Source organism: Saimiri boliviensis, chromosome 5, assembly GCF_048565385.1.
Source record: "Saimiri boliviensis isolate mSaiBol1 chromosome 5, mSaiBol1.pri, whole genome shotgun sequence".
In the NCBI taxonomy this organism is placed as follows: Eukaryota; Metazoa; Chordata; class Mammalia; order Primates; family Cebidae; genus Saimiri; species Saimiri boliviensis.
In genome coordinates this window covers 36,732,340-36,804,428 of record NC_133453.1, presented here as the reverse complement: position 1 = coordinate 36,804,428, position 72,089 = coordinate 36,732,340, and the positions used below count along the sequence as shown (strand labels likewise).

The window sequence follows — 72,089 nt, the reverse complement described above, 5'->3', positions numbered from 1 at the left end:
TGTAAAGGGGAATACATATTTTATTTAAAAGTTACTCGTCTTGCTCTCTGGGGCATGGAAGTAGGCTTTGTAGGATGACTGTGGTGTGTGTTTACAGTTAGAGGAAGTGGGAATGGGACCAAGATGAGATGATGTATATCAATTTCAGCTGACTTTCTTGCCCATTCCAGGGTATCGCAATCCTCCAAGGACGTCGGTTTCCTTTTCAGATCTCTGCATGGAAGCTCTCTCACTTCCTCCTAAAGCAAAGCGACACACACACACACACACACACACACACACACTCACAATGCGGTGTTTTAGGCAGACTTCTCCTTCAATGCAAACACAAAATCCTCTCAAGAGAACAATTCATGGAGCAGACATCATCACATCAGACAATTCGTCCACCCCTTCTTGCTGAGACTCACTTGCTGCTGTGGCAATACAGGAATTCACTGCATTTGCTCTGAGCCTGTGCATAAAACTGTTAAAAAAATTTTTTTAAAAAACCTTGTCCCTTGCACTGCATTGCATGCATGCCTATGGGGCCAGCAGTTCATGATTTATTTTTATTTTTTCAGAAAAGGAACAAAAGCATTTGCACAGCTGTGGGTTTGGGGAATTAAGTATGATTCAGCAGCACCCTCTGCTGGCCTGTTTGGGAACTGTAGAAAGCTCTGAGGTGAAGGAATCGGGATTTCAGAGCAGGAAACCTTCAGAAATAATTGGTTTTGCCGGGCGCGGTGGCTCAAGCCTGTAATCCCAGCACTTTGGGAGGCCGAGGCGGGTGGATCACGAGGTCGAGAGATCGAGACCATCCTGGTCGACATAGTGAAACCCCGTCTCTACTAAAAATACAAAAAACTAGCTGGGCATGGTGGCACGTGCCTGTAATCTCCAGCTACTTAGGAGGGTGAGGCAGGAGAATTGCCTGAGCCCAGGAGGCGGAGGTTGCGGTGAGCCGAGATCGCGCCATTGCACTCCAGCCTGGGTAACAAGAGCGAAACTCCGTCTCAAAAAAAAAAAAAAAAAAAAAAAAAAAAAGAAATAATTGATTTCTTTTCTTTGTAATCCATAAAAATAGGAGATACTTCACTCCCACCTTATTCAAGTTTGTTTAGTTTCATGAAACATTTCTTCATATTTTAATAAATTGCAATCATCCCATTACTTTTTAATTTTTTTATTTTTTGGTAACCCATGAGAACAAATAACTGCATTTCTGCGCGTGGTCTCTGGAGTCATTGGAATCTTCCATACGGGCCACGCTTCTGCCTGTCTCCACTCAGGTGGCACAAGTTCAGGAAGTGGTGTCCAGTTCTACCCTTTAATTGAAGAAGATTCTGTCATTCATCAACTGGAGTGAGTATGAATTAACAGAACAGGTTCTGTGTTCAACCCCAGGCGATTCCATTTGAATCATTTTCCATGCTATGGATACCAAGTATTTGTACTACGTGTAAAAGGAATTAAGCTGGCTAACTTCAAGGAGATCAGATGCTCTGTTTTCTCCATCAAACATCCTGAATAATTGTTACCTTATATCCCTTACATAAAGACCATGCTTCCTGTACCTGGAACCTAACCAATTTTGAAATTTGCACTAAAGTGATACTGAAAAAGCACATCAGGGTCATTATCAGTTTTACAGAAAAACTAATAGGCTGAAGTGCTGCTGATTGATGGAATTCCCGGAGCAGAGCACTGATTTTTCAAAATTAGTACATATTAAAAACATGCAGTTGAGCCAACTGGAAAGCATGTTCATATAATGGAAAAATAGGGAGTCAAATATTTGGATTCCAGATTCTGCCACTTGCTACTTTTTAAGCCTTAGATTTCCTATCTGTCAAATGGAACTGCTATGAGGATTAAATGAGACAATGTATGTTAAATTCTTAGCACAGTGTATAGAAGCTTACTTAATAAAGATCAGTTTCCTCACTCTATGTCATGCAAGAAAAGAGAGAAAAGTTGAAACAGAGTTTACAGTTGATAAAGCTTGAGCTGTGGAATTTGAATTACAAAGCTGATGTGCCTTTTTCAGACAAGAAAGAAAGAAAACAGTATCACCTTGAGTTGCGGAATTTCAATTAACTCTGCAGTCCCCAACCTTTCTGGCACCAGAGACTGGTTTCGTGGAAGACAAATTTTCCACGAAGACAAGGGTTTTGGGGAGGGATAGTTTTAGGAAGAAACTGTTCCACCTCAGATCATCAGGCATTAGAGTCTCATTGGGAGCGCACAACCTAGATTCCTGGCAAGTGCAGTTCACAGCAGGGCTCCTGCTCCTATGAGAATCTAATGCCGACGCTGATCTGACAGGAGGTGGAGCTCAGGTAGGAATGCTGGTTCACTGGCTGCTCACCTCCTGCTGTGCGTCCCGGTTCCTAACAGGCCTCAGACTGCTACCCGGGGTTGGGGCTCCCTGAATTAACTGATGCTGTACATTTTAATAGTGTAGTGGTTATAAGCCTGGGCTCTGGAATTCTCATCCTGTGTTTAAATTCTGGATCTGTCATTTAACAAGCTGTGCGAGGGCCTCATGCCTCTTACACCTTCTTTACCATCTCAGGTTCCTCAGCTGCAAAGCAGGGATGATAGGAACATCTCCTTTATCCAGTTGTGTGAGGATTAAATGATTCAGCACATACAAAGTGTTTAGAAAAAGAGTCTGACATTGAGTAAGTTCTCAATACACATGAACATGAAAAGGGTCTGGAAAATACAGATGATTAAAGCCATGTATTTTGTTATGAACATGTTCTTTTAAGTCACATACTTATTATTTTACCTGTGTATGGTGTGAACCAGCACTGTCCTATTGAATTATAATGTGAGGCACACATGTAATTAAAATTGTCGTAGTAGCCACATTACATAAAAGTAAAAATCACCAGTAGCAAGACATACTGACATCGTGAACCCTTTGATAGAACGCATGGAGAAGGGCGGTTCCATCTGTGATTTCTCTTGCTGAAAACACACATACTCATTCCAATCATAAGAAAACACTATACACAAACCTAAACTGAGGGACAAGGTTCAAGATAACAGATCAGTGCGCTTCAAAAGTGTCAAGGTCATGAATGCAAGGAAAGACCGAGGAACCATCCATAGATTGGAAGAAACTAAGGGCACATGACAGCTACCTACAATGTGGTATCTTGGGTTGGATCCTGGGAAAAAAGGACATCAGTAGAAAAATGCGTGAAATTTGAGTACACTTTGTAGTTTATACTATTGTATCAATGTTAATTTGTTGATTTCAATCATTGTACTATGGTCATGTAAGATGTTAACTTAAGGGAAGCTAGGTGAAGGCTATATGGGAACTTTATACAATTTTGCACTTTTTCTGTAAGTAGAAAGTTGGTTCAAAAAATAAAAGTTAAAAAGAAATAAGTGAATTTAATTTTAATGTTTTATTTAATGCAATATATCTAAAATTGTTTCAACATGTGGTCAGCATAAAATTATTAATATGAAATTTAAAAATGTTGTACTGTCTTCAGAAATCTGATGTGTATTTTATATTGTGCATTTCAGTTTGAACTACCCCCTTGCAAGTGCGAGGAGCTACGTGTGTCCCAGGGGCAGAGGCAGTGGTGAGGAAGTCATCCAGAGACACAGTGACTCCTTGACAGCATTTTTCTGGGTTGGCTCCTTTCCTGGCTCTGGTTCTGATTTTCCCCCATAAAGCCTTAGTAATCCCAGAGGGGCTTAGCCTCTTGGAGGATGTGCTCAGATTAACTAAATGCTGGTAATACTGGTGGCTGGCCTAAGAAAAAAATGTCTTAATTTACTAAGAACATGGTGTTTTCGATGAAATGAAATGCTCATAGACCTAGCACTTTCTGAAATGTGAGATGGATAACACCTGTTTTTAAAGGCCTAGAAAAATGACTTCAGGGGGTACTTGGACATGGCATTAAATAACATTCACTTACCAAGTGAAAACATTTTTTTTTCTCATTTAGATTCTCTTTCCTTTTGATTATATTAAAGAACAAGACTCATTTAATGCCTCCCAAACACACTAGGATGTATATCTATTTAGATATATATCTGTCTCTATTCAGATATATCTCTGTCTCCTCTCTCTGTTAAGAGGATCTGGCTAGAATTTAAGGTATTATTTGTTTCTATTTATTTTTGTCATTACCTTTTATTCATGGCAAATTATATTGGCTTTCCATTCAATTATTGATCTGAAAGTTTTACAATTTATTTAAAACAAAATTTAAATATAAGGACACATTTATTAAAAATGCAAATATTAATATAATCATAGTCCAGGTGGCACTGGGGAAATAGCAAAATAAATAACACCAAAAAACAAAGACCCAAAAATCATTCAGAGACTATGATGGTGTTTGCAACTTGGAGAGATCAATGCTCACTTTCAGAAATGTCCCCTTATAGACGCCTCTATGAAAGCAAGCCTGGCTGTTCTCAATCCGCCCTCATTAAATCTTTCCCTAGTGAGATTGCTTTTCTTCTCACAGTCCTCTCTTCTTCTGGCTGCTTTCCTTTTCCTCCCCTTTTACTACACTTTTGTCCCTCTTGTCCTTTCTCTGCTCCCTTTCGCTTTTTCCTCCTTCGTCTCCCTTCCTTTGGCCAAAGTTCGGCTCTCCTTACCCATCGATCGCTGCTGGCCTCCAGCTTTGAGCGTTGTGTGTCTGACCCATCGGAGTGCAGCATCGGACACCCTGTGCTTGTGGCTGACATTTTTGACAGGTCCCATGTACACACAGGACTTTTCCCTGGATATTTTGGAGTCCCTTCGTGGTTTAACAATCTGGGGAGTCAAACTCCGGGCAATTGGAGAGTACTGTTCTCTATTGAAGGAAACTTTTCCATATCACTTCTACCCTTGACTCTTCCCTTGGAGCAGACAGGTGGGGTTTCCAGGTGCATACGGTTCTCACTATTTTATGCACTGATGAAGCAGTAAATGAAATTTCTAAAATCTGGCTTGAGTAATTTATGCCTTTGAAAGGCTCATATTATTGCATTAAATTCTGAGGGCATTTAGAAAGAACACTGCCACCGACACTAAATAAATATATCCAACACAGCAATTTGGAAACGATTTGAGTGAAAGTAATTACTCGTTTTTCTTCTCTCCTGCCATCGTTATGGATGGAGTTTGACAGGAGGGAAAGGTTTAAGGGAGTTTTTCTCGTTAGGAGGTAATATAAGCAAACTTTTTGACCTCAAACCTGAAGATAATGTCAAGTTCTGCATTTAACCTCATCACACCTCTTCTTTGTTCTCACATTCATAATATTAGTTGTCTTCTTTGTATAATTTAGCTTTGGAAACACGCAAAGTAACAGATAGCTTCAAGTTTTTACTAAATCTTACAGGTAGAGCAAAAAAAAAGATTTCTTTAAAAGGTAAACATCCTCTGCATCTTCAAAGCAAAACCCACTGAGAAAGCTTGTGCCGCAAAACCTCACCACCACCACAGTCCCAGCACAGGGACCCTGAGAGAGGGCTCAAGCTGTTTACCAGCTACCCACACAGGCCACCCTTTGATTCACACAGGCATTCCAAGTCCATTGTTTGTTTGAATGGCGGAGACAACAGAGCTGAGACACCCTTGATGGATAGGAGGTGAGAAGTTAGTTGTTACTTTTCTATGAAAACAGCAGCAGTAGCAGCTAGTACTTATTGAGAAAATAAAACACATTAGGTACTGTTTGAAGTGCTTTACTGTGTTAACTTATTTAACATAATTCCCATAACAAAGTAACAGGAGCTAGGTACTGTCAGGATCTTTATTTTACAGATGAGAAAGTTGGACCCTGAGGGGCTCCCTCACCTGCCCAAGAACCTGCAGCTCGTGAGACTGTGAAGCCGGATTCAAACCCGAAAGGCCTGTCTCTGCAGCTGGCTCTTTATCTCTGCACTGGCCAGCCAGCCTCTCTGAAGGAAGTGCGGTTGCTTCAACAGTTTGTAGCCAAGCAAGAGTCTGTGAAGGGAATCCAGTTTTTCTATTTTGAAATCAAATTTCATTTCACTGGAAGAATTCCTGGGCACTGGGTCTAATAAAAATCACATGTAAGGATGCAGTAAAACTTCTCATTTTGTATATTCAGAGGAAAAACTCATTTGTATCCATGATTGTTAGGAAAACAGTTCGTCGGTGAGTCAAGTAAAAACGAACTTGTTGAAACTAAAATGAGAGTATAAAACAAATGACTCCATTAACTAAAATGAGAGTATAAAACAAATGACTCCATTAACAGGGCTTTTACTACCCATGACTTTGTATCTTTGAGTCCGAGTTCTCTAAAACTTTAGCAATTTAGTTTTGATTTTCTTTTTTTTGAGACTGAGTCTCACTCTGTCGCCCGGGCTGGAATGCAGTTGCATGATCCAGGGCATCACAACCTCAGCCTCCCGGGTTCAAGCAATTCTCCTTCCTCAGCCTCCCACGTAGCTGGGATACAGGCACCTGCCACCACACCTGGCTAATTTTTTTATATTTTTAGTAGAGATGGGGTTTCACCACACTGGCCAGGTTGGTCTCCAACTCCTGATCTCAAGTGATCTGCCCGCCTAGGCCTCCCACAGGGCTAGGATTACAGGTGTGAGCCACTGTGACTGGTCTGATTTTCTTGCTTAAGTTTGTTTTTTAGATTCACTCCCAAGCCTACCTGATGCTCTTACATGTATTCTAAGGCAGTGGGTTCCCAAGCACAAATTTCACAAAAGATTCCGCTACCTTTTAGTAATTGCAATGGAAACAGTGGATATCTAGGTAGTATTTGTTCCTAGGGAGAGAGAAAAAAAGTGATTATCTGGGGCTCTTTCTTTTCTTTGCTCTCCACTGCTCTTTAAACTTCCCCTGTTCATATAAGACAGTGACTAACAACAAACTGAATAAACTAAACCTTAGTGAGCAGATCCTGCAAATTAAGGTGGTTGGATTAGGTCAGGCTATGGCTTCAAAGAGACCCAGATGTCTCCAATAAGGCTCTATCATTAACATTTCTTGTCATAATAATACCTAGGAGTCAGGTGAGGATTCAGGGATCTTATTTTGTAATTTGAGTTCTTACTCTTTTACCATCAGTTGAGTTTATTAGTGACCTTCAATATCTCTTCACCCGGTAAGTAGTCCTTCATACAGTGTCATTGTGCCAGAAGAGATGACACAGTGAGTTCTAAAATGCCAAGTCCTTGCTTATAAACAAAGCTTTGTCCCAGTAGTTGGTAGAATAGTCAGTGGTCTAACCATACGTCAGTTCCCCCAAATGGCCAGCAAATAAATGTGCTTATTATTTTATTGTCCCAAAAGATGCGTGTGATGGCATCTGTTGATGGATGGGTATGTAAGAAAGTGGCCAAGACTTCACCTTAGGGTGATAGAAGTTGCAGCTTCAGGGTGCTGATACAGTGGATTCACTTGGTTTTCTTGGTTTGGCAGAGAAAGTTGGCTTTTTCTTTCTCTTTGAGTAAGTCTTTACCTTAGGAACCTTGGGAGTGGGTGTATTAATTTGTTAGGCTGCCACAACAAAGTCTTACAGACTGGATGGCTTACACAACAGAAAGTTCTCACAACACTGGAGCCTAGACGTTGAAGATCAAGGTGTTGTCAGGGCTGGATTTTCTGAGGGTCAGGAGGGAAAGATTTGTTCTAGGCCTCTCTTCTTGGCTGTACGTGGCCATCATGTGTTCTTTACATGATCTTCTCTCTCTCTCTCTCTGTGTGTGTGTGTGTATGTGTACTAATTTTTTCTTATAAGGACACCAATCATATTTGATTAGATCCCACCCATATTACCGCATTTTACCTTCATTATCTCTTTAAAGGCCTTATCTCCAAATACAGTTACCTTCTGAAGTACTGGGATTTGTAATTTCAACATAGGAATTTTGAGGGGGAAAGAATTCAGCCCATGTAGTGGGTAACCTAATTTGTTCTAGGATGGTAAAGAAGAGATGCTTAGCTTTAGAGCCAGCCTTTATGAATTGAAAAAAACTCCGTCTTTGGTACACTTAGTCTTGTAGTTTGTTTCTGGGTCCTTTCTTCACTATATTGTCACTATCTTTTTTTTATTTTTTTGAGACAGGGTCTTGCTTTGTCACCTAGGCTGGGCGCAGTGGCGCAAGCATGGCTCACTGCAACCTCCATGTCTCAGGTTCAAGCAATCCTTCCACTTCAGCCTCCCAAGTAGCTGGGACACAGGAGTACACCACCATACCCAGCTAATTTTTAGACTTTTGGTAAAGACAGAGTCTCCCTATGTTGCTGAGACTGGTTTCAAACTCCTGACTCAGGCGATCCTCCTGCCTTGGCCTCCCGAAGTGCTGGAATTACAGGCATAAGCCACCGTGCCTGGTCATCACCATCTTCTTTGTCATTATCAGACTCTGAGCCTCACTGTTCTATCTCCCTCTATGGTCAACGCTATTCCTCAAGAAAGAATCTGATATCAGTCATTTCTATGGTGGAGCAATTTGAAGTCAGGGAAGTTTATACACCATGTAAATGTAGTATAATGAAAGGCTTTGTTTCCACTTAAAGGAAATTCACATATTAGTGAGTAGATCAATAGGTGAGGAGGCCAGTGAGCTAAAGGCCTTTGTGTTACCTCACCCCTGAAATAACAATAAATAGCCAGGCACTTACTATATTTATCTCTTTACAAAATTGATCCTTGACTCAATTGGGCCACTCTCCCTGCTCCAAGGAAACAGGCAGTAAATTCAAGTCAGAGTGACTGAGGAGAGTATAATCAATGATGATTAGCCAAGGCGTGAGCAGGGTTAAAGAAAATCAAGAAAAGCTGCAGAAGCATTCCAGGGCAAGCAGCAGCAGGAAGCCATTCCCACCTCCAGACCTGAAGGCTGGGGAGAGAACGCTTACCAGAACCCAGGCAGAGCTGCGAGGGTCACCGTAGCTGTGTGAGAAGGCTCTCTGAGAGTAGCTGTGGTTTTGCAGGGAGGTCGCCTCGGGAACAAACACTCCAGCCTCACTTTCCTCCTGCTATCCCATCTCCAGCCAGAACTCCGGCAGCTGAGACCAAGCATGAGCCAGAGGCTATGGGAGTTGAGGTGCTCTGTAAGTCTCATCTTTCCAAAGCACAGGAGAGGGTGCAAGAGGGTCCTTCTCATCCCAAGGTTTTCATGTCCTGTTGAATATGAGGAACCTGAGGATCAAACTCTACCAGGCCTTTGAACAGTCAAACAATGAGTGCTAATTCCAGACTCCCAGTTCGCCTCTATTTTGAAGGATGAAATGACTAAGAAAAAGCTTCTGTTAATCACTGGCAATGACTTCGTCTAAAGACGTCACTACACATCCTACCTCGGTGAGTTTTTGTACTGTGCCTTCTTTGAGCATGTATTTTATCCCCAGTGTCAAGATAAAGAAAGCATCTTTCCATCTGTGCAGACCTCTGCTGTTTTTGCCTGCTCAACATTTCTTTCCCTCTTTTCTGGTAACAGCCCTTAGATTTTCCTCTAGGGACCACTATTCCCCTGTCTCTTAGTTCATGTGGTTGGCATACACTGGACCTCATTCCTGGGCTCCAGGGATGGGCATATGGGGAGGCCTAGCTGAACAGAAATCTGCATCTCTTGCTACTGGGATTATTTCAAAAACAGCCATGTGACCTGTGTGTCTGTCCAGTTCATCATGCCTAGGCGTTTTACTAATGCTATACTTTTTTTTTTTTTTTTTTTTTTTTTTTGAGACTGAGTCTTGCTCTGTCACCCAAGCTGGAGTTCAGTGGCATGATCTTGGCTCATTGCAACCTGCGCCTCCTGAGTTTAAGCGATTCTCCTGCCTCAACTTCCTAAGTAGCTGGAATTACAGGCACCTGTCACCACACCTGGCTAATTTTTCTATTTTTAGTAGAGATGGGGTTTCGCACTATTGGCCAGGCTGGTCTTGAACTCCTGACCTCAGTAGATCTGCCTGCCTCAGCTTCCTGACATGATGGAATTATAAGCATAAGCCGCTGTGCCCGGCATGCTATACTTTTTATAAGTCGTTGAGTTTGCAAAGCTGAGAGAAGAGAAGCACAGAGATCCTCGGAAGATCCTGCTTCAGAATAAAGTCAACACAGAAAATAGCAAAAAAGAGATACAAGGAAAGACAGATTTCTGGATCTAGCTGTACCTGAAGACAGATTTTACTGAGTTTACTTTTACGTTTCATGAATCAATAATTCATTTTCTTAAGCCATATGGGTTTCGGTCACTTATAATGGAAATCTGTAACGTATTCTCTGTTATCTCCAAGTCAATATTGCTTTATGCTGGGTTCTGCACATCTTACCATTATATAGCCTTGGTTCAGTATGTGCTTTTGCGTTGCGTGATGAGAATTAGCATTGTTGAAAATACATTCATTAGCAGAAAAATAAAATGCTTTATAGCCTGTCAACTGGCATCGTTTTTGGGGGAAATTGAAGCCATCTGTCAAATGTAAGGAATATGACTTGTTGGCCAGGTGCAGTGGCTCACACCTGTAATCCCAGTACTGTGAGAGGTCGAGGTAGGCAAATCGCTTGATCCCAGGAGTTCAAGACCAGGCTGGGTAACATGGCCAAACCCCATCTCCATCAAAACCAGAACAAAAGAAAACAAAAATTAGCCGGGTATGGTGGCACATACCTGTAGTCCCAGCTACTTGGGAGACTGAGGTGGGAGGATTGCTTGAGCCCCGGGGGCAGAGGCTGCAGTGAGCTGAGATTGTGCCACTTTACTCCAGCCTGAGCAACAGAGTGACATCTTGTCTCAAAAAAAAAAAAAAAAAAAGTCACTTTGATAAAACAATGTAAAATGCAGACACAGGCTATCCCCATCTATAGGAATACACAGCATTAATTTTTAGTTTTTTATATAATAGCAACAAGGCTACTAGAGCAATGAAGAATATAGCACATTTAGAAGTTGCTATTGTTTCTTATACATCTTTATCTTAAATATATTTCAGGATCTCTTTCCCTGAGTCCAGGAAGGTTAAGTAGAACAGTTCCAATTACATTTTCTATTTGTTTTGCTGTTCTCTTTCAGGCTATCAATATGTTTCTCAGGCTATTTCCAGGACAGATTTTCAAAGCTGGAATAGGTGTGTACTCTGGCACATACTGTTCAGGCTTTGTCCATCTGACACTAAACAATTACAAAAATAAAATTTGTCTGGATGCAGTGGCTTATGCCTGTAATCCCAGACTTTGGGAGGCTGACGCTGGTGGATCACTTGAGGTCAGGAGTTTGAAACCAGGCTGGCCAACATGGCAAAACCCTGTCTCTACTAAAAATACAAAAATTAGCTGGGCATGATGGTGCGTGCTTGTAATCCCAGCTACTTGGGAGGCTGAAGCATGAGAATCACTTGAACCCTGGAGGTGGAGGTTGCAGTGGGCCGAGATCATGCCACTGCACTCCAGCTTGGGGGATAGAGTGAGACTCTGTCTCCAGAAAAAAACAAACAAAATTCATTCAGTCATTTGGAAGGTACCTTCCACGTGGCTGTGAGGAAGGTAAGACAACATGTAGATGTTTGATGTTTGTACAGACAGTCCCTAACTCAGCATGGTTTGACTTAGAATTTCTTGACTTCATGATGATACAAAAGCAATACTCATTTAGTAGAAACTTAACTTCAGATTTTGAATTTTCATCTTTTCCAGGGCCAGCCATATGTGGTACGGTACTCTTTTGTGATGCTGCGCAGAGGCTGCAGTACTCAGCTCCCAGTCAGTCATGCTGTCTCAAGGAGAAGCAGTCCATTCTTGATACTTTTCTGAAAAACACTGTGCCTGCTAAACCATCAGCAAATGTCAGTGCCCCACTGCCTTCTGCAGAAGCTCAGCAGAAAACAGAGAAATTGATGACCTGTCCCTGTAGCATCCTCATCATCCAGTAATTAACTAGTTCAATGCCTCAAAACCTCCTCAGGTTCCTGTGCGTTTTCAGCTGTGTATGTTAATGGTGAGTACCCCTATACAAACATTCTGTTTTTCACTTTCAGTGCAGTACTCAATAAATTTCATGAGACAGTCAACACTTTATTATAAAATAGTCTTTGTGTTGGATGCTTTTGCCCAACTGTAGGCTTAATATAAGTGTTCTAAGCATGTTTAAGGTAGGCTAGGCTAAGCTATAATGCCTGGTAGGTTAGGTGTATTAAATGCATTTTCAACTTGGGGTATTTCAACTTACAATGGGTTTATTTGGGTGTAACCCCGCTGTAAATTGGGAATGTCTGTAAAGTTGATTTATACTATAGATGCATATATGTATATGGGTTTGGAGTCCTAACTTGAACTTTAATGGGAACCCTGACCTGCTTGGAAGCGTCTAATAAAGGGATGGATCAGGCCTCTTGGGAGGGTGCTTCTTGGTCAGGAGATCATGTGATGTGCTTTAAGACTTCTGATATTAGTTACCAAATTGCTCTTCAGATGGTTGTATCAATGTTTACTCCGACCAGCTGTGGATAAAAATTTTCATTATTTATTTCCTTACTAAAACTGAACATTAGTTTTTATCTCATATCCTTGGAATGTCATTGAGTATCTTTTAAATATCATTTAAATGTCTTTAGTTTTTTTCTAAAATTGGTAGGAAAAATATATCTTGTGGTGTCATGTCTCTCATTCATTTTTGCTGACTAGTGAGCTTTGTTTTGGTCTTAATGTATCTTTTAGACTTCTGCCTTTCTTTTCTTGTGAATTGCCTACTTAGGCTTTTTATGTGTGTGAGTGAATTGCCTATTTAGACTTTAATTTTTAATTTTTTAATCTTAATATTTTGTAAGAAGTTTCATGTATTGATCACATTGGTCTTATTATTTGGATTTGGTTTCAGATTTTGTGTTCAGTTTAATTTTTTTTTTCATTTTTAAAAATGATACTTTAAGTTCTGGGATACATGTGCAGAATGTGCAGGTTTGTTACATGGGTATACATGTGCCGTGGTGATTTGCTGCACTCATCAACCCATCATCTACATTAGGTATTTCTCCTAATGCTGTCTGTCCCCTATCCTCCCACCCCCTGCTATTCCTCCCCTAGCCCCCAACCCACCGACAGGCCCCAGTATGTGATGTTCCCGTCTCTGTGTCTATGTGTTCTCAATGTACAACTCCCACTTATGAGTGAGAACATGTGGTGTTTGGTTTTCTGTTCTTGTGTCAGTTTGTTGAGAATAATGGTTTCCAGCTTCATCCATGTCCCTGCAAAGGACATGAACTCATCGTTTGTTCAGTTTAATTCTTATGCCTATTCTTAGGCTCAATCACTCATTACTACTTCTTCTTGCCCATTAATTGTCTTGGTTATTCTCAACTTCATTCTTCCAAAGAATTCTTGGATCATTTTGTCCGACTCCCAAATGTGATAAATACAATTGGTATTTTGGTTGTGAAATATTATATTTATAAAATAATTCAAAGAGAATGAATATTTTTATAACATTGTGTCTTCTCGTTGAGAAGCATTGTATGCCTTTACATTGATTCAAATCTTCTGTTAATGTCCCTCTGAAAGTTTCATCACTTTCTTGATATAAACTGTGTATGTTTATTATCATTTTCCCCCTTATAATTTTCTAACCATTCATTTCCCCCCAATATATAAAATGCTTTGGCTTTTCTTATATTTACTTTGTCCTTGGCTGCCTTACTAAACCTTCTTATCAATCCCCTTTCAGTTCATTCTCTTGGTTTTCTTGGTAATCAGTGACATCAGAGCAAACATCTGATAATTGTTTCTTCTCTTTTTAAAATTTTATAACAATAATTTCTTTTAAATATCTTTCTAAATATTGAAAAACAACATGGGTAGTGCCTTCCTTCTAACCTCAGGGGATACCTTTAGTATTTAATAAGTAAACATGACAATGTCTGGTGACATGTGGTATGACTTTTCATCAAGTTAGGAAGTATCCTTTTTGTTCTGTTGTAGTCACACAGTTTTCTTTTTAAAAATCATGCAAAGTTGGCCGGGTGCAGTGGCTCATGCTTGTAATCCCAGCCCTTCGGGAGTCCGAGGCAGACAGATCACGAGGTCAGGAGATGAGACCATCCTGACCAATATAGAGAAACCCCATCTCTCCTAAAAATATAAAAATTAGCTGGGTGTAGTGGTGCATGCCTCTAGTCCCAGCTATTCAGGAGGCTATGGCGGGAGAATCACTTAAACCTGGGAAGCAGAGGTTGCAGTGAGCAGAGACTGCGCCACTGCACTCCAGCCTGGCCACAAAGCAAGACTCTGTCTCAAAAAACAAAAAACAAAAACCAAAAAAACAGGACCAGGCGCAGTGACTCAGGCACGGTGGCTCATGCCTGTAATTCCAGCACTTTGGGAGGCCCAGACAGGCAGATCACAAGGTCAGGAGTTAGAGACCAGCCTGGGCAATATGGTGAAACCCCATCTCTACTAAAAGTACAAAAATTTAGTTGCGTACAGTGGCGGGCGCCTGTAGTCTCAGCTACTCAGGAGGCTGAGGCAGGAGAATCACTTGAACCTGAGAAGCAGAGGTTGTAGTGAGCTGAGATTGTGCCACCGCACTCCAACCTGAGGGACAGAGCAAGACTCCGCCTCAAAAAAACAAAACAAAACAAAAAAAAACACACACCACAAAGTTACTGAGATATAGATATTTTATTATTAAGCACTTTGGTAGTAAATCCTATCTAGTGAATTATTAAGAAACCACTGGAGTCTGATTAGGTCTCATTTGTCTATTTTGGCTTTTGTTGCCAATGCTTTTGGTGTTTTGGTCATGAACTTGCCTATGCCTATGTCCTGGGGGTGGGGAGTTGGGGAGAGATAGCATGGGGAGAAATGCCAGATATAGGTGAAGGGGAGGAAGGCAGCAAATCACACTGCCATGTGTGTACCTATGCAACTATCTTGCATGTTTTTCACATGTACCCCAAAACCTAAAATGCAATTAAAAAAAAAACCACTGGATGAGATTTCTTAGTATTTAATTTGCAATGTGTCTATATTCATAAGTGAGATTGGTTTGTTAATCTTTGAGTTAAACTTGTTAGATTTTGTTATGAACATTATATCAGCTTCACACAATAACCTGAACAATTTCCATTTTTACCTCTAGTGCTCTAGACAAGTCTAAATAGTGTGGGAATTTTCTGCTTTGTCAAAATCATTAAATAACTCAATTTTAGAATAGTCTGGGTTCAGCTCTTTTGTATAGGCTAGTTTCTTAGTTCTATTCCATTTTCTTCTGAGGTTATCAGTCTGTTCAGTTTTTTATTTCTATGTCAATTTTCTGTGTCCCAGAACATTGGCCATTTCAACCATGTTTTTAAAAGTTACATGGTATTTTGTGTGATATTTTCTTTGAAATTTGAAAAATCTCATCAGTATCTGTATTATTTTCTTCTCTTTTAATATTGTACATATATATTTTCCTTTTCCTCATGCTAAGAGAGTCTTGCTCAAATTAATATTTTAAAAAATAAAAACAAGAATTTTGGTTTATTATTTATAATTTTTTCTATTTCCTAATTCAGTATTTTTTCCATTTCTAAATATATATTAATTCTATGTTTCTACCTTTTAAAGGCTTATTTAGTTTTTCTTTTGTGTCTCTTGATTTAAATGATTGTCTCATTAGTGTCATTTCATTCTTGTTGGATTATGTAAATACAAAAGCAATCAATGGGGAAAGGATTCCCTGTTTAATAAATGGTCTTGGGAAAACTGGCTAGCCACATGCAGAAAGTTGAAACTGGATCCTTTCCTTATACCTTATACAAAAATTAACTACAGATGGATTAAAGATTTAAACATAAGACCTAATACCATAAAAACCCTAGAAGGAAACTTATGCAATACCATTCAGGAAATAGGCATAGGCAAGTACTTCATGACTAAAACAACAAAAGCAGTGGTAACAAAAGGCAAAATAGACAAATGGGATCTAATTAAACTTAGTTTCTTTCACTGTGCAGAAGCTCTTATCGTTAGAGTGAACCGGCAGCCAACAGAATGGGAAAAAAATTTTGCAAGCTACCCATCTGACAAAGGGCTAATATCCAGAATCTACAAAGAACTAAAACAAATTTGCAAGAAAAAAAATCCCATCAAAAAGTGGGCAAAGGATATGAACAGACACTTTTCAAAAGAAGACAGTTATGCAGCCAACAAACATAGGAAAAAATGCTCACCATCACTGGTCATTAGAGAAACGCAAATCAAAACCACATTTAGATACCACCTCATGCCAGTTTGAATGGCGATCATTTAAAAATCTGGAGGTAACAGATGCTAGAGAAGATGTGGACAAAGAGGAATGCTTTTACACTGCTTTTACACTATTTTCCACTGTTGGTAGGAGTGTCAATTAGTTCAACCATTGTGGAAGACAGTGCAGTGATTCCTCAAGGATCTAGAAATAGAAACACCATTTGACCCAGCAATCCCATTACTGGCTATATACCCAAAGGATTATAAATCATTCTATTATAAAGACATATGCACATGTATGTTAATTGCAGCACTGTTTACAATAGCAAAGACTTGAAACCAACCCAAATGCCCACCACTGATAGACTGAATAAAGAAAATGTGGCACATATACACCATGGAATACTATGCAGCCATAAAAAAGGATGAGTTCATGTCATTTAAAGGGACATGTATGAATCTGGAAACCATAATTCTCAGCAAACTGACAAAAGAACAGAAAACCAAACACTGTATGTTCTCACTCTGAAGTGGGTGTTGAACAATGAGAACACATGGACACTGGGAGGGGAACATCACATACCACGGCCTGTTAGGGGGTGGGAGAGCTAGGGGAGGGATAGCAGGGGGTGGGGGTATTGGGAGGGATAATATTAGGAGAAATACCAATATAGATGATGGGGGGATGGATGCAGCAAACCACCATGGCATGTACATACCTATGTAAAATCCTGTACAATCTGCACATGTACCCCAGAACTTAAAAAAAGATATATAAAAAGAACCAAAGGTGAATGAATACATTTTTTCACTATTATAACTTGGGCTGGCTACACCTATTTTGTTTTGGTAAGTTATACTTTATTATCCTACTTTTTCCAAGTAGTCTGTAATTGCAATTTACTGTTTTCTTTTTCTTTTTTCTTTTTTTTTTTTTTTGAGGTGGAGTTTCACTCCATTTTCTAGGCTGGAGTGCAGTGGCCCAATCTCGGCTTACTGCAATCTCTGCTTCCCAGGTTCAAGTGATTCTCCTGCCTTAGCCTCCCAAGTAGCTGGGATTACAAGTGTGTGCCACCATGCCGAGCTAATTTTTGTAATTTTAGTAGAGATGGGTTTCACTATGTTGGCCAGGCTGGTCTCCTGACCTCAAGTAATCTGCCTGCCTTGGCCTCCCAAAGTGCGGGGATTATAGGTGTGCACCACCATACCCAGCCTATTTACGCTTGACCACAGAGTTAGGGATATTTGAAATTTTCAAGTAGTTTTGTTTTTACACTTAAATGTTTCTTACTAATTTTTAGGTTTATTGCATAGTGATCATTCTTAGTGATCATTATTATTGATCACTGTGCAATAAACCTAAAACTTAGTAGGAAACATTTAAGTGTATTTAGACCTATCCCTTACACTCTACATCAAAATTAACTGCATATAAATTAAAAGGTTAAATTATAAACTTCACATTACTAAATGAAAGAACATAAAGAAATATTTTCTACATAAAAAAGAAACCTTGTAGAGAAACGTTAATAGATTGGATCCAAAAGGAATTCCGTACATAACACCCAGTGATTGTAATTCAAGACATTCGAGACAATACTTACAGGAAAGAAGCAAAGGATTAATGTTTGTCGTATTTTAAATGCTCATGCAAATTGACTGAAAAATATTAAGATCCCATAGATAGGCAGGCAAAACACTTGAACGTTAAATTGACTAAAAATGAAACATGTAAAAGATGTGCATGAGTATGATAAATACTTACAAATAAAAAGAAAAATGGGTCAAAAGATAATATCAAAGAAAAATTCAAAACAAGCGATTTTATGTTAATGAAAAATATAATTCACAATGAAGCTTTAGTAGTCATAAATCTTTTTATTTGTATAATATGGTCATTAAAATCTGTGAAGTAAAACTACCAGAAATATATGTAAAATTGATGGAAATGCAATTGTTAATGAGAAGTTACACTAAGTCTGACAACTCACATAAGCAAAATGTATAGCTACCCAAATGCTTTATCATCATTTATTAAATAACTTCTCTTCTAGCTGATGTGAAATGCTATTTTTTTGGTAGATACTGGAATTCACTTGCTCAAATTCCACTCTAATATCCAATATCCAAGGGAGACTTCCTATACTATAAAGGCTGAAAATTTGAAAACGACTTTTCCAGGGGTTCCTTGCAGCTATGTTTCCAGCAATCAGGTGTGCCAACACCTCACTTGCTTTTGGAATTACATGAATGGCAGAGAAGTGGTAGACATCTATTTTGCTAGCACAAATGATCACAGCAGGATAGTCTTGTAGCCAGTTGATTTGAGACATGGCAGCCTCTAACAGTGGCCATGGCAGCTTTTATGGTTATGATAAAAACCATGTAAGTCTGGGGGCTAGGAGTTATTTCTAGAAGCTAAGCCCAAGAATCTGCTCCTCCGGCCCTTCCAAATATTTTATAATATCTGGTAACAAATCCTTTTCTGGTTAAACTAGAAAGAATGGTTTCTGTTATCTGCAATGGAACCCCATCCAGTGCAGTGATGGTATCAAACATTAAATTCTTATATACACAAATACCTAGTTCTGGATATGCAGTCTATTCAGTTGAATTGTCTATCTTTATGCCAGCCTAAAATGATTGAATTATTGTAACCTTATAATATGGCTTATATTATAATATGGCCTGATAATCATCTTTACTCTTTTTTTCACTAAAAAAGTTTTCTTTTGGATGGACTTTAATTTCACTCTGACAATTCTCACTTACCTGTGTTCCTTGGAGATTTTGATTCAATAGGCCAGATGAGGAAACTGCTTATCCTCTGGGCTGGAGGTCCAGATTGAGTTTACAGCGTCTTGATAGTAAATCTAGTGTACCCATTGTAAAATAATTCTAAAGATTTAAGGTGGGGGTTTGGATAATAAAGTGTGACATGAATTTTCATGGCTTTATAACCACATCTACCAAGACTGTTTTTATTTTTATATCAAATGACTTACTAAATGGTAAAATAAGGGACGTCTGGACACTTCAGTGCATCTCTAACTTGGGAAATGATCAGTGGTCATCAGAGTGGAAACTGTCTCATAGTTTTTATAACTGCATTTATTAGGCACAGGAAAATGTGAACTCAGAGAGACTGAGATAGAACCAAGCCTCCAGGATAAACTTCAGCAAAAGCCTAACACCTTTCTTTCTCTTTTTCTTCCTAGACACTTGTAACAGTACTAATCTAAAAGTAAGTATATATGAGTTCTGGTCCTGGCCTAGCTAATTTGGGCAAAGAATTTAAATTCTTTGAGGCTCAGGTTTCCATTCTAACAAGATGCAGATGATAATATCCATTCACTGCAAGTCACTGGTTTTTAACATATAATGTGTATAGGTGTCATGCACACTGTACCATCCCATACAAATGTGAGTTAATATATTTTGTTTCTTTATTATCTCTTTTACCTGCCTTAATCGCCAAAGCATTGTGGTCTGTCATTCCATCTTCTCCAGCAGACTTTTCAACCATTTCTGTTTTGTTTTGTTTTTTGACAATTACATATCTCAGTCATCATTTCTATAACTCCCTGTCAAACCCTGCTAGTATCTGTGAGATCCTGCCCCTCTTCTCAAGTGGTTCAGCACTTAAGACTGGGAGCAATCTCTCCCTCCCTCCCTCTCTCCCTCCCTCTCTCCCTCCCTCTTTTCCTCTCTCCCTCCCTCCTTCCCTCCTTCTGTTCGTTCATTCGTTCCTTCTTTCCTTCCTTCCTTCCTTCCTTCCTTCCTTCCTTCATTCCTTCTTTCCTTCCTTCCTTCCTTGAGATGGAGTCTCACTGTCTCACTCTCTCAGGCTAGAGTGGAGTGATGCAATCTTGGTTCACTGCAACCTCTGCCTCCCAGATTCAAGGGATTCTCTTGCCTCAGCCTCCCGAGTAACTGGGATTAGAGGCACTCGCCACCATGCCCAGCTAATTTCTGTATTTTTAGTAGAGACAGGGTTTCACCATGTTATCCAGGCTGGTCTCAAACTCCTGACCTCAAGTGATTGACCTGCCTTGGCCTCCCAAAGTGCTGGGATTACAGGCATGAGCCACTGTGCCCAGCTAGGACAATTCTTGTTATGTGTTAATTCCTTAAAGCCACCAAAGTCTATTCAAGATCTGATATAGTGATTAAGAAATAAAGATGGACATTGATAAAAAGTATGAGATTAGTTTTACATATGTACATTCTCATAGCACTCATAATGGCATCTGTTAAACCTTCATCTGACTTTTAAAATAAAATGGCTTGTAAAAACTTTGAATTACTAGGCTGTGGTATGCTCTTGAGATCTCAGAGGAGTAACACAGAGGTCTCAGCACTGTTTGGAGTCAAAATTCCAGTAGAATATGGAGAGCAGAAAGATTGGACAGGGAGAACTTGTGAGAATTTAAACATGATCTTCAGGTTCCTTTGGAAAAAAATTAGGTGACATTGGATATTTTTTTAAAAAACACCACCATCAAGGGCATTGCCTGGCCATAATTTATCATGTTATTTCATCACTTTCATCCTTTGTACTTTAGGTATTCTGCTTCCTCATACGTAAGGTAATTTTGTAAAATTTCATAGAAGAGAAAAGCAATCACACACACATAAAGTATTTGTTTATTGCTGTTATAAGAATGCTACATGAACGTAGGATAAGGTTTTGAAAGTGCAGAAAACATAAAGGAAAAATAATCATTTGTTATACTTAGCATATTAGCAAATTAACATTCTGGTGCCTATCCTTTTCCTTTTTCTATACCTTGTTTCTATACATTTTATAAATTTTTATACAAAATTTTAAACATTAAGCTTATATATACGTCATACATGTAGCTTGCTTTTTCACTTATTGTGTCATGAACATTTTCTCATGATTTCACAAAATCTTTGGCTTGTGCATCTGGTAATTACACTTTTGACAGTGTTAGACTCTGCTGGAGGTCATTTTTTTTTCCCTTCTTGATCTGAGAGATAAGCAGTTACTTTTCTTTTTGAAAAGAGAAAGCCGATTTTCAGTTTATACCAGTAGGTGTCATCCATTCACGCAAAGCATAACCCAAGAAACCTAATATAATTGGACTTAATCTCTATAATTTCTACCAAATTCCAGTATAGTGTTCCAGCGTATCTAAGCTCCTTGGGTGAAGGACATTTAGGCTTTCAGCTGAATTTGGAGAAGAGGTTATTTTTGCTATTTAAGGTGCTTGCAAAGAAAGAAAAAGAGCAGTTTTGAAATGGAATAAATATCATAGTTGAAGTTATCATTTTATATCCTAAAAATACATCCATTACTGGGAAGAGGTTATTAAAATCTTAAAACCTTACTCTGAATAGCCACTCAAAAAGGCCAATGTTATTCACCAGCCTTAATCCTGTGTACAAAATTTGGGATGAGTTCAAACATAATAAGGTATTTCAAAAATATCAAATAATAATTAAAAAGTAATGAATATGTAAAGTCATAGTAACTGTACTTTTGGTATCATGTAATAGTTTTTAAGAGCTTTCATATACATTATCTTTTGGTTCTCACAAGGACTTTCTGTGATTACAAATGAGTAAACTTTCGCTCAGAGAGGTCAGGCATCTTTCTCCAGGCCACACAGTTGGTAAAAGACAGAGTTAGGTCTAAAACAAAGGCCTTTGAATTTTATGTGCATATATATATATGTATGTTCTGCCAATGGAGTGTCATCCTTTAAAGCAGAGGTTAAAAATCAATAGTCCAGGGGCCAAACTGGATCTTTAGATGTGTTTTGTTTGCTTCCCATAATGTTGGCTCACAGTGTATTTTAAATCTTTTGAATAAGCTCCAAGATTTAAAAATGGGGCTATTTCCCACAAGGACTAGAATTTCATGTGTCTTTGGAAAAAATCAGAAGAGATGGTTACACTGGATTCATATTCCTTAGCTGGAACTGCTTGGTGGCACCTCCTGTATGCTGTCCTTGAGGCCTCACTGTTCACTGCTCCTTACTGCCATATGCTTGGTCCGTGTCATTCATTTGTTCTATCTACCTAGCCCTGTGTGCATATAAGTTTGTGAATCTTTGGAGTTGCAGATTTTGGGGGAATGATTATATACTTCTTTCAATTATGCTATTACGGCTCAAAATGCTTGAATAGCGTTAACAGCCACACCAGAAAAATGGTGTCAATATTTTAGCCTATTAAATTTTTAAATTCACAAATGGCATCATCTGCTTGAGCACTCAGGAGGAGTACATAGAATGAGCAAATGAGAGAACCGAAGCTCAAGATCTGGGGAACATCAACATGTCAGGGGAGAGAGGAATGAGAGAACCAGCAAAGGAGCTCAGGAGGAGAGAGGGGTCTGAGAGAAGGAATACAGGAAAAGGAGAGTAATGACTCTGACCTTTTCCGGGATCATACGGGGGATTCAATGAGGTGTTGTTTGAAATGAGAAGGATAAGGTTTCCTTCAGAGTTAGACTTTAAATTTAATACAGAATAAATTAGAGTAGAAGCATGCAAATTAACCTACAATGAACAGAATAGTTCTTAGTTCTGATACCTCAATCAGGAATGGGTAGTACCATTTCAAGATAAAGTAAGTGTAACATCAAACCCGAAGTATAGCATCACACAAGTCAGGGAGGTCAAGGATGGTAAGAATAGAGAGTGTTCATTGGAGTTTTGCAGTGTAGAGCTGATGGTGAGCTTAGGAAAAACAGCTTCAGTGGAATGATAGAGACAGAAACCAATCTACAGTGAATTGAGGAACAGCTAGGAAGAATAAAGAGTAGGGATGGAGTATAGACTTCTCTTTACTAAGAAAGAGGAGAAAAGTAGATGGTAGGATTTGTAGAGTCTGCGTAAAAGTGTTTGTGCGTTTGTGTGTGTGTTTGTGTGTGTGTGTGTGTGTGTGAATGATTGGATAGATTCTATCTGGTTATAAACCATAGGGAAGGAACTTGATACGGTTTGGCTGTGCCCCACGAAAATCTCATCTTGGATTGTAATCCCATCATCCCATGTGTCATGGGAGGGACCCCGTTGGAGGTAATTGAATCATGGAGGTAGTTTCCCCCATGCTGTTCTCATGACAGTGAGTGGATTTTCATGAGATCTGATGGTTTTATACGCCCACCTCTTGCATCAGCATGCCCTATATGTGAGACATGGAGTCAAAGGAGATCATTTAGGAACTTTAAGGTTTAATGACTGCCGTATTGGATTTGGGACTTGCATGGGGCCTGTAACCCCTTCACTTTGGCTAATTCCTCCCATTTGGAATGGGCATATTTACCCAATGCTAACACCCCTGTATTAGTCTGTTCTCACACTGCTAATAAAGACATACCCAAGACTGAGTAATTTATAAAGGAAAAAAGGTTTAATGGACTCATGGTTCCACATGGCTGAGGAGGCCTCACAATCATGGCAGAAGGCAAAGGATAAGTGAAGGCATGTCTTACATGGTAACATGAGGGCTTGTGCAGGGGAACTCCTATTTACAAAACCATCAGATCTCATGAGACTTATTTACTACCATGAAAACAGTATGGGGGAAACTACCCCCATGATTCAATTATCTCCACCTGGCCCTGCCCTTGACACATGGGAATTATTACAATTCAAGGTGAGATTTGGGTGGGGACACAGCCAAACCATAACACTCCCATTTATGTAGGAAGTAAGTAGCTTGCTTGTGATTTTACAGGCTCATAGGTGGAAGGGACTTGCCTTGTTTCAGATGAGAATTTGGACTTGGACTTTTGTGTTAATGCTGGAATAAGTTAAGACTTTGGGGGACTGTTGGGAAGACATGATGGTGTTTTGAAACGTGAGGACATGAGATTTGGGAGGGGCCAGGGACAGGTTTGGCAATATGGTTTGGTTATAGCCCCACCCAAATCTCATCTGGATTGTAATCCCCAGAATTCCCATGTGTCATGGGAGGGATCTGATGGGAGGTAATTGAATCATGAAAGTGGTTTCCCCTATGCTGCTCTCATGATAGCAAGTGAGTTCTCACAAGATCTGATGGTTTCATAAGCATCTGGCATTTCCCCCGCTGGCACTCACACTCTCTCCTCTTGCTCTATGAAGAGGTGCCATCTGCCATTATTGTAAGTTTCCTGAGGTCTCCCTAGCCATGGGGATCACTAAGTCGAAACTCTTATGTGTGTAAATTATCCAGTCTCAGATATTTCTTCATAGCAGCATGAGAATAGACTAATACAGAACTGCAGAATGGTGATTCAGGGGCCAAAGACAGAACTAAGGGAGCCTGAACTCTGAAGAGGCTGGAAGGAATGGAATTCAGAGCAGTGCCTTACCGATATTTTGAGCAATGATACTATCATTGAAATGAAGGCCAACATGAATAAATTGCCGTATATTTGTTAAAAAATATCAATCATATCATTTGGCAGTAATATCTCATGCGGATTTTTTTCCCCTCATGGAAATACATAATTAGTTTTCTGGACTTTATGGATTAATTAATAACTTTAAATGAGAAAATATTTGGCTGCCAAAATGGAATGTAATTTTGTTTTATGATTAGAGATGGGCAAGTGATCAGAAAGATGAATCAGGATGATGAATATATATTTATTCAATTAATTTCAATGTGAAATACAAACACATCTTGATAATTTTCTGCTCTCACATTATGATTCAGAGTGAAAAATTGTACTGACACCAGTTAGAATGGCGATCATTTAAAAATCTAGAAGCAACAGATGCTGGAGAGGATGTGGAGAAATAGGAATGCTTTTACACTGTTGTTGGGAGTGTAAATTAGCTCAACCATTGTGGAATACAGTGTGATGATTCCTCAAGGATCTAGAACCAGAAATAGCATTTGACCCAGCAATCCCAATACTTGGTATATACCCAAAGGATTATAAATCATTCTATTATAAAACACATGAACACGAATGTTTATTGTGACACTGTTCACAATAGCAAAGACTTGGAACCAACCCAAATGCCCATCAAGGATAGACTGGATAAAAAAAAAACGTGGCACATATACACCATGGAATACTATACAGCCATAAAAAAGGATGAGTTCATGTCCTTTGCAGGGACATGGATGAAGCTGGAAACCATCATTCTCAGCAAACTAACACAAGAATAGAAAACCAAACACCACAGGTTCTCCCTCATAAGTAGGAGTTAACAATGAGAATACATGGACACAGGGAGGCAAACATCACACACAGGGTCCTGTTGAGGGGGTGGGAGGCTAGGGTAGGGATAGCATTAGGAGAAATACCTAATACAGACAATGAGTTGATGGGTGCAGCAAACCACCATGGCATGTGTATACCTACATAAACTGCACGTTCTGCACATGTTTCCCAGAACTTAAAGTATAATTTAAAAAAAGAAAACAAAAATTGTCATTGGTGAGCATTCCCAAGGTCATATGGTTCCTCCAAAAGTCAAGGACTTTTCAAGCACTCGTTCATTCAATAAACAGCTATAAAGCACTGCAAATATACTTGCAAAGAAGGCATCTTCAGTTCTTGTTCCTATGTTTCTCGCAGTTTAGTAGAAGCTGTCAGAAAGCAAACAGGTTATTACAGTGATATAATTGTTACATTGTTACAGGTAGTTAGACTGGCATGATTCAGGCAGGAGACAGCTCTTCCCTGACCCATAGGAATGCCAGGCGATGGTTCAGCAATTATCACATTGCCTCTCTGAAAGTGATAAATTGGCTGCTGGTGCCAGGGAGTGGTCATTTCCTGATAGTCCACACCTGTTGCACTGAAGTGTTAATTGAATATAGGTACCAGGTAGAAGCGACTTCCTGGACATGCACCTTAATAGGCAAAATGGCAGAGTATGACCTTTGTGGGGCACACCCCCAGATAAGGGAACAGAGCCTCAGATGGGCATGCATACTGTTCCCTAAACACACCACACGTGTTCACCTCCTAAGGTTAAGGATGGCACTGCACATGCAGGCAGCCCACCTTAAGGGCAGAATCACGTGAAAGGGGTCAGCCTATAAAGTCCTAAAATCAACATTGCACTTGACCTTGGGCCTCTTTCAAGCATACTTTCCTTTTTTTTCCATTCTAAAGCTTTTTAAAATAAACTTATATTCCTGCTCTGCAACTTATCTCTGTCTCTTTTTCTGCCTTATGCTTCTCAGTTGAATTCTTTTTTCTGATGAGGCAAGGATTGAAGTTACTGCAGACCTGTATGGATTTTCTGTTGGTAACTTGGATACCTTACACTGGTAACATAATAATTTCTAGGATGGGGGATGCAGAGGAGCATTGGGAGGATGCAGAAAAGCCACTAAATGGACCCTAGTTATGGGGGTGGTTGGGAGTGAGTGACATTGGTTGGGGAAGATTTCTTTGATGAATTGATGGGTATGGGATGGTATAATATCTGCCAAAGAAGGTAGGTGAGGGTGGGGAGGAGGGGAAGTATGGACACAATGATGGCTCCTGGCAGTAGAAGGAAGAGTAAGCTTGAGGAATTTGGAGAACTTCATGTCATTCAATGTGATGAAAACATTCAGTACAGAAGGAAGAAGGAATAAATGTGGTAAGAGATGAGGCCAAACTGGGGAAGGAGCTGCCCTTCACGAGGAGTCTTGTAAGAGGTGTGGGCCTTATCTAAGAGTGGAAGCCAGTGGAGGACTCTGAGAGGAGCAGGTGCACAGATGAATTCGATGTACATTTTATAAAGACGACTTGGGTTCTAGCATAAAGACGGATTGAAATGGGACAAGAATGGGAATAGAAATGACAGAGGCCTAATCTAAGTCGGTGACCCTGGCAAGTGACGAGTTAAAAATACCTGAGAGACAGTTAGGGAATAGAAGAATTGGGGTTATTGGTGAATCAGCAGGAAAAGGGAGAAGTCTGGTTGGTGGTGCCACTCAACAGTATAGGCAAGGTAGGAGGAGAAGCAGTTGTGATTAGGAAGGACCTCTCAGTTTTGATGCTCGTCCCTTTCAGAATGGCAAACCAAGCTTAGGTGAAGCGTAGATATTTTGGGGGTGCTTTCTAACCTTATTGCTTGGACTCAGTCATGCTGGTGTCTGAGCTCCTCTACTCAGGCAAATGTTGCTTCCAGTAAGTTCCAAGCAAAGCGAAAGAAAGACATTCCCCTGCAGCCCTTCAGTAAAGCAAGCATGCTGCATTATGAACTCTGGTTCCCAGGAGGCAAGAAATAATAAACACTTTTAATGTAACCAACTTTCCATGCCCCACCCTCACCCCAAGCATCTGCATGCACAAATCAAAACCCTCTTAAGTCATGGAATGAAAAAAAAATTAAAAGCAAACAAAAAGCACTTCCTGTGGGGTGAATGGAAATTTTTGCCTAGTTAATTTTCCAGGCACATGAAAGCAGTTCTGAATATTTAAAACCACAAGTACTTGTATTCTTAACCAAGATTTTTGAGAAGGCGAGGGACGGGAAGGATCATTGAAATGGGCCTTTGACATAAAACACCGTTTATGTAGCAGTGAGCTCTGCTCCACTATCGGATCAGTTTACCAGCCAGTATCGAATAAACTGAGAAGTGAGAGGGTTGGGAAAAAGCAAACAGATTTATCTCAAACAAAACCACATATATCCAGTTGAACTGAAGCTGAATTTAACCATAACTAGTGCAACTTTTCTCCCGTTGAGGTAGAAACATTACACTTCCAATTGACCAGGCCTTTTTTTTTTTGCATTCAGGTTATCTTAGAATTTTCTCTAGGACCTAAGTGTCCTTCCACCATGAAAATATGAGACCAAAAAGAAAAGTATGCTGCCAGCAATTTCTAGCCAAATAAATGAAGATGAGCATGTGAGTGTGGTGGGGTAGGTAAGAGTTTGGAATCTAAAGTTTCACTGTCTGGATTTGAACAGGCTCCATTGCTCATCAGCTCTGTGATCTGGACAAATGCCTGAATCTCTCTGTTTCCTCATCTATGAAATGAGATTAGTAACAGACTCTCCCTTAATGCACATGGAGCCTGGTGGCTGGCACACACTATGTCCTCATTGCTTGTTCATTTTTAGGTTCCTGTCTGTATTTTTCTCGGTTCAGCAGTCCTGAGTGCTAGAACTTATGATAGCTTTTCTCAAGTGAAGTTAGAGCTTCCCATCCCCAGTTTCAGAACAAGGCCTCAACTTGGAAGAAGGCAATTGTTCTCCACTGCCTGCCTGTGTGCTGGAAAAGGACTCCAGCACTGTGCCTGTGGGGCTAGAAGCCTCTCCTCATGATGCTATCAGGGAGGACAGTGAAAGGGGAGGTGACTGGGGTAGCAAAGTCCCAGGGGTCCCGGTGACCCAGGCTCTACTGCTCAAGCTAGCTCATTCCTTCCAACAGCTTCCTTCATACACACTGCTGAGATCCAGGAACCATATAGAGGGAAGCCTCAATTGCTGGGCATCCCTGCAGGGTCAGCCTCCTCCTTGCCTTTCAGACCTCTTAGCTGTGGTCTGGTATTCCTAGAGGCTGACCTAAATCCCCAAACCTGGAATCTGTTTCAGAGCCTGAACCTTTTGGACTCACACCTTGGTTTCCCTGGCCAGCTGATTTCAGCTTCTCATCTGATGTCATCTCTTCAGGCTAAGGGAAGTACATCCTGGATCTAGGATCCTGGAAGCCCATTCAGACCTCTGGATGGAGGGTTCAGCAGGCCTTGGTATGGGTGGTTCTATCTGCTTTGATTAAGAGTGAGGATTCTGGAGCCAGGAGGTAAAGGACTCTTTACCTCCCTGCGGGGATAGAGAGACCACAGGAGGCTTTAACACCTTCTTGCTCTCACCTGAGACCTAGGTGAGAACTCCTTGGCTTCTACAGACTCTGCTGTAACATGAGGAGCAGGGTTTAAGTTAGTTTAACTGACCCCATCCTTTGAAACATTGCTGTCTGCAATGAGTGCCACACACATATCATTTCTCGGATTCCTATGATGTTGTTCTTTCAGCTCTTTTCAGTTTCTGTAATAATTTTGTTTCTTCTTTCTCCGGATCCTAGCACTGATGCTTGCTATGTGACTTGGGCCAGGTTCTTTACCTCTCTGTGCCTCAGTTTTCCTCATCTGTAAGATGGTAGATTAGTGGTCACCACTGGGATGATTAAGAAGATTAAATGAATTAATATATATATGTATAAACTATAGTAATATAAATAGATACAAACAACCATTTGCATACATGTAAAACATAAATGTAACGTTAGCTATATTCAGAGTATATTTTATATATAAAAATATTTTATATTTAATTTTTCACATTTTGCATTAAGATGTATTATTTCGTATAAAACATTTAAGTACATATACATATAGTTATTTATGTAATTTTTATTGTTACTGATGTTACTGTCTACTTTACTCCCTGCAGGGATAGAGAGATCACAGCAGGCTTTTAAACATTCTTGCTCTCACCTGAGCCCTAGGTGCATGCAGAATCCCTGGGTCCTACAGACTCTGCTGTAATATGAGCAGCAGGGTTTAAGTCAGTTTAAAACTGATCCCATCATTTGAAACATTGCAGTCTACAATTAATGTCACATAAATATCCTTCAGCTTCCTATGATGCTCTTCCTTCAGATCTTTTCACTTCAATTTCTATAATAATGTTGTTTGTTTCTTGTCCTATTTGAAAGGCTTTCTTATCTCTGGAGCACCTAGCATAAGATAGAAATGTGTCAAAATTTATGTTTTATTCATCATGTGGGTATTTTTAGGTCCTGTTATCCCCAGTAACTATTGATTCAGAGAAGTAGGATGGTTCTAAAAAATACAGGCATTATCTCTTTAACTTGTTTTGCGGGAACCAGAATAAGGGTAGTTTTCCTCTACAAAATCATCAATAATGCCTTCATTGTTTAACTCTCTTAAGCAATAATGCCTTCCATATAGCCATTGGCATCAAAGAAGAGACACCCCCTTGATTTGATGGTAAGTGTGACACTACATAAACTCCCAGAAAACCCACTTCCTTTCTAGCAAATAGCAAACAACTGAGAGCCTGAACTCACCATCAGCATTGAACACTGAACTCTGAACACTGAACACTGAACACGGACTCTCATCTGTTTCTGGCAAACATGAAGCCAGACCTCTGGTATTTCTTTCTCTTCTGCTTGCAAACTAAAGTTCTAACAGGTAAGTGGCCTATTGAATGTTTCTCATTATAATTCAGGTAAACATTAAGAAAAATCAAAGGTAGAGAAATTGCACACACAAAAGAAGGTGGTTTTGGTTTTTGAAAGTAGGAACAGTTTCAGAACAGCCCTAGTATATGGCCAAGGGCACCATGTCACTCATGTCACTGTGGATGGCATTGAGTTTGCATTCCTCCCTTTGATACTGTGTCTTGAGATGAAAAAAAGATTCATCAGACCATTAAAATTTTAAATTACCTGCTTGGAGTTACCTGTCAGTGGATAAAATAGCAGAGTGGCTTACTGTTCTTAGAGAGAGATGAAAGGCAAAATGGCTTGTGTCAACAGAATGAAAATTAAGTAGCTCTGGCATTTGGGCTGGGAGTTCTTTCTGTGGTAGAAAATAAAATGGAAAGGCTTTGAAAAGAAGGATTTTGATTTTAATCTTACCTGGATGATCTGTTATCTGAAATGTTAAGGGTACCGTAGAGTTTTTATTGACACTAAGCATCAGAGTTCACCCTAAAAAGCCAAGGAGGAGAGGATAATGTAAAAATAATTCCTAGCCCCTATAGGCCTTTAAAAAAATCATTCTTGAGTCCCTGATTCTTTCTCTTGAATGGTATACAGCACATTCTATATGGACAGTTTAGATAATGCTACGTACAATGTAAGGTAATACATGTGGTTCTGCTGCTGTTTACTGTGCATAATTTGTACACTTTTATTTTCTCTTTAACCCTGAGCCCTATTTTTGAGGTTGAAAAAAGGAAATGAAGTTAGATTAAATAACTTAAATAATTAAATAAACCAAAAGTGAAGGCAGAACTTTTGGTGGGTATGATCCTACCTAGGGCTACGTTTTTCAATGATTTAAAAAAATAGACTTTACTGTGTTTACAAAAAATTTAAAAAAACAAAATTGAACTGGTCAAATGTTTCATCTTGTGCTGATTCAAAGTGAGTTAAGTGCTGTTAAGTTAAGAGGACTGAGGAATGAGGAATGAGTCCAAGGACAGTTCTGGGCTACTTGCTGGTTTATGCCTTTTCTAGAATCTCATGGAGTCCTTTAACGGCATGAATGACATGCGCTTTGGAATTGGTATTCATTCTTCATTCAACCATTTACTCATGTAGCACCGAGCACTTGCCTGGCAGGGGGTACTGTGCCAGATGGTGGATGTACAAGGATGAGCAAAACCAGGTCAACCCCTGTTCTTCAGAAGGTAACTGCATTGTAGAGAGAGAGAGAGATCAATCAAATAATCCCATAGATTAATTATAATTACAAACAAAACTCAATCCTATGAGGGAATGTAACAAGGAGCTTGACTAGATTGGGTGGGTGTGGAGGTGGCACTGAGGAACAGGGTTCATTGAAGTCTTTCCTGTGCAAGTGGCACTTGAGTGGAGATTTTAAGGATAAATAGGAATCAATAGGGAGAATGGTATGAAAATGGGGAAGAACATTCCATACCATGGAAAGAACAAGTGCAAAGAGCCTGTGGCAGGAGGGGATGCAGTAAGGTTAGGGAATAGAAGAAGGCAGACAGATGTGCCTGGGCACAGAGGGGGAAGAGGTTGAGCTTGGTCTGCTGGGAATACTTTGAACCCCTCTGTGGTGACTGAGCAACCCCAAGCTTCTGGAAGAATTGGCAAAACCCAAGCTATCTGAAATAACAAGAAGAAATTGTTATTGATTTTTTTTTTTTTTTTTTTTTTTTTTTTTTTTTTTGAGACGGAGTTTTGCTCTTGTTACCCAGGCTGGAGTGCAATGGCTCGATCTCGGCTCACCGCAACCTCCGCCTCCTGGGTTCAGGCAATTCTCCTGCCTCAGCCTCCTGAGTGGCTGGGATTACAGGCACGTGCCACCATGCCCAGCTAATTTTTTGTATTTTTAGTTGAGACGAGGTTTCACTATGTTGACCGGGATGGTCTCGATCTCTTGACCTCGTGATCCACCCGCCTCAGCCTCCCAAAGTGCTGGGATTACAGGCTTGAGCCACCGCGCCCGGCAATTGTTATTGATTTTTAACCTGTAAATTCTCTTAGTATTTAGTTCCCCTGAAATGCGTTATTTGCTTTGTGATGTTTGTTACTTGTATCGATTGTGTTTAAGAAAATGAAGGATAATGTGAAATGCTGAGATGTAACTTGTAACTTTGGTTCTACTGAGCTGCACCTTGTAACTTTGGCTCTGCTGATCTGTTCTGGTAAAACAGGAACTCTGTGAAGGGACTAACCACATAGCCTGACTGCTGGAGAGAGATGACAGCGCGTAATAGGCTTCTCGTTGCAGAGAGCCTATAAACAGACGTGTAATGGAGAGGTTTATTACCTGGATTTCTTTCCCAGGAAAGGCATATTGATTAGGGCCCTGGAAAGGGAATGCGACTCTCATGGGGAGCCTACAAATGGACGAATGAGGGGCGTCTGTCTCTGTGGTTGAGATAAGGATGTAAAAGTCTTTCTTCTCCCACTGCTCCCCGAGTCTTACATGGAGGCCCCCTCCTCTTGCAGCTTTTGTAGTCAGGCTGGTTGTCCTGTATCAGATCCTGTTCCCCCTGTAGCTGTGAGCCCAATATGTTTTTGCTGATAATCATAAGTTTATATTTAACCTATATTCTTGCTAAGGTATATGATTTCTATGCTGACACACAGAAAGTTATCTTTACATTTTTCTGCTTTTACAACCACGTTGTGATTTTTGTGCATCAGTTTTTGCAAATGTATTCTTTTTGCGTAATTATCACTGAAACTTTGTGTAATCTTGCTCCCCCTCCCTTATGGAAAAAGCACAATAGAAAACTGAGATTTTCAGGGGAATGCCAGACATCCACGGAGTGGCTTTATGTGGTGTCACCCCTGGGCCCAGCTTTAAAGAAAACTTTTTCTTTGTCTCTCTTTCTTTTTCACCAACCACTCAATCACTTTAAGAGTTCTTAAACTCTCACAAAATACAAACCACACTGATACATTAGGAGCTGGTCTCACATTGGTCCAAGATGACTGCTGGTGCAAGTTGGTCTAAGACAAGGCTGGAAAGGAAAGCAGAGGCCAGACCATTCAGACCATGTGTTCTATGTTCAAGATTTTAGATTTTCTTCTGAACGTATGTACCATTCATGGAAGGGTTTGTTTCTGTTGGTAAAAATCATTCCACTAGGCCAAACCCATTTGGGCAGTTCTGGTTGTGGTATTGTGCCCAGGAGAATTAAAGTAGCATTAATGTCAATTCTGTGGAAGATTACATCCAGCCTTAGGTAGGATTGTTTCAAGTTGCCAGGTTAAGCTGATGAATCATTTATGTTCTGGAATAGTATTCATCATAGATTCTAAATGAATACAACCAATGTTCACTCTCCTTATAAAGAAAACCATGCAATGTGGCATGCTGTTTGACATGTGGTAAAACTGAGGCATGAGTGGTTAAATGGTAATGATACATCGGCTAACGATCATCCTATTCAAAATATCACCGCAATGCATGTATCCAGCAACTGCCATTCAAAAGCTCTAAACAAAAAGAGTCAAACTCAAGTCAACTAAGCACTTGCTTGCTCTCTTTGTTGTATTTTCAATCCTTCCAATCGACATTGGCTTTCTCATGCCATGAAGATGTAGGCATGTAAGTATTCTTACCTTCCGTCAACGTTTGAAGAATTTCCAGCCAGGAAAGGCTAAGCGATTTGTTACACAGTAATTGGTGGCAGAACCAAAATTAGAATTCCAATGTGACCCCAGCATTTACATTCTTTCTAAACCATGTTGAAGTAGTGGAGATTAACATAAATCTCAATGATTCTGATCACCTTGGTTATTTGGTTGTGAATTAAGAAGGATGGGAATCTTGATGATTTCCAGTCTTTGATGGATCTCAATGTAGAATTTAATAAAGTCTTGTTCCTTTAATGAATTTGGAACAATAGGACGCTTTTAACTGTAAAAATATCTAGGAAAAATGTGAACGTCTAACTGCATTTTGGAAACGCTCTTCGTAGACTTTACAGGCAGCAGGGACCGTGTGAGGGATGGGATGAATTCTGGTTTTAGAAAGACCACTTTAAAAGCAGTGTGGATAACAGGCCAGAGTGGGAAGAGCTGATGGCAGAGGGTGTCTAATAAACACGCCTGTCTTACGATGTGTTCTGTGAGGAAGCCAGGAGGATAGCCCTCAAGGTCCCTTTGAGCCTTGCTTTGTCACTGAGGCATTCCATTAGTGGTTCCTAAGTTCCACTGGGGAAAAGAGCCCCTCAGTGTTTCCAGTGTCTGAGAGAAGTCTGTGAAGATGGCTGACCTTGGAGCCTCTCTTAGCCTCTCCAGGACTCTGAGTAAATGTCATCTCCTGGAAGCGCCCCCTTCCAGTGTTCTTGATAGATTAAATTAAAAAATCCCAGTTATCAATTTTTTCTTTTAATAGATGAATTCAGGCCATTTCCACTCAGCATAAGCCTCTACTTGATTTTATTTCTTTGCTTATTTACTACTTATTTTCCTTTGTGGTGTCCTCTTTTTCTCTTTTATTTTTGTTAGTGTAATGAAATTTCTTTTGACTCTCCTCTTTGCCTCTGGTTAATTCAGAAGGTCAACTACAGTTCTTAATTTGCTAAGTAATTATCATGTTCAAAGAATCTTAATTGAATGTGTACTTATTTATCACTGTATGAAAATAATGACAATGCCTTTGTCTGTTGTGCCTAGTCCCCATCCCCAAAACACTGTGATATTTTGAATGAGTCTTAAGAATGGGAGGTGGGGAGGTGGAGGTGGGGAGAGATAGCATGGGGAGAAATGACAGATAAAGGTGAGGGAGAGGAAGGCAGCAAATCACACTGCCATGTGTGTACCTATGCAACAATCTTGCATGTTCTTCACATGTACCCCAAAACCTAAAATGCAACTAAAAAAAATTAAAAAGAAAAAAAAATTCCCACTCTCACACTGCCCCCAGAAAGTGCACCTTGCTCCATACGTGGGTTTTGTGGAAATAATTTAAAACCCTATAGTTGCAGATCATTGCTAGGTTTCCTCTTACAATATTTCTCTTCTGTTTCAAGAATCCTTTCTTAACACTTATATCACACACTTTCAGTGACAGCATCATTCTGGACATCTGCTCCTGTCTTGTGATCTCTGTTCTGATCTAATGATCAGAAGACTTCTCTTATTTTTGTTAAGTATCCCTAACTCTCTGAATTCCAGCACAGGTAAGGGTGTCTTCCTTTTACCTTGATGGGTGACTGATATCTTTTCTGAGAATAGGAGTCCTGGATGGCAGCCTTTCATCTTAGGGGCTGCAGATATTCCTTCACTGTCTGCTGCCTTCTAGGGTTGTGGGTGAAGAATTTCATGCTAGTCTAATTCTCATTCCTTTGTAGGTAATTAAAAAAAACAACTCTAGGATTTTGTAATCTTGAAAGCTATTTACTTCAATATTGGAATTCAGGAATTCCTCCAGGGTATGTTTAACCCTCTCCCTCTGTTTCTCTCTCTGTGTTTCTGCTATTTTTTTTTTTTTTTAAGACTGGGTGAGTCTTTTCAATCTGTAGACTAAAGCTTCATTCTTCATTTCAGTCATTTTTTCCTAGTATTTGTTTAATCAAATCTTATCCTTTTCCCCCCTACTCTTTCTAGAAATGTCTCTTGTTCTCGTGTAAGTTCTTGAGTCCCTTATTTTTCATCATTTGTGAGTAAAATGGCTTTCACAACTTGCTGTTGCTTGTTAACCACAACTCCTTCAGATGAAATGGATATTTCAGTTTTAAATTACTAGTAGCATATTCCCATTTCTTGGTAGAAACAAAGGTTCGCATGTAGCAGGGACTGAAATTCTTATCTTTACTCACTGTAAGAATAATAGCATTATTTGGCTTTAAAATTTTTATCCCTGTATTCACAGCTGTAAACAGCAAAATCTACAACATATACTGCTTCCCTACTCTAAGGACATTGAGTGTTATATGCAAAATGACTACCTGGGCTTTTCAAATTTTTAAAAATGTGTTTTAAAATCATTTGTAGCTTGCAATAACTAGTGAAAAGGTCACATTTTCTCTGTAAATGGCACCTCAGTACTACTGCTGTTCTAACAAACTAGATCTGTCAAATGGCACTTTTGGGTCATTCTAAGTGAAACAAGAAACTTAGCATTTGAAACCTTCTTAGAAAAATTCACAATTACATTTTGGAAAGTGGAACTTAAGTATGTAGGAGATATGTCACACACATTAAAACTGTTAGTCAAAAAATGATTTTTTCCCCCCACTAGTTTGGCCGTAAGGTTGATCAAAATAGACAAATATTTGCAAGTTTAGAGTCAGAAACTGGGGATATGAACTTCCTTCTGGGTCATGTATAACATAATGATGCTTGCATCTTCTTTACTTGAGGAAAAATAGAAACAGGTTGTCCCCAAGTAGGGTGATAGACTCAGGAGTTTCCATCCAGTTGACCAGTAGTGCTGTTAGGATCTGTTTATTTGAGCCATGTAGACACGGGCACAGTACTTTCAATAAGCAATTAATGATCATTTAAAGGTAACTTTATGAATTCGATAAATAGAAGAGATTTTTCTACAGCCTATGTTTATGTTTTCCTAGGACTTCACATGAAAAAATCTGTTCACGCAAAAACAACAACAACAAACTCTCTACTGCACTCACAATTAAAGTTCTGTTTATTTTGCACTATCTAGGACTAATGCAAAAATCTCATAGTTGTGCCTATTGCACTTATTTAATTATGATGAAAGTTTCTTCTATATGTGAATCTATTTCTGTACATTTCTACAGGCAGATAAGTGACGGGAAAATCATTAAGAATTTAGACTTAATCAGAGCAAGAACCCAGGTACAATGATAGCACAGCTTAATACGGGATGGTTGATGAATGAAAATGTCTAGGGAAATGAGTGAGTTACATACAATGTAATTTCACATCGAAGTCACTTTAAAATATTTTTTTAATGTATAATAACCCTTTCAATCCCAGAACCTGTATGTGGCACCAATGTGAATCCTACCTTAAGTGTTAGCAGTGATAACATATCCAATATACCTAGAAGGAAAATAAATACCTGAAATTCATTTTTATATCTAGATTAACATTAAAAGCTTCTTTTTGTGTTTTTATTTCTTAGCAAATCTCTTTAGCTCCTATGCTTTAACTTCTGTACATTGAGGGGGTTGGACTATATTATTAAATGAAGAGATTGAGTGTGTGGACTCTGGTGTCAAATTCTTATTTTCTTTTGTCTTTGCCTTTGTTGGATTGGATTAATACAAAGACCTTGTCTTCGAGCTCTGAATTTCTTTCTTCTACTTGTTCAATTCTATTGCTGAGACTTGCCAGAGCATTTCACATTTCTAAAAGTGTTTCCAAAGTTTCCTGAATTTTTGACTGGTTTTTCTTTAAGTTGTCTATTTCCTTGAATATTTCTCCCTTCACTTCTTGTATCATTTTTTGGATTTCCTTGCATTGGGCTTCACCTTTCTCTGGTCCCTCCCTGATTAGTTTAATAACCAACCTCCTGAATTCTTTTTCAGGTAAAGCAGGGATTTCTTCTTGGTTTGGATCCCTTGCTGGTGAACTAGTGTGATTTTTGGGGGGTTGTTAAAGAGCCTTGTTTTGTCATATTACCAGAGTCGGTTTTCTGGTTCCTTCTTATTTGGATAGGCTCTGTCAGAGGGAAGGTCTAGGGCTGATGGCTGTTGTTCAGATTTTTTTGTCCCATGGGGTGTTCCCTTAATATAGTAGTCTCCCCCTTTTCCTATGGATATGGCTTCCTGTGAACCGAACCACAGTGATTGTTGTCTTTCTTCTGGGTCTAGCCACCCAGCAAGTCCCCCCAGCTCCGGGCTGGTACTGGGGGTTGTCTGCACAGAGTCTTGTGATATGAACTATCTATGGGTCTCTCAGCCATGGATACCAGTGCCTGTTCTGATGGAGGTAGTGGAGGGTGCAATTGACTCCGTGAGGGTCCTTAGCTTTGGTGGTTTAATGCTCTATTTTTGTGCTGGTTGGCCTCCTGCTAGGAGGTGGCGCTTTCCAGAGGCATCAGTTTTAATAGCACAGAGAGGATCTGTTGGTGGGTGGGGCCCCAGAACTCCCAAGATTATATGCCCTTTGTATTTGCTACCAGGGTGAGTAAAGAAGGACCATCTGGCTGGGACAGGACTAGAGGTGTCCGAGCTCAGACTCTCCTTGGGCAGGTCTTGCTGCAGCTGCTATAGGGGATGTGGGTGAGATTCCCAGGTCACTGGAGTTGCGTACCTAGGAGGATTATGGCTGCCTCTGCTGAGTCATGTAGGTTGTCAGGGGAGTCGGGGAAAGCCAACAGTCACAGGCCTCACCCAGCTCCTGTGCAAACCGAAGGGCTGGTGTCACTCTCACCATGCCTCCCGCAAGCGCCCCAGGTCTGTTTCCAGGAGGAGGGCGAGATGGGCTTGAAAACTTGCCTGAGGCTTTCTGCCTCCCAGCTGTGAGAGCAAAGGGCTTCTTCAGTTTTTCCCCTGCGTGTGAAGTCTGCAAGCCAGATTCATGCCCTTCTCCCAGTTCTGGCCAGGAGGCTTCTTGCCCTGTCCAAATTGTTAGAAAGTTCAGCTAGAGAATTTCTTCTCTGTGGAGTTTTACCCCCTGTTCCTCTGGCCACCCTTCCAATGGATCCCTGTGGTGCTAGGCAGGAATTGGCTACCTGGCCCAGAGAGCTCCCGGGGCCTTTTTGCTGCTTCCTCTACTCCTGCATCTTGCTCCACTTGGCTCCATAACCTGACTCAGCTCCAGATAAAGTCAGAAACTTCTCTGCAAACAGATCTTCAGCTTCACCAGTTGGGGTGTGTCTTTGGGAGTTGAGGGCCTCCCTTTCCCAGGAGTCTTTGCTTTTTGACTGGGAAATACGTGTCTCCCAATCTTCAGTAAATGGGATCTCTTGCTCTACTTTTCCTGTTCCTTTTCTTGGCCCATTGCAAGGATATTTGCCAAACATACTTAGCCTCCATATTCTTCTATTAATATTAATTCTTTTATTTAATATGATTAAGCTTCTATGATGTTCAAGGTTCAGGGATTATTTAGGCAACTGTAATGCAGTCCTTATCTTTGTGGAGCTCATGATTAAATGAGGAAGATAGACAAAAATAATGATGCTCCAAGATGATATGCACTATAAATATATTGGCCTAAACAAAGTATTACTGGGAGCATAGAGATAAGAGTCTTTGTCTGGTGGTCTTGGAAATATCTCAAGAGAGAAGGTGACATTTAAAATGGTTCTTAAAGAATGAATGAGGGTTTCTTCTCAGATTAAGGGGTAATCAGATATTCTAGTTTATGGTAACAGAAATAATGAAGTGTAAATTGTATTCTAGTAATGAAGAACAGAAGTGAGAAAGAAATGGCCACAAAGTTTAGTGTAGCTTCAATAGATGGCCTATGAGATTGTGAAAGCATTTTGTGTCAAGTCATATATGTTTTTAAATACCTTATAAGCAATAGAACACTAATAGAGACTTTTAAACTGGGGAGTGAAATGCTTTTCTTAAACATAATTTTGGGAGCAGCATGGAGGATGGATGGAGAGGAGAGAGATTAGTGTTAAGAAGGCCAGTTAAGAGGATGCATCCACAGATAAGGGAAGACATGAAAAAGGTGTGGATTGGCAATGGAAATGGAGAAAAATAATTGAATTTAAGAGACATCCAGGAGCTGGAGTCAACTGGACTTGGTGACCGATTGGATGATGAAAATCAGAAAGAGGAAGAAATGAGGACGAGTTTCCTAGGGTCAGACTAATGACTTCCTGAAAAGACAGGGTTTGGGTTTGGTGAATGAATACAGTCATGTGCCATTTGACAATGGGAATACATTCTGAGAAATTGTCCTTAGTGATTTTATTGTGTGAACATCATCGAGCATACGAACATAGTGGTCTACTAGGTGGTAGAGCCTACTGCACTACCTGGGCTGTGTGGAGTAACCTATCGCTTCTAGGCTACAAACCTGTGCAGCATGTTACTGTACTGAGTACTGCAGGCAATGGTAGCACAATGGTAAATCTTTGTGTCACCAAACACAGAAAAGGGACATTAAAAATTACAGTATTATAATCTTATGGGACCACCATCACATATACAGTCCATTGTTGACTGAAGTGTCATTTCTTCAGTGCATGACTGTACTGAGCTCAGTTTGGAAAGGTTACACTTGATGTGTTATGGTATATCCAGAGAGTGATGTTGAAAGAAATTTGGAAGCAAGGAATTAAAAGTTTGGGCTGGAAAAGTGGTAGGAAGCACATTTTGTTTTAAATGCCAGATTTTCTTAGTGAAAGATCAAATGTAACTAAAACCTAATATGACTGACAACTTGAAAATAACGTTGCAATTTTTAGACCTTTGTCTCTTGTGTTACATTCATGTGCTGTGCTAAGCTAATGCTTATCATGGTTTGATTATAGAAAATGTGTCTAGTAAGCATTATTAATGATTACAAACTCAGGAGATCTTATCTTTTCATCACTCTGAGACCTTTGTGGAGGTTTGTGGTTCAATGTCTGAGTTAAAGAAAATAAAATTACACTTCTAATATCTTGCATGCTCTGTACTGAGTAGGCTTCTTGAAATGTTTCCTCCAGAGGATTTTCAGCCAGGAATAATACAACTGCTGGCAAAGAGGCCTGGAAGGATGGGTCTGGGCAAGAGCATCTTGTACTGGAGAAATGAAGTACTTCAGATATTAAAAGCATCAACTTGCAAATAATGAACTCATGTGAACTATAGTGCAATTTTCAGGTGAATGGCTTTTTCAGAAATTTTCTTAATGATCCCCCAAAAGAAGATGAAAATGTTATGCTTTATAAATTTTGAAAACCTAAAGAAATCACTTAATATAAAGATTTTTATTTTACTCTTGAAAACATTAGCATTATTAACAGTAATATTTTCAAAATTATTGTTAGCAACAGTTAACAGGCGTGAGCCTCTCTTGGGAATAATATACGCTGTTCAGTGCAGTACTCTATGTGATCAAGAAAATATAGTATCTGTTCTCTAGACTGATTATAGTCTAGGATTTCCAATAAAAAGTAAACAGATATGGTAGCAAAACAAAACCACATGTTTAATATTCAGATTTTAAGCCTCATCACCAGAATCTAAGACCACACATTCCTTTTTGTGTTTTTAGTAACATATTAAGGGCTAAAAGATAGAAGATTATGTTTATATCACAAATCACTAACATGCTGTGTTTACAAAACATCTTGGTGTATTAGAACAACCACTGGTCCAAGGGTTCTTGTCCTGGCCATGTACTAGGCAAATTTAATGACTGCACTTTGGGAGATCCAAGTTAGCAACCAGGTTTGTTGCTCGCTTGGATGGAACAAAGTTGTCCTGCCCTCTGTGGACATATAAGAGCCAAGAGAATCATCGACTATCTAAATAAATATTTATGAGCCCAGAGGATATTTGTAGGTAAAGAAAGTTTTTCTTTAAAGCTCAAACATATAATTTCCATTAGAACATGACATGCTGGGTTAGTGTTTTGTATGCATGATTGTATATCTTCATCTACTTGTTTCCAGAAGAAAAGCAACATAACATAGCTAACTCTGGGATCATGTCCCAGCTATGAGCTATGTAATCCTGGGCAAGATATTCACCTTTTCTGGCTCTAGTTTAATTTGATAAGTGCAAATGTAAAGTGCAAAATGAAAGATTTAACTTGTCATTTCTAGAAGCCCTTTTGGTTCGTATATTGTAAATCCTATGCTTCATCTCCTCAGATTTAAAATGTCACCATCTACATATTCATTTGTTCGCCCATCCAACCATGCTTTTATCCATCCAGTAAATGTTGATTGCAACTTACAACATACCAGGTATTATTGTATATACTTGGGATGGAAAGGTGAATAAGACCAACAAGGTCCCCGATTTTAAAGCTTACGTTAGAGTGGAGTAGCCAGACAACAAAGAAGAAAACAATCAGATAAACCAGATAATTTCAGACAGTGAAAAATGCTTTATTTCAGTTAATATACTAGAAAATGACTTGGATGTATTCTTTATATTGAGTGGCCAGTGGTCACTGAAGTGTCATTACTCTTGAACGATGACAAAGAAGCAGCCCTGTGAAGATCAGAGAGAATGCTCTAGGTGGAAAAATGACAAATTAAAAGCCCTGGGAACCAGCTTTGTGTGTTTGAGGAGCAGAAAGGAGGGCAGTGTGACTGTGGCGTAGTGTGTGACTGGTATAAAATGGGGAGAGGTAGCACAGGTCATGTCAGTCATGGAAAACCAGGGTAAGGAGTTAATTTTACTGTAAGTGAAATGAGAAGCCCTTGGAAGTTTTAAAAGTCAAAGAATGACTCTATTGGGTCATGTATGTAAGAAGGTCATTCTGGCTTCTCTGTGGAGAATGAATTATAAATGGGCAAGAGTAAAAGCAGAAGCTCTTGTAGTTATGAAGCTCTTGTAGTCCCAGAGAGAGATGACACTGGTTTGGACCAGTTGAAGCAGAGATGGAGAAGAAGTGGATAAATTCTGCTGGACATAAAACAGAGGTGCCAGATAGCAGGTATTCTTCCTGCGTACCGATTTTAGCAGTGGTCCTGTAAGACTCCATTATTAGTGACCACTGCCTAGCTTCATGTGGTTGCCTGCTTCTATTATACTTTGCTTGATTGCTGCTAGTGACACTTTGACTGTGGATTGAACCAAAATCTTTCATGCACCCAGGAAGCTGTGCGACGTTGGGCAAATAATTTAATCTGTCTGAGCCTTCAGTTGTCTGTATGTATACAAAAGAGATCACTGGGTCTGACTGTGTATGATGCTGAGAAGAGGTTGAATCATGTTATAGGAAACAAAAGTGTAAAGCCGAGGGTACTTATAGGATGCCTGAAACATGAACAGTGTTGATGAGAATTTATTGGCAATGGAAATGGCATGTTAGGAAGTGTGAGACGCATATCAAAGATAGTATGAGAGAGGATATTTTGGAGAAGAGTTTATATTAAAGGTGGTATGGGAAGAAAAGGTAAACATGAGAGAAAGGAAGAAAACAAGAAGAGAGAGATTGGTAATAAGGGGAACACTCACAATTTTTAACTACTGGTATAGCAACAGAATTGACCAAATAGATTTGACACCTGACCAATCAGAACAGACATTGTCTATAAAAGAGGTGCGATCATACCAGCACTCCAGGCTGAGTGTTAGACTTGGAGATAAGAACATCCAAGAAGGATGGAGAAAGGATCCTAGCTGCTTTTGCAGTTATAAGAAACTAACATATTCAGACCTGCCTTAAATTGTCTATTCTTATATGCTTTAGTCATGCTTATAAGGGACTGTCTCTTTTAATACTATTTTTTTTCAAATGTTACCAAAGGCTAAGAAGACTTTGTACTTTGTCATTTGAGCATTGTCTTAGTCCATTTTCTGTTGCTATCACTGAATACCTGAGACTGAATAATTTATAAAGAAAAGGAATGTATTTCTTACAGTTCTAGAGGTTGGAGCCTAAGTCTAGGGATCTGCAGGTCTGGTCTAGGCTGTAGTCCAGGGTAAAAATCTGGTGAGGGCCTTCTCGCTGGTGAGGACACTCATCAGAGTCCCAAGGCAGTGCAGAGGATTACATGATGAGGAGGTTCTTGAAAGACAGCCAGTCTGGCTGTTTATAACATACTAACTCTCCTGATAATGAACCCACTCTTGTGATAACCTATTAGTCTGTTAACTCATTAGCCCATGAATTGAATTAAGCTATTCATGAGGGTTCTGACAATCATCTCTTAAAGGCCCCACCTCCCAATTCTATTACACTGGGGTTTAATTTTCAATATGAGTGTCGGAGGGGACAAACATTCAAGCTATAGCAAGCATGTCTGTTCTATATCTGGCAAAGTAATTAAGAAGTAATTAATTAAATGCTATAGTTGAAAACATTCAAACTGTAGACTTAGAGCTGCCACGTGGTTTTCCAGATGGAAAGTTTAAACACTGGATATGTGGAAACCTAAGTCAGCCTTCTGATCACTACATTTCATAATAAAAAGGTTGTCCAGGTAGTTTTTAAGTTAAAAATAATAAAATGAATAATTAAGAATGTCCAGACCAGTTGCAATGGCTCACGCCTGTAATCCCAGCACTTTGGGAGGCTGAGGTGGGCAGATCATGAGGTCAAGAGATTGAGACCATCCTGGACAACATGATGAAACCCATCTCTACTAAAAATACAAAAATTAGGTTGGCGTGGTGGTGCATGCCTGTAGTCCCAGCTACTTGGGAGGCTGAGGTAGGAGAATAGCTTGAACCTGGGAGGCGGAGGTTGCAGTGAGCTGAGATCATGCCATTGCGCTCCACCCTGGCGACAGAGCAAGACTCCATCTTAAAAAAAAAAGTTTCTAATAGAAATGACACTTTGAAATCTTCAGCTGATGTCAGTGGCACACACTCTCAATGTGACATTCAAGAAAAATTGAGGCACAGCATTCCTAGTCATATGTACATACTTTTGTGGGCAAGAAAGATAGTCTCCTTCATTTTAGTTTATTCTGAATTTCTAGAATAGCCCATTATGATATTGAGACAGAAAGTGGTTAACAGGAACATTGTTTCCCTTTGGAGGACTCACCCAATAGCAAAGAATTAGCTCTCTCAGTTGTGTGTAGTTTTATCTGGATATATTCTGATCCTGATTCCAGAGAAAGCAAGTATTAGAAAGAACATTAAGATGTTTTTGTATGACTTCCTTATTTTACAGATGAGGAGACTGAATTCCATGGGAGTACCCTAGCCACAGAGCCTTGCAAGTGGTAGAGCCAGAATTTGCCTCAGGTCTCCTAGGGAGCCACTGCAGTGCACTTCCACCACACTGCACTGCCAACCATTAATGTCCTCTTGTGTTTGCCACAGTGTGGGCACAATGGGGGAAAACCCTGCTGACAAAATCATCTTCGGAAGTACAAGACAATGCATCTATGTCTGTGTATACATAGTGGCCACAGACACTTTTGCTCCAAGATCTTTGTGGTTTACTTGCTGCCATTCTACAGTCTCTGGGAAATTTGTTGTGAGCCTTTCTAAAGTAACCGAGAACCAATGCACTGATTTTATCTTCTGTAGCAGATGGTAGAGACATAAGCATCAAAGCAACAGCGGGGCGACGTAAAGGCCCTAAGCAAAATACCGGACATTTTAATCTAATGTAGACTGCATCTGTTCTCATGCCAACAGTTTTTTTTTTTTTCCTTTGCCTTTTGTTTACATTGTTCCATCTAGTTTTTAAAATGAAGCAAGTAGTATTTTCCTTCTGTATACTTTAAAAATATTTGTTATTATAAAACAAAACATCCATACAGAAAAGTGAAAACATCATAAATACACAATTTAATGAATAATACTAAAGCATACTGCCTCACCCTCATAATCACCCAAGAAATAACGAGATTGTCAGCACCCCTGTCCCTTCCTGATTCCAACTCTTTCTCCCTCTTCGGAGAAAGCCATTAGGCTGAATTTTGTGATACTAATTCAGATTATATTATTTCTATTTTGAAATCTCAACATGTGTACTTCACTTAGAAAAGTTTCAAATTACATATACCTTCACTGTCTTTCTAGACAATGTGCTCTACATTGACAGATTCTTTTTTAAAGCACGTTGGAGATATAAGTTAGAATTCCACTGTATCAGGGTTTTTATTGTTGATGTTGAAACAGTCTAATAGTTTCTTCTTAGGAGGTAATCAGTCTCTTATATCTGGCTGCTTTTAGGATTTTCACTAAGATATGTCTAGATGTGCACACTTAAAAAAATCTGCTTGTGAATTGTTGGGATTCTTGAATCTGTGGAGTGTGACTGGGTTCTAACTAATTTTTCCAACCTATCTACTGGTTCACTAATTTTCTCTTTAGCTCTGTCTGATATATATTAAACCTATCAATTGAGTTTTAAACTTCAGTTAGTGCATTTTTTTTTTTTTTTTTTTTGCTAATTCTTGTTGGTTCTTTCTCAAATTAGTTGACTTCAATTTTCCTGTGTACTGCAGATATTATTACAAATTTTTCTTTTATTTGCTTAAACATAATTAGTTTAATTATTTTGTTTTTGGGACCTGATAATTCAAATATATAAATTGTGGGTTTGTTTTTATAGTTTGTTGTTTCTATTGTTACCTTGTTTTCTAGGTCTCATTTTTATAATGTGTTTGTCACTGAATGTACGTATTATTTGTAGGGATTTTTTTGAGGCCTAGGATGTAAACCTTTTCTTTTCTTCTTTTAATATTTTATTACACTTTAGGTTCTGGGATACATGTGCAGATCATGCAGGATTGTTGCATAGGTACATACATGGCAATGTGGTTTGCTGCCTCCATCCCCCTGCTGTCATCTATATCTGGAATTTCTCCCCATGTTATCCCTCCCCAACCTCCCTCCCCTCCCTCCCCATAATCCCCCCCAACAGACCCCAGTGTATGACGCTCCTCTCCCTGTGTCACAGGGAGGGGATGTAAACCTCTTCTTCTTATAATAGTTTGCATTTTTACTTTCAAAAGCTGAGGAGTAATAAAATGCAAATTATCTTAAAGAAAATTCAAGAATTGAGGTCTTCTACACCATTGAAGTCCAGAAGATTTTTCTGGACCATCTACTCTGAATGAGGTCTGGTTTATTTCTGGTTTAACTGTGCTCCAAGAATGTAACTCTTTGGGATCTCAGTTTTCTGGGGAGGTGGTTTTCTGCTAGATCCCGTGCTCTGCAGATTCTGGGAGTTGAGACAAAAACAAAAAGTTTGAATTTCAAAGAACAGCAACTGCCTTCCGAGTAAATCAGCTTCCAAGCTTTGCTTGTCTCTTCAAATTTAACCTGGTAGTTTCTCCTCCTTTGTGTCACTCTTTTAATGCTTTTAATTGTATTTTTGGACATTTGTTTAACATTTTTGGTTGTTTTTGGTGTGAGAATTAGTTTGAATAATAGGCACTGCTATAACTGAAGACTAGAACACTTGTGCTTATTTTCACAATCAAATCACCCAAATTGAAGATCTATAGGGGAAATACAGATTGAAGCTTAGGGATATTAAGAAAATAAGTAATTGTGAATCTTAAATAAAATTAAGGCAACTAGTGTAAACAGAGGTGTGAGAAATAGCTCCTCCTGCATAATGCTAACCCTGCTATAAATTTCAGAAAGCAAAATAGTAATACATAGTATTATAACTTTTAAACATTTTGACCAAATGTCATAATATTTACATAAAAGTAAAACGCTGAAAATAACCCCAATTTACAACATTAGTATTTTAGTTTTAACAAATTATAATAGATTAACATTATGGCCAATAATATAGTCATTAAAAAGGATAATTATGATGACTATGTAAGAAATGAAATGTTTATGACATAAAATGGCAATAGCAGAACACAAAATAACATGTCTGTGACAAATAATAAGTCTGTTTTTGAAAGATAAAGAGCAAAAGTATACAAATAGTATTTCTATTTCACTGTAGGACTAGGTAATTTTTTTCCTTAAACATTTTTTACACTTGTTATCTAGTTTTCTCAGAAACAAAGACCAAGATTTCAAAACTTAGGAAAAAACCCAGCATGCTAATAATTTTCCCAAACAGTTTCAGCATGAAAATTTGCTATATTAAAAAGGAAAATAAAACCAAAAAAAGGAAGGCAATGAGCAGTTTAAATTTATAGTTTCTATAATTATAATTTATAGTTTCTATAAATTCTAATAACTCAGAATCTGCAACCATCAGGGCAAGGCACTTTTATTTTTTTCCTTCTGTGATTCCTATGTAGCTTTCAAAAACAAACTTGGCTTCCTATAAACTTAAAATTATTTCAGAAAATGAAAAAGTGGGTCTGGGTATGGTGGTTCACATCTATAATCCCAGTGCTTTAAGAGGCTGAGGCAGGAGGATTACTTGAGGCCAGGAGTTCAAGATCAGCCTGGGCAACATAGTGAGATATGTCTCTACAAAATTTCTTTTTCAAAATTAGCCAGGTATGGTGGTGTGCACTGTATTCCCAGCTTCTTGGGAGGCTGAGGCAGGAGGGTCCCTTGAGCCCAGGAAGTGGCTACAATGAGCTATGATCATGCCACTGCACTGGAGCCTGGGTAACAGAGTAAAACCTTTTCTCTAAAAAGAAAAAAAAAGAGAGAGAGAAAGTAAACAAAAATCTGGAGCTTATCTTTACTTTCAGGCCTTGATTCAGTTCTCAGTGGACGATGTTCAGAGAAAATACATTTCTATCATTTGAAAATGATTAGTCTGTTCTTTTACCCTCTAGCAAGAAGATATAACAGATGTGTGTATATATGTACGTATATGTATACAATTGTATGTAAATATCTACACATGTACTCACTATATACTATAATATACATATAATACATATATTTTAATACACATATAATCACACATATATATATATACAATTATTCATTTTTAAACTACTTTGTACTTTTACAAAGTGAGAAATTTCTATCTTTCCTTGTATCTGCTTAACTGGTGTACATCAGTGATTATTTACTCATCAACAGTACACATGGCTCTTGTCAGAGTATTGACCAATAGGCGGACAATTCCTTCCCCACAAGACATACCTACTAATAAATGAAGTTTTTCCTAAACTTCAGCTTTTCCCATATCTCTCTGTTTGGCTAAGTGCTACTCATCTTTTAATTCCAATTTTAAAACTCACTTCCTTAAGGTGACATTTTCTGATTCTGTAATCAAAATTATAGCCCACCTGACCTTACCACCTTTATTCAAATAATACTTCATTCCTATCACAAATTATGGTGCATTACTACATATTTATTCTTTTACTATCTGCCTCCAATATGAAAGCTACCGAAGGACAGGGACCATACCTGTCTGATTCATACTATGTAAATATATTATTTAATATTCAGTATATTCTATATTCACATATGACAAGCAAATTTCTGGTTAGGATTTTTTTTCTCTAGGACATAGTTGTACCTTATGTTCTTTCTTGAGGGGTGGAGGGATAAAGTGAAGCTGTTTCATTCTGGTGCAACAGAGGTGACTTTGTGCATAGGATAAATTACTTCTATGTTAAAATGTAATTATTAGGGCAACATATTTATAAAACGTCACTTTTGCTTTGTTTTCTTTCTTTTTATCCAGGAGAAATCAATGGTTCTGCCGATTATGAGATGTTTACATTTCACAACGGAGGTGTACAAATTTTATGCAAATATCCTGACATTGTCCAGCAATTTAAAATAGAGTTGCTGAAAGGGGAGCAAATACTCTGCTATTTCACTAAGACAAAGGGAAGTGGTAACACAGTGTCCATTAACAGCCAGAAATTCTGCCATCCTCAGCTATCCAACAACAGTGTCTCCTTTTTTCTATATAACTTGGACCGTTCTCATGCCAACTATTACTTCTGCAGCCTCTCCATTTTTGATCCTCCTCCTTTTAAAGTAACTCTTAAGGGAGAATATTTGCATATTTATGGTAAGACATTGCTTTCATCTTCCAAACTTAAGAGTATATACATATGTTTTGACAACTTTTCTCACTAATGAAAACAATTGGACAAATAAGTATCTTTTGTGTTGGAGTTCACTTAGATGCAATTGATGGCAATCATTTATAATGAAGATATACAGGTGATGATTTACAATGAATAATAATTAGTATTATTCAGCAATATGCAATTTAATCCCATAGACTGCTAAGTCAGAAATAGATCCTATTGCCTTTTAAACACACATGCCATTAAAAATCAGGAAAAAAATATTAAGACAAATACTTAAACTTATGACTTAATAATGGCTATTATCTCTGTTCACCTAAGATTTAAGGTTTGGTTTTGTACCGTGTTTCTGAATGAAGTGTGATGACTGAAAATCATAGTTTTATAATATTACTTTTACTACTACCTCTTTTGTAAAAAATATTGGCAGAAAAGCCCTTTCTATTAACCACATTTGTAAACACCTATGTGCATGGTCTTTTAAGTTTTTGTTCCTGGATCCTTGCCATAATGCTGAGATGATGTTAGTCTAATAACTTGCCCACTTACTGGATTTCATGACTATAGTAAAGAAAAGTTTCATTTGATTAAACAGCTCTTTTAAATTCGGTAAGAGAATGTGTGGTTCAGCATTGAAAGAGGAGATTTGATTCTCAGAATTTTTCATTAACATACCTTTTTTCCAATCCAGAATCACAACGTTGTTGCCAGCTGAAGTTCTGGTTACCCATAGGATGTGCAGCTTTTGTTGTAGTCTGCGTTTTTGTATGCATACTTATTTGTTGGTTTACAAAAAAGGTGAGCAATTTCTGTCTTTCTTTGTATCTGCTTTACTGGTGTACATGAGTAATTATTTACTCATCAAAAGTACACCATGGCTCTTGTCAGAGTAGATTGACCAACAGGCAGATAATTCCTTCCCCGCAAGACCTACTTAGTAATTAATCACTTGGAACAGAAGTTTATTTATTTGTTTTATAACCCACACATTCCAAAGAGGACTTGGCTTGATGGCTTACAGAGAGTTACATTATTATTATTATTGTTCAAACTAGATGAGGAAATTGAGACCAAGAGAAGACTAAAGGCCAGGAGGAAAGTTAAAACATAAAATAGATGCCTCTGATTTTTAAAAAATTATGATGTGTAAGCTGCAAGTATGAATCTAAGCTTCCTAAGAGGCAGAGCAGAGATGAAACAATTAGTTATAAGTTTTGCTTAGCTGGTAAGTTAAAAACAGTCAGCATGTCAATTGTAGCTTAGAAGGAAATAGACAACTTCTTGACATGTTAAGTTATTAGACTCCTTGCTTTGAAAGAAAACCAGTGAAGAGCTATTTAGAAAGATAAACAACAATGATAATAACAAAAATCTCCTTGTGCTGGGGGATATTCTTTTTGGTTTCTCACATTACAAGTTCTCAGTCAAAGAACTGACACCATTCTGCATGTTACATGGGTATGCTGGTACTCAACTATATCCACAGTGTGGTCATTGGCCAGTGTATATCTGTGGCAGACAAGAATTTGAAAAGAGAGATAAAGAAGGAAGAGAATGAGATGGGGCCCATGATCTAAGTTTACAGGGAAAGAAACAATAAAGGCAAAAATGAGAAAGAAAGTTCAGTAGAAAGCTCTTTTTATGTAAAGCCCTTTTCATATTGTTTTCCTAATTAGCCTAAAGCCAGGAACTGAAGTTACATTTTCATGTTTTTGTCACATACTACTTCAACAAAGAATAGAAAACAGTCAAAAAACAAAGAGATGGGGAAGAGAAGATGACAAACCATGTTTCCGGCTTTTTCTTTCAGAAGTATTCATCCAGCGTGCATGACCCTAATAGTGAATACATGTTCATGGCAGCAGTGAACACAGCCAAAAAATCTAAACTCACAGGTATAACTCTACTTGGGGGTTTGGGTAGGGAAGAGTTTTCTTCACAGTAAGCCTGGAATGTTAATTTTTTTTTTTTATTTTAAAGGAAAGGAAAACATCTCCAAGGTCTAATTCTAGTATTTTCTGTGAAAATCTGGATTTTTCACTTGCTTGTATATTGCTTGTATGTTGAAAACAAACAAGAAATAGGTTTGTAAGCCACTACTGAAACTAAACACACAAAAAGTTCATAAGCTAACATTGTATCAAGGCAATTTTCCAATTAATATTTCAAAAGCTGGGATGATTCTAAGTGTATCTTGTTGAAGGGTTCATTCAGTCATTCGATGAGCATTTATTGAATACCAGTTAAGTGTGATTACTGAGTGAGATACTCCAGGGAATTTGGACTGAGATTTGGACAGATGTATGTTAATTTTGGACTGAGATTAAGAAGAGAGATTTATGCTGGTGCTGCTAGAGGGAAGAAGGAGAAATTGATGAAGATGTTTGGTTATTTTGATGTAAAAAGTGTTCAAGTTTAGAGAAATTGGATGGCTTCAGAAGTCTCAGTAACGTGGGACTTTGACCTTTTCTGTTAAGAGTTAGAAAATGGAAAGTTGCCAGGTTTGAGGAGCACCCAGAAAGTTTGAAGCTTCCATTGTGGAAAATTCATGTCTTATACCCCTTGAGGTTGGAATGATGTGTGGTATATAATGAGACAGAAGCCACTTTATTTTTCCACCCCTCAGTGGCTATGGACTGTCTAAAGGGGGCACACGGCTTGCATTATCATGGAATTATACTATTGGATGGGAGCTAAAAAGGCCCTTGGAGTTCACTTCTCATTTTTTTAGGTGACAGAAATTGATGCCCAGAGTGTTCACTGACTCTTGGTTCCCTACAGAGTTAATACCATAGCTCTGACACTTGCAAAGTGCTTGTGTTTCATTACTTTGCTGTTGAAAAAATATATGATCTCTCAATCTTTGTGCTGAATGTGTTCTTTCTGTTTGGATCCCCACAAGCAGAACCTGAGATAAGGACTCGGGTGCAAGTAGTTTATTTGGGAGTTGATCTCAGGAAGGAGGAGTGAGGGGTCAGGGAGAGTGAGACAGCCAACAAGGAGAAGCAAATGAAGGGTGCATTATTACCAAGGTTTCAGCTCCAGGCCAAAGAGACCTGACATCATTGGATCTCTGATAAGTGTACAGATGCCTCTCAGAATTATTCTCCTGAAGGATGAGAACCACTGGCTCCATCCCTACTGATTTGGGGTTGCCTGCAGGGGGCATTAGCTTTCCCTCATCCCTGAGCTGTGCCTCTACTTGGAATGAGTCTTCATGAGATAGTCTGGAGGCAGAAAAACAGAGAAATGCAGTGGGGTGCACGCAGACCTGTCCATCCCATCTCCAGCTGAAATCAGAGGTGGACAGTTTCAAAGTGATGAGTTCAGGTAATGTCTGTTACAGGAGTTGAGAGCTTTCTTGGGAAATGGGGAACTGGTGCTGGGTCTTGAAGCATAAAGACGAGTTTACATGGTGTGTGTGTGTGTGTGTGTGTGTGTGTGTGTGTGTGCGCGCGCGCGCGCGCATGTGTATGAAAGACAATGGAAAGGAGAAAGCTTCTTGTAGGGAACTTGCACATGGAGAGCATTTAGAGAATTTATGCTGAATTTTTGTTACAGATGTGACCCTATAATCTGAAACTCTGACACCCAGGGATGAATCATGTTGGCCAGTTTTCCACAACTTGAAGCACAAGATTCTCTCATTTCCTGGACCATGGAGAGTCTGACTTGATTTAACTACATACATCTTCTGCCGGTGTTTTGTTCAATCTGGACGAGTGACTGTATCAGTCAACAGGAATTTTAACAGACTGCCTTGGTACTGCTGAGTCCTCTCAAAACAATCACCCTCTTGCAACCAGCTTTAGAGAAAGCCCAGCTCCTGTGTGCTCAACAAATAGATCTCACTGGGAGTGGAATCCCTGTCTCCACATCTGCCCCTAGCAGTGCACCAGCCAGCAAAACAAACACATTCACCAAAACAATGTTTTAAAGATGCCAGAGGTACTGAATCTGCAAAGCAAATGAGCAGCCAAGGGCCAGCATCTGTCCTCATTTCACTATCATACTACCTCTTCTTTCTATAGGGATGAGAATTCCTCTTTTCATCAGACAGTCAAGGGAGATGCTTCAGAACTGGAGCTATTTTATTTCTGAGATGTTGATGTGAACTGTACATTAGTACATACGCAGTACTCTCCTTCAGTTGCTGAACCCCAGTTGACCATTTAACCAAGACTTTAGATACTTTCTTGTGTCCTCAATTTTCTTTTTAAAAATACTTCTACATGACTGCTTGACACCCTACCAGCCACTCTCAATAGAGAGCTATGTCTTACATTCTTTCCTCACTGCTCAGATGTTTTTTGTATCTGTGCACACATATATACACACATATGCATATAAAATTCATAATGAATATATTTGCCTATGTTCTCCCTACAAGAATATTTTTATCCCAGAAAGACATGCTATTTTCTCAAATTCAGTGAAAATGGTTAACTTTGTTCAGGTTAGTGGTAGGAAACATTGCCTGGAATTGAAAGCAACTTTATTTTGTTATCCTGTTTTCTACCATTATCTATGTTTTTATGGTGCTATTAATGACAAACTTAACTCTTTTTGTAGAACATATTAAAACTGCATTCAAAATAATCTTTAATGGGCAAGCATTCTCCTGGGGTAGAGCAGATTATTCATTTAGCCTGAATGCTGTTGTAACTGTAGGTTGCTGTCAGACTATACCTGGGTTGCCTCTGGGCTTGACAGGTCAAAATGGTCCCCCTGAGCCTGGAGCAGCCCTCCAGACCTGGGTGGAATTCCAGGGTTGAGAGACTCCCCTAAGCCAGGGGCCACTAGGTTTTCTTCTTCCCAGAGGCTGATGTCACCCTGGGAATCACAGTGGGTCTACCTGCATTCATAACTCCAGGATCTGTGAAGCACACATATGTGTCAGGGCACAATTCCCTCTCCTAAAAACCACACAGCCCGAAAATGGCCCTGGCTCTTCAAGTTAGTCTTCTTAAGAATATGATTTGGCTAGAAAGAGTCTTAAATACATGTAATGTGATTATGCTTAGCTGGAATATTTTCTCAACTTCCTGCATGCCCAAGGCTTCTGAAGCAGCCAATGTATATGCAGCAACATTTGTGACTTTAGGTAAATTGGGATTATGTTGTAGTTTAACATTTTGTAGCTGCCTGTTTATAGCTTACAAGTGAGACCCAATGTGTCATTATGCATACTTATATTATTTTAAGCATGTGTAATGCTGGATGTGTACAGTACAGTACTGAACTTGTAATTTGAATCTAGTATGGTATTCTGTTTTCAGCTGACTTGGACAACCTGGCTGGCTTTGCACAGGTGTTCCCTGAGTTGTTTGCAGCTTTCTGTGTGTGGGGTGGAGTGTGGGGAGGACAGCCTTCATGGTGGCCCACCTGGCCTGGTTGTCCAAGCTGTGTCTTGATACATCCTCATCCCCAGCATGGGACATTTCAAAATAAATTATTAAAGGACAAAATTTCTGTGAAATCAAATCTGGTTTTAAGAGGAGCCACTTATCAAAGAGATTTTCAGCAGTAGTAAGAAGCAAAAGAATAAACATTTTGATATTCAGCAACTGAAAATACCTCACTGTGTTTTTTTTTGGGGGGGAGCAGGGAATTGATTACCTTAGCTAGCATGTACAAATTTGATATTGTACTTGAAAATAGTTACATTGCTTGGAATAGTTGCTTTCTTCATTTTCGTTTTTCTTTCTTTTTTTTAAATTTTGAAATAGCTATAAACATAAAACAGTTGGAAGCACAGCAAAAGAACTGTTCTTTTCCTGAGTAAGTTTCTGATCTAATGTCTTGTCACCTCTGAATGGTATTTTTTTTACAAACAAGAAAACTGCCCTTCCTAACTACAATATAGCCTTCAGATACATTGCTACCATCCCATCTGCAGAGCGCCTTCAACACCGGCCCTGTGCATTTAGTTGATATGTCTCTATCATGACAGTCTCAGTCTAGACTTCATGGCCTTGACACTTTTGAAGATGAAAACAGTTGTTTTGTGGAACATCCCTTGTTTGGGTCAGTCTGATGTTTCTTCATGATTAAAATCAGGTTCTTCACCTTGGGCAGAAATCACACAGAAATGATAATGCACTCTTTTAATTTCATTCCATCAGGCAGCTCACAGTTTTGATTTGTTCATTGCTGATAATGTTCATTTTAATCACTTGACTAAGGTGATGTGTGTCAAGCTTCTCCACTGCAAAGTAACTCTTGTTCCCCTGATATTTTAATAAATATTTTATAGGAAAGTACTTTGAAACTTTGTAAATCTTCTGTTCCTTGTGAAAATTTCAGTTTCTTTATTTGTTCATTTATATCTGTATGGCATTATGGCATCCTATTTTATTCAATAGATCAAAATTTGTTACTATCATTATTCTGTTTTGATACTGAAACTGCCCCATCCTTGGCCAGCGGGAGCCCATTCCAACTGGGTCTTGCGTCCTTCCGCCATGTCCCCAGTGTTCTCTCAGCAATCTTTTGCTTTCTGGCAGAACGAGCTAGTCCAGCCTCAGCTTGAGCTTTCACTGTCCCAGTGCTGGAACCAGCTTCTTCTCCAAGAACCCTGGTTTCTTTGAGACATGGTTTTAGAAGCCAAGATCCAGGCATTAGTTCTGCTCGTTGCTACTGGGATCTTACTGCTCCTATGTCCCATCAGTGGACAGAGCTAGGGATATAGATCTATCCAGATAGATAGATAAATACGTATATAAATATAAATGTAGATGTAAATGTGTGTGCATATGTGTATGTGTGACTACAAATATATATTTATATACAATATTATAAGTAGATGTAAATGTTTATATATGTATGCATCCACATCCACATTAGCCTATCTATCTAACTACTTATCTATCTTACCTAGAAATTCATGAGTTCACACCCAAGCCATTAATTCCAATACAGCACTATATGGTGATTCATTCTATACTTATCCCTTTCTTTTATTTATCCTTCTTCTTACAATGAGAAACCTCGCTTTTAGATCCTTACTACATGTATTATTTGATCAATCCCCTACCATGAAACCCACCTCCCATGTTCTTCCTCACTACTTCCCCATGTGGTTCCCCCCTCTCTCTGCCTCTGCTCTGACTTCTCATTCCAGGCCACCTGTTCCTGTTGCCCATTTTGCCCAAGTGGGTCTGCGTCTACCCATGCTGGCCTCTCCCACACCATGGATGCCCTTTTCACCCTGCTGGGGCTCCAACACCCCAGGTTGGGGCATTCCTCCTTGAGGATGCCTTCCATACCATGTCTGGGCCTGCTCAGGGTCGCAGTGGATTTCTGGGCTAGGGTGGATGATCCTATGGCCTGTGCTTTGCACCGCCTCTCACAGTATGCTGTGGTGATAAGTTCTATTGCCTACCGTGATCACTGGCTAGATACATGTTACTGGTAGATGTTCCTTCCCTGTCTCACGTTCCCACGTCTCTATTGGCATTTTCTTCACCTGCCATATAAACTTTTCACCCTGAACTTCTTGTCTCAGTGCCTGTTTCTAGAAGAGCTCAAACTAAGACACCTAACCTTTGCCCCTCCAAGCCCTGGGGAAATAAAGGATTTGCCACAGTTCCCTGGTGCTTCGTTCTTCCTTGTTTATCCCTTGACTTCTCCCATGCTTTTGGAACAATCCCTTCATTAGCCCTCTTCACTTAATTTTTTAAACTACTATGTATTTCTGTGGAGAATCTGACTGAATTGTACCAAAATATGGTCTGCTCCTTCTGCTCCATCCCCTTTCTACATCAGGACCCTGGGACCTGGAGTCCTCCCAGGGCCTCACCTCCTTCTGGTGGAGTCTCAGCTTGAAATCTGACAACTAACGTTCTCTGTTAGTTGTTGCATCTTTTACTTCATTAAGTCCACATTCTTCACAAAAGGGGACCATGTTCGCTTTGCATGCTCTAGGCCCTCTTCTACTTCCAGCTCACTCCATTGTTTTCCTTTTTTCCTGGTGAATAAGATTTCTCTTGGCACCACAGAAGACAGGCTGTACTCAGCCTAGTTGCTAGTTAAGCTTTGTTTGATGAAAATGAGGAACTGAGGAATCTGGAATTTTCTACGAGGATGAATGTATTAAAATCAACATGTAATCTCCTCCTCCAAGGTCTGTGTTCTCAGTAAAATGAGAAAGAGTGTGAATTCTCCAAGTCTTTTCCACAGAAAGGCAGGCTATGCTTTGGTGTGTTTCACTTTATGCAACGTCGTATTTCCCTCTACCTTGCTGATTAGTGCTTATGAATTCAGTGTATGAATCTTTTTTTTTTTTGAGATTATAAGGACTTTAGTAGCTGTATGTCAATAAGCAGGGAGAAAGAACAAATACATATTTCACAGTCACAACTTCTTACTATGCCATTTTGTTTGAGCTTAAAATTTGATGTAAATTTATATATAAAGATTTATATAATATGAAAATTAAAACCATGTAAAATATATGTATAGTATGATTCTATTTTATAAAAGCACATACATATATCAAGAATACATAGGAAAAATATGAAGGAATATATACTGTAGTTTAAACATTTTGTATACAGGAGTATTGTTCCTGGACCAAACTGAGGGTTGGGCTGCTATTTCTCATGGCCCAATAAGGAGATGCAGAGGAAGAGATGGGGAGGAAGAGAGTTTTTATTCCTCCATCCAGTTACAGGGAGAAGGCCTGGAAATTATCACCAGAGCAACTCAAAATTACAAAGTTTTCCAGAGCTTATATACCTTCTAACCTAAATGTCTATGTGTAAGTGTGCATTTATTGAAAGACGTTAGGGGTTAACTTCTTTTAATCTATAACTAGGGTCTGAGTCCTGAAGACCTTCCTCTGGAGCCTCAGTGAATTTACTGAATTTAAGTAGGTCCAGGTTCTGGGTTGATTACGCTTACCTTGTCTCCTGCTAAATCATGGAAGGGTTGAGGATTTCCTTGAGAACCTAAATAAACTTGTTTAATCCTGAGTGTGTCATGTTAACAATTCCTTTGTTATTTTGCCATGCTTTAAGGCCCAGGGAAGGCCTAGGCAAAACTCTTGGTAGGCTTTTGTTCCATCCCAGACTTTGTATAAGGGTACTGTTTTTTTTTTAATTTAAATTTGTGTGTGTGTGTGTGTGTGTGTGTGTGTGTGTGTGTAATTGCACTTTAGGTTCTGGGATACATGTGCAGAACAAGTAGGATTGTTGCCTAGTTACATACATGGCAATGTGGTTTGCTGCCTCCATCCCACCATCACCTGTATCTGGCATTTCTCCCCATGTTATCCCTCCCCAACCTCCCTACCTGCCACTATCTCTCCCCTATTCCCCTCCAATAGACCCCAGTGTGTGATGCTCCCCTTCCTGTGTCATTCAACGCCCACCCATGAGACACAAACTCATTATTTTTTATGGCTGCATAGTATTCCATGGTATATATGTGCCACATTGTCCTTGTCCAGTCTATCATCAATGGGCATTTGGGTTGGTTCCAGGTCTTTGCTATTATAAACAGTGCTGCAATGAACATACATGTGCATATGTCTTTATACTAGATCAATTTATAATCCTTTGGGTATATACCCAGTAATGGGATTGCTGGATCAAATGGAATTTCTATTTCTAGGTCCTTGAGGAATCGCCACACTGTCTTCCACAATGGTTGAACTAATTTACACTCCCACCAACAGTGTAAAAGTGTTCCTATTTCTCCACATCCTCTCCAGCATCTGTTGTCTCCAGATTTTTTAATGATTGCCATTCTAACTGGCATGAGATGGTATCTCAGTGTGGTTTTGATTTGCATTTCTCTAATGACCAGTGATGATGAGCATTTTTTCGTATGTTTGTTGGCCTCATGTATGTCTTCTTTTGAAAAGTGTCTGTTTATAGCCTTTGCCCACTTTTGAATGGGTTGGTTTGTTTGTTTCTTGTAAATCTGTTTTAGTTCTTTGTAGATTCTGGATATTAGCCCTTTGTCAGATGGGTAGCTTGCAAAAATTTTTTCCCATGCTGTTGGCTGCCACTTCACTCTAATGATGGTTTCTTTTGCTGTGCAGAAGCTCTGGAGTTCAATTAGATCCCATTTGTCTATTACGGCTTTTGTTGCCAATGCTTTTGGTGTTTTAGTCATGAAGCACTTGCCTATACCTATGTCCTGAATGGTTTTGCCTAGGTTTTCTTCTAGGATTTTTATGGTGTTAGGTTTTATGTTTAAGTCTTTAATCCATCTGGAGTTAATTTTAGGGTAATGTGTCAGAAAGGGGTTCAGTTTCTGTTTTCTGTACATGGCTAGCCAGTTTTCCCAACACCATTTATTAAACTATTTACTGCCTTGTTGTATTTCTAAGGCAGTGAGACAGACTGTCATCAAGTCTGCCAATAACTCCTAATACCAATCCTCTCACTCTTTTAGTCTTTCCAAATCTACCCATTCTTGTGTCATTTCAGGGACATGCCTTAACCATGGCTAAAAGTCATCCTTTCTCCCATAAGTTCCTTCACAGTGCTTGCTATAAATTTCATCCTTTTCAAGAAGCTGGAAGTTGTGGTCAGGCATGTTCACTGGGAACCTAGTCTCTGGGAATGGAGTTGGCCAAGCCTTCAACTAAACCATGTATGTCTGCTACTGACCTCTTCTCCTTATGAAATAGTCTTCATTGAGTCAGGGTTAAAAACTAAGTTCTGGCCTCATATGGGAGAAGTTTTAATCCTCAGTGTTAATAAGTAGTATAATAGCATATAAATATGATTTTTTGACAAAAATACAGAATTCTAAAATATGATTTCTCCTTAATATGGTCTTTTTCTGTTCTGTCTTTATGGTTTTATGATGATAATCCAAAACAATTACAGCTGATGCTTAATGAATATGACACTCTTTTCCATCATGTTTCCAATTATTTGGAGTCATGATGAAAACGCCCTCTTGAGGCTGGATTCCAAAATGGCACATAAATTAGCACAAAATCCCTGGTATAAAATTCAGGTACCTCTGAGTTTACTTGGAGTTACATTCAAAGAAATGATGGTCCATCAGAAATACATTGAAACTGAAAAGCTTATCTTTTCCTAGTCTTGAGCACATGCCAAAATGGGTATGAATTTCATTTTGAAAGCACAGAAAAACAAAAAAAATTCTTTCTTTTATTTATTTTTAAAATAGAGACAGGATCTTGCTCTGATGCACAGGCTGAAGTGAAGTGGCATGATCACAGCTCACTTGCAGCCTTGAGCTCCTGAGCTCAAGTGATCCTTCCACCTCAGCCTTCAGAGTAGTTAGGACCACAGACACATCCCACCATGCCTGGTCAATTTTTGAAATCTTTTTGTAGAGATAGAGTCTCGTTATGTTGCACAGGCTGATCTTGAACTCCTGGCCTCAAGCGATCCTCCCACCTCAGCCTCCCAGAGTGCTGGGATTAAAGGCATACATCACTATGCCCAGCTGCAGAATTTCATTAAAAAACCTTTCTTCTCATTATCAATACCTCTACGTACTTGGATGTAGCCCTTGAGACAATACCTCTTTCTTTGACTTCTCCTACAGCCTTTATATCTCAGCAGTCTGCACATTTCTTTTATCTCTTCCCCACATTTTCCTAATTGAAGCAGCCAATAGAATAAATAGTATGCTTTCTCCCTTCCTCATTTACATTATCCCTGTATTGTTTGTCTAGGGTTGTTGTAACAAATTACCTTAAGTTGGTGGCTTAAGACAGTGCAAATTTATTTTCTTACAATTCTGAAGGCCAGAAGTCTCAAATTAGTTCCACTGGGCTAGAATCAGAGTGTTGGCAGGTCCAGTCCTCCTGGAGGCTCCAGGGAAGAATACATTTTCTTGTGTTTTCCACATTGTTGTGACTGCCAACATTCCGTGGTTTTGGCCACATTGCTCTGATCCCTGCTGCTATAGTCACATTGCTTTCTCTTCTTCTGTAGTCCAATCTCCCTCTGCTATCCTTTTTATAAGGGCATTTGTGATTACATTTATCAACTAATCCAAGATAATTCCATTTCACAATCCTTAATTAATTACATCTGCAAAGTCCCTTAAACCACATACGATTATTTGCAGGCTCTTCACATATTTTGGGGGCCCTCATTCAACCTACCACAATCTCTTGACCACAAGGCATCCTTTAAACATCTTCTTGCCACCTTTCTCACATGTTCATGCTTGTAATGTACACAATCATTTTACCAGACCATCCTGGGAAGTATTGCACTTCTCACGCTGTATTTGATTTCTAGCAAATAAAATTATCTACTACATTACACCCTGAATTTCATGAGAAAGTCACCTAGAAACAGAAGCTTTGAGTAGGGTGGGGATGGAGAATTCCCTATGCACTCTTCTTTCCACTCCCAATCTGGGTTTCTATATTTAGGATTCCCCACCTTTTTCTCTGAGCCTCTCGTTCTGAATCTCCATGCTCCTCCTTGAGAAAGTTCCCATTTCTAGAATTTTCAAGTTCTTTATTTGTCCAGTGGGCCACGTGCCAAATCTGAGTCTGACAGTCATGAGCAGAGCTTTAGACTCCAGCTCACTGGGTAGCTGAAGCTCAATACTCTTAGTAATGCAGGTGCTGGGGTGGAGGAGGACAGGGGGTGTGGGCATTAGTCCTGGGGGTGATGGTGAACTCAACTTCTTCTAGTTTCCTTTTCATTACTTCCACCAAATAGAGCTGCAGCCCTATTAGTTTCTTTGCTAGTGAGTCAATCAAAGTAAGCACTCTGGCCCCGAAGAACAAACTATATTTGAGCATCAGTACTGTCTAAACTCATGTTAAGGAAAGACCCAATTGCCTCACTTAGCCAGGAGCCTGCCCTGCCCCTGGTATCATTGGGTCCCCATCATTGTGAAATAAAGGTTTTTGTGTCTGTGTGTGCTTTGTTCAGCAAGCTTTCCAAAATCCTAAAATAAGTTGGCATTAGCATTTCATGCTTTTTCACTTTATTAAAATAGGAAGTAGGTTAGACTAAAGTAAATCACTGTGGGTCAGTTTCCCTCCCCTCTAATGGAAATCAGGGTGGCTACCTTCTAATTTCTTCCATCCCATGGTACGTGTTAAATGTTACGGTGTCTGAATTTATTTCCTAGCAACAGTCAACAAAAATGGCTATTTCTGCTAAGCACTCCTCTTTTCATGTAAAGAAACCCAAGTGAATGAACATGAGAAACATGAGAACCATTGCCCACCTTCCAGTTGAAGCTTGAGTCCACCTAACATTTTCCAAACATGATTTTGAGAGTCAATCCTATTGGTAGGTGAATTTAGAACAAGTAATGTAAAATAATCAAAATGCCTTCCCACTCTTCTCCAACTCCACTCTCTCACCCTAAAGAAACAGTTATGTTGAATTCTGGATTTCAAGCAAAATGTTACAGAAATTCGACTGTCTAGATTTTCAACTGTCTAGAATAATCAGTTATATGTGAGGAAGCCAAAATTTGAGACATTAAACCTGATCACAAAGAAAAGCATTTATAAAGCTCAGCAGAACAGAGGACCCCCAACCAGACTGTCCAGGATCCTCAGTCCAACATCACAGATAGTTTCTGAAAGGACAATGATTTACCTGTGGGTATATCCCTAGTCAGTCTCAGAAGCAGAAGAGAAACTCTTGCTTATCTGTTTCTCCACTTGCTTTACTCTACCCAATCTGACTTCATGTGCCTTTTGTTCACTCCCTAAATATTCACTCTCCTCTCTTATCTCCCATCTTCCTCTACCCACAGTGGGAGGCTGTGAACAGGATAAATGGGAAAGCTGGGAAAAGATTCTGGGTGGTCAGCAAGTGAATGAGAATCAACAGTGGGAGAATCTTCTCCCTGTTCTCCAAGACTTGCTTCACCTCCAGGCCTGTCTGCTCTCCAACACCTATGTTCTCTCAACTCCTCACTCTGCCCCTGACACAAGAGACACTGCTGTAACCCCCTTCAGGCTCCAGATTCTTGTCACACATGAGAAGCTCTGGCCAACAACTGTTGCTTCAGTGAAAGGGTTCATGGGACCGAGGACTAGATCCCTGAGTTCTGGGACCCAGATCCTATCCTTTTACTCATGCTAAATCATTTTAGTTTATTTGTAGCTCTACTACTCAGTTTTGGCTAAAACCTGAGAGTTGTGAAATTATCATCATCACTCAAGAAGGAAAAATGTGCCAGTTCTAGAACTCACCTAAGGTTTCTTCTGATAAGCATTCTGAGTAGGAGAAGTAGTTTTTGTCAGTCAATAAAATTTCAGAGCCCTACTTCAACCTTATCAGAATCTGTATTTTGCTCAGACACTGCAACTCCAGCAGGTAAAATCTGCCTACCTAACCATAAATTGTGATATGACCCATCTTCAGGCTCTGAGCCTGTTCCTGGTTAGGATGGGCTCCTTGTTCAGGTGAAAATGCATAACAGGTTTTCTCATGGCATAATTACTTCTGCTTTACTATTTCTTGATGGCTGTTGCTTCATGTCTATTGCTTATAGTTCACTTGTTGATGAAATATTCTGAGTCAGTCTGGGAAACTAAAAATATAGGGGAAGAAGAAAGTTAGATGTGTGTGAATAAATGCAGAGAAGTCAGGGACCAGTGAATGCAGTTTGGGGCAGACCAGGCTTGAGGCAATAAATGTATAAAACACAAATGGACAACATGAGTCTAGGACAGTCAAGAGTCTAGGGGGTCAACAGGTGACTGTCAATAGATATTCAGAGAGCAAGGAAAGGTATATGTCCTGGAGTCTAGTCCAACCTCCTAGTCAATGTCAGAATTGTGTCTGTAGAAATCCTGGAGGAGGGTCCTTCAGCTTTTGTTGAGTGCAGTTAGTCTCAGAGAACTTACTCTCATGTGGGGACTCATTCTGCTTTACAGCAACTCCAAATACTGAAAAGCTCCTCATTATGTTGAGCAGGAGCTAGTTTCCTTGTGATATTGCTCTTTGATTCTAATTCTTATTGTAGAGTAACACAAAAACTTTCCTCTGCATGATAAACTTTTCTTCCTTACTTTTACCTAGCATTTTCTTATTTGTTCAAGGGAAAAAAATAAGTCTACTGTGTGCAAGGCACTCTACTAGATTCCATGGGGAATAAAAGCATCAGCACAGTTTAAACCCATGTTAAGAAAAGACCCAGTTATCTCACCTAGCCAGGAACCTGCCCGACCCTTGGTGTCAGTGGGTCCCCATCACTGTGAAACAAACCTTTTTTTTTTTTTTTTGCTTTGTCTGGCAAAATCAGTGCAAGTCCTGATTAATGCCTTCGGGAAACTATAATTTTACAGAGATAAAAGAGACAATATTGAACATAGTAAGACCCTAAGCCAAGTGAAAATTGTTGTATAGTATTGACAGGCTGGGAGATACAAGAGAGGTAGAAATCTGTAATTAATAAGCTATATGTGAATTGAAACTTAAAGGGTAAGACTTTGGCAGATGGAAATCGGGCTGTATCAGGATGTACATATGTTGGAGGGATATTCCAGGTGGAGGAGAGTAAGAAGGGATAATTGGCTGGGCACAGTGGCTCACACCTGTAATCCTAGTACTTTGGGAGGCTGAGGAAGGTGGATCACTTGAGGTCAGGAGTTTGAGAACAGCTTGGCCAACATGGTGAAACCCCGTCTCTACTAAAAATAAAAAAAACTAGCTGGGCATGGTGGTGGGTGCCTGTAATCCCAGCTACTCTGGAGCCTGAGGCAGGAGAATTGTTTGAACCTGGTAGGTGGAGGTTACAGTGGGCTGAGATTGGCCACTGGGCAACAGAGTGAGACTCTGTTTAAAAAAAAAAAGGCATAATTATTTCATTTTCCTCATATTTTATGAGTAGGGAGCTCTATTAGAGTAAGGTTCCCAGCCTTTGATCCATTATTACTTACTCTTCCTTAACCAAATGGCAGGTAGCCATTGGGCCATTTTTAGAGCAAGACAATCCATGAAAGTTGAGATCCTTGATTGGGAAGTTTTGATAACCTGGGCCAGGGGAGCTCTTCCAGTCTGTCAGAACAGTTAACTGGGGCAAGTATATGTACACTCAGAGTTTGTAAGTTTGCATATTTGCAGCTTTTGTTGGGGATCTTAGCAAATTCTAGAAGCTTCACCTGACCTTTAATTTCTCAGATGCAACTTGGTATATTTCATGTAAGATGGAATTAAGAATTCCATCATTATAGGAACAAGTAGGTGAATCAATATTTATTGCTTTTACCATGTTTCTTAGGCAGGCCTTCCAGCTGCAGATCAGGACTTTAAACAACAAAGACAGCTGCTTTAGGTAAAATAATGCTGCCCTGGAGAGGTCCACTTTCTAATCTCTGGAACCTGTGAGTATGTTACCTTACACAGCAAAAGGACCTTGCAGATGTGATTAAGTTAAGGATCTTGAAGTTGACCTGGATTATCTGAGTGGGCGCAGTGTTATCACAGGGGTCCTTACAAAGGAAAAAGGGAAGCAGGAGAGTCGACGTCGAGATGTCATGATGGAAGCAGGGGTTGGAGGGATGTGATTATCGGAAGGGGGCTATGAGGCACGGAATGAATGCAGGCAATGTAACAGAAAGCAAGGAAATTCATTGACCACTGGAGCCTCCAGAAGAAATGCAGCTTTGCTGACACCTTAATTTTAGCCCAGTGAGACCTATTTCTGCCTTCTGCCTTCTGCCTTCTAGAAGTTAATAAATCCATGTTGTTTTTAGCCAAATTTATGGTAATTTGTTACAGCAGCAACAGGAAACTAATACAGCAATGAAACTCGATAGTTAATACTATCAGGAGAGTGTCAACTTGATTGGATTGAAGGATACAAACTATTGTTCCTGGGTGTATCTGTGAGGGTGTTGCCACAGGAGATTAACATTTGAACTAGTGGACTGGGAGACACAGACCCCCCCCCCCCCCTCGGTCTGGTAACCATCTAATCAGCTGCCAGCAGGACTAGGATAAAAGCAGACAGAGAAATGTGGGAGGACTAGACTGGCTAAGTCTTCTGGGTTCCATCTTTCTCCCGTGCTGAATGCTTCCTGGCCTCTAACATCGAACTCCAAGTTCTTCAGCTTTTTGACCCTTGAACCTACATCAATGGTTTGCCAGGGGCTTTCAGGCCTTCGGCCACAGACTGAAGGTTGCACACGGTCTGCTTCCCTACTTTTGAGGTTTTGGGATTTGGACTGGCTTCCTTTCACCTCAGCTTGCAGGTGGCCTATTGTGGGACTTCACATTGTGACCGTGTGAGTCAATACTCCTTGATAAAATCCTCTTCATATATACATCTATTCTAGTAATCCTGTCCCTCCAAAGAACCTTGAATAATCCTGCTCTCTAGGGCCAGAATACTTTAGTGTGTGAGAGTCTCGCTTCAAAATCTTAGTGCTAGGTCTGAGGAGGCGGTGCCAGATGACTTGCCCTCAATTCTTAACACATAGAATAACTTGATAAGCAGTGACTGTGACATTAAGTTTCAGAGACCCCAACTAAGTTTTGCCCATCAAAGGCTGATGCATTTTATTAATAAACAAATGAAAAGGATGGCCAGGCACGGTTCACTCCTGTAATCCCAGCACTTTGGGAGGCTGAGTTGGGCGTATCACCTGAGGTCATGGGTTTGAGACCAGCCTGGCCAGCATGGTGAAACCTCATCACTAAAAATACAAAAAATTAGCTTGGCATGGTGGCACATCTCTATAATCCCAGCTACACAGGAAGCTGAGGCAAGAGAATAGTTTGAACTCAGGAGGTTGAGATTACAGTGATTCGTGATAGTACCACTGCACTCCAGCCTGAGTGACAGAGTGAGACTCCCTCTCAAAAATAAATAAATAAATAAATAAATAAAAATAATAAATAAATAAACAAATGAAAGGACTGGAAGTGAATAGCAGCTTTCAGTATTGATGCATGAAGAGGTTGGACAATTCTTCTCGCAGAAAGTAAGCAAAGGTAGACACAAACTTGGGAAGAATCTGCATCTGATAATAACTGTGAGCTGGTGGTTTCCTTGTCAGGGGCACTTCCCAGTCCCCCATCCCTCCCACCATAGGCTGTGGAAAACTGCAAATATTTGGAAATTAAACAGTTCATTTATAAATAACTCCTAAGTCAAAGAAGAAATTACAGGGAAATTATAAAGTATTTTGAACTAAATGAAAATGAAAAGACAACATATCAAACTCTGTGGCATACAATGTGGTGTATGATGGGAATTTTATAGTTCTAAATTATTCAGTTAGAAAAGAATAAATGTCTGAAAATCAATAATATAAACTTCCACCTTAAGAAGATAGAAAGAGGAACAAACTAAATCCAAAGTAATCCAGAAAAAAGGAAATAAAAATAAAATTAATGAAACTGCAAAGAGTCAAAAATAGAAAGAAAATAAAAAGCTATTTATTTATGTTCACTTGTCAAGAAAAAGGCAAGAAGACAAACTTAACCAAAACAGGGTATGAAAAGAAAGACATTACATAGATACTTCAGACACCAAAATAAATAAAGAAAGAAAAAAAGAAAGAAAGAAAGTAAAATAAAATAAAATAAGGGTATTGTATTAGTCAGTGTTCTCTAGAGAGACAGAACTAATAGGATATATATACATATATATGAGCATTTATTAAGTAGTATTAACTCACACAATCACAAAAACCCCACAATAGGTCGTCTGCAAGCTGAGGAGCAAAGAAGTTAGTCTGAGATCCAAAGCTAAAGAACTTGGAGTCTGATGTTCAAGGACAGGAAGCGTTCAGCACAGGAGAAAGAGGTAGGCTGGGAGGCTAAGCCAGTCTAGCCTTTTTATGTTTTTCTGCCCGTTTTATATTCTAGCTTTGCTGACAGCTGATTAGATGGTGCCCACCAAGATTAAGTGTGCATCTGCCTTTCCCAGCTCACTGACTCAAATGTTAATCTCCTTTGGCAACACCCTTGCAGACACATCCAAGGTCAATATTTTGCATTCTTCAGTCCAATCAAGTTGACACTCAGTATTAACCATCACAGGTATGTTATGAAAAACATTATGGCAATAAATTTGGTAACAGATAAAATAGATAAATCCCTTGAAAGATACAAATCACCCAAAGTGACTCTAGAAGACCTAAATATCCTCATATTAATTAAAATATTGAATTCGTAATTAAAAACTTTTAACAATGAAAACTCTGTATCCAGATGGCTTGACTGGTGCAATCTACCATTTAAGGAAGTTATAACATTAATCCCACAAAAACTCTTTCAGAAAATTAGAGGAGACTAGAACACTTCTCATTTTATGAGGATAGTATCACTCTGGACAGAGACATTACAAAAACAAAACTTTAGACCAATATCTCTCTTGAATATGGTGGCAAAAATCCTTAACAAAACCTAGCAAATTAATTCAGCAATACATAAAAAGAATAATGCATTGTAACCAAGTTGATTTTATCCCAGGAATGCAAAGTTGGTTTAACATTCAAAAATCAATTAACATGCCACACCATATTAATAAAATAAAGGAGAAAAATGTGTGATCATCATATATACAGAAAAAGCATTTGACAAACTCTCAGCAAACTAGAAACAGAAAGGTACTTCCTCAAATTGATAAAGGTCATTTAAGAAAATCCTGTGGATAGCATCATACTTTCTTTCTTAGAAAGAAGGTAAGGATGTCTGCTATCACCACTTCTTTTCAACATTGTACTGAAAGTCCTCATTAGTGCAAAACATGAGAGAAGTAAAATACATGCAAATTAGAAATGAAGAATAAAATCTGTCTTTATACCCAGACTACATTATCATGTATGTAGAAATTCATAAGGAATCTATAAAAAGGTTTAAAAACTAATAGTTTAGCAAGGTTGCAGAGTAAAATGTTAATATACAAACATCAATATAGCACCACATTATATAGCACCACAAAATGAACAATTGGAAAATAAATTAAAAAGCAATTCAGTTTAAAGTGGAATAAAAATGCATAGAATAAAATTAGCAAAAGATGTGAAAGGCCTGTGCACTGAAAACTAAAAAAAAACACACTGAAGCTCTTAAGTTTAATTAGATCCCATTTGTCTATTTTGGCTTTTGGTGCCATTGCTTTTGGTGTTTTAGCTGTGAAGTACTTGCCTATGCATATATCCTGAATGGTATTGCCTAGGCTTTCTTCTAGGTTTTTTATGGGTGTTAGGTCTTATGTTTAAATCTTTAATCCATCTGGAGTTAATTTTTGCATAAGGTATAAGGAAGGGATTCAGTTTCAGCTTTCTGCACATGGCTAGCCAGTTTTCCCTATACCATTTATTAAACAGGGTATTCTTTCCCCGTTGCTTGTTTTTGTCAGGTTTGTCAAAGATCAGATGGTTGTCCTTTGCAGGGACATGGATGAACCTGGAAACCATCATACACAGCTAACTGACACAAGAACAGAAAACCAAACACCACATGTTCTCACTCATAGGTGGGTGTTGAACAATGAGAACACATGGACATATGGAGAGGAACATCACATACTGGGGTCTGTTGGGGGTGGGGGGCTAGGGGAGGGATAGCAGGGTGTGGGGAGATTGGGGAGGGATAACAGTAGGAGAAGTATCTAATGTAGGTGATGGGGTTTTGGCAGTAAACCACCATGGCATGCGTATACCTATGGAACAATCCTGCACTATCTGCACATATACCCCAGAACTTAAAGTATAATAAAAAAATTAAAAAATGATAAAAACACTGAAAACTACAAAAAGATAAATTAGAGAAAACTTGAATAAATTGGGAGATATAAGCCATGCTAATTAATTGGAAGATGCCAATTGAGTCAATAAAATGCCAATCAAATTCCCAGCAGGATTTTTAGTATAAATTCACAAGATGCTTCTAAAATTTATATGAAAATGCAAAGGAAATAGAATAAATGAAAATAAAAAAGTAAAAAGGAAAGTTGGTAGATTTATGCTATCTGACTTAAGACTTCCTAGAAAGCTATAGTAATTCAAGAAAGTATGACATTGACATAAAGATAGACATGGGGGATTGACGTATCACACATATACGGTCGATTGATTTTTAAGTTGGGGCAAGCAAAATTCAGCAGGGGGCTGAGGGGCGGAGTTTAATTTCTTCTGGGAATAGCAAAATGTGAGAGAGTTTAAATGCAAATAGCTCTGTAATAATTGGCTATCTGTTTTGAAAAATTGAACTTTGCCCTTTATCTCACACCATACTCAAAAATTAACTCAAGGCCAGGAGCAGTGGCTCACACCTGTAATCTCAGCACTGTGGGAGGCCAAGGTGGGCAGATTATCTGAGGTGAGGAGTTCGAGACTATCCTGGTCAACATGGTGAAATCCTATCACTACTAAAAATACAAAAATTAGCTGGGCATGGTGGCACATGTCTGTATTCCCAGCTACTTGGGAGGCTGAGACAGGAGAATTCCTTGAACCAAGGTGGAGGTTGCAGTGAACTGAGATCAAGCTGGTGTACTCCATCCTGGGTGACAGAGTAAGACTCCATCTCAAACAACAACAACAACAAAAACTCAAAATGGATTATAAACTAAATAAAATAATCAAAACTATAAATCTCCAAGGAAGCATAAGACAAAATTTTATGACTTAAAGATATCTTAGGAAGGAAGCCAAAATATAAATTGTGGTAAAAATTATAATTTAGATTTCATAAATTGGACTTTTTCAAACATACTATTAAGAAAATAAAAAGACAAGTCATAGGCTGGTAGAAAATATTGTTAATACCTATATCTTACAAGGGACTTGTATCCAGAAGATTCAATAATTAGAAGAAAAACATCCCGATTAAAAATGGGCACAAGATTTGAAGATACCAATTGGTATATATATACTTCACAAAATATATATATACAGCCAACAAACGTGAAATAGATGTTTCCTTCTCTCTGACTACCCTTTTTCCTATAGTACCACTGATTCACTGCCATGGTCCTTGGCCACATTAATGTGGGTCTAGACTAAGTATTGTGTTCAGAAAACAGTTTTGCCTAAGATCTCTTTAAGGGCTGAGATTTGTTTGATTTCTAAATTTTATGGGTATAGTGCTAAAATCCAAGGCAGCAGTGTTTGAAGGAATCTAGATTCTATCAGCTCTCTAAGCCTGAGCCCTTTAGCTGAGCCTAAGTGGAATAATAACTTGGGGAGACAGAATTAAGAACATTAATGCTTTTGCACATTAGATTATTTGGACTTTAACTTGCAAGAGAATTTAATCTTTGGACTTCCATTTCTTCTGGGAATTTCACAATGT

General features: G+C 39.2%; 1 protein-coding gene across 4 annotated transcripts; it reads left to right on the top strand.

Moving 5' to 3' along the window:
- The first annotated feature begins 30,160 nt into the window (after window positions 1–30,160).
- Window positions 30,161–57,205, top strand: ICOS (inducible T cell costimulator). 4 transcript variants are annotated; one of them, XR_012517638.1, is made up of 5 exons: window positions 30,161–30,315; window positions 49,497–49,832; window positions 50,546–50,652; window positions 51,665–53,184; window positions 53,416–57,205. XR_012517638.1 is itself a non-coding variant. In XM_074399198.1 (5 exons), the coding sequence occupies exons 1-5, from the start codon at window positions 30,258–30,260 to the stop codon at window positions 51,858–51,860; spliced, it is 612 nt and encodes a 203-aa protein (XP_074255299.1). In that variant the 5' UTR covers window positions 30,161–30,257; the 3' UTR covers window positions 51,861–57,205. The 4 variants fall into 4 exon arrangements, 3 of the variants coding, with proteins under 3 accessions (XP_074255299.1, XP_003925677.1, XP_074255298.1); XM_074399198.1 differs by having other exon boundaries at window positions 51,665–51,749; window positions 51,835–57,205; XM_003925628.2 differs by having other exon boundaries at window positions 51,665–51,749; window positions 53,416–57,203.
- The last annotated feature ends 14,884 nt before the right edge of the window (window positions 57,206–72,089 follow it).

What these genes read in the sequence shown, in the direction of transcription:
- ICOS (XM_074399197.1), top strand. Translation starts at nt 30,258, where the DNA reads ATGAAGCCAGACCTCTGGTATTTCTTTCTCTTCTGCTTGCAAACTAAA. An exon ending in AGAATATTTGCATATTTATG is followed by an intron (nt 49,833 to 50,545) that starts GTAAGACATTGC and finishes TTTCCAATCCAG; the next exon opens with AATCACAACGTTGTTGCCAG. An exon ending in TTTGTTGGTTTACAAAAAAG is followed by an intron (nt 50,653 to 51,664) that starts GTGAGCAATTTC and finishes TTTTTCTTTCAG; the next exon opens with AAGTATTCATCCAGCGTGCA.